Raw genomic sequence first — 72,089 nt, forward strand, 5'->3', positions numbered from 1 at the left:
TGTTCTAATTTAGGTCCGTAGTTTAAATAACGTAACAAATGTAGTGAAGCCAATAAAACCAAATAACCAATAAAGTAGTTTTACAGTATTTTTATATAGTTTTGTTTCACTTTACAACAGGACCCAGGTGACTGTCTGGAGCGAAACCAAAAGTTGTTGTGTTTTTACAATTTTTATTTTAGATTTACAACATTAACCACGTGTTGAAAACACGTTTAAACCGCGAGAGCCATGAGAAAAAAAAACTCGAAAAAAACGTACTTGAGAAAACAGCGTATAGGAAAAAAGGGGTTCCAGAAACACAGCTTAGGTTGCATCAGTGTTTCCTTCCCCGGGTTGTTGCACCTTGCTTTCATTGGCTGTCAGTGTCAATATTGGCAGAAGCCAACGAGGCCTGAAGGGCGCGTTGCTGAAGCTTATTCCCACTGGTTCATTCTCACCTGCCTGTTCCCAAATGTCTTTTGAGACTAAAACATTACCGAGTTAACTGGTTTCAAACGTTCTCGAGTGAAACACCCGAGGAGCCTTCGGCGGAGTGAGCAAGCTGAACGTTTGAACGTCTGTAGCTATTCCGTCAAATCTACGTCGTAAATGTGTCTGAAGTTGAGCAACAAACTGGCTTCTCTCTCTGGGGGTGATAACGAACAGCTGGACCACGGACAATATTAGAATATCGCTGTGCCAGACCTGCTGCTTCCCCTCTTGTGACTCAGAGGTCTGTTGCAGTCCGTTAGCATCACGTTGATGGTTTTATTGCCCATAAAGAAACAAAGCATTGTTGTTGGTAGAGATTGCAACAAGTTCATGTGATGTGGATAATAAAATTGAAGGAAGTGCAAAGTTGACAATTCACACTATGGAGTATTTCAAGTGATAAAAGCTCATTTTTCCTTCTGGCGCTGTGGTCTTGGGAACCGTGAGGGGTCCAATGAGGAGCTCACTGCACATGTACGGTGGTGAACATAGCCATGTTTGTGATACCGCCGCCATGAATCGTTGTTCTTATTCCTGAGAACACCGAGACTCTCAGGCGTCGATACTGAGCATGTGACGACATGTTTAAAAAAAATAAAACTACACTTTTATGAGAAGAAAATAGAATATTAGTAGAAAGGTCCCTAACCCTTTTGTTAGCATTAAAGCACAAAAAAACCCAACTTATTGATGTTCTGGAACCTTCTGGTTTTATGACTATTTAATAATTAGAGTTATGCTATTGGAGGACATTCGCACATAGTTCAGACATTCCAACGTGTGGTTTTCTGTCTCAGATCGAGTTCTTTCAATTACAGCCAAGATTCCATCACGTCATCATCGCCAATATGGTGTTCGTGGTCCCTCCGGTCTCTATATAAGTTCATTTTGTTGTTTTATATCTCACTCTCTCAGTGTATTGGCTGTGAATGCCAAAGTCACACCTTGGTAATGTTGGGTTGTAGTGGATTTTATATATACTTGCACATGTAGATAAGAAAGTTTATGTTTTAAATGAATACATAAAGTAAGTTATGATAATTAATTTGGGATATTATGTGGAATATTCTAGAGGAATGTATTGTGAAACATAAGAGAGCATCACTGTTTTATTATTCTGTTTGTTAATGACAAATGTAATGATTAACTGTATGATGCATGAGAATGAATGTTTTATTGTTTAGACAATAATTCAAATGGATGCCGATTGAAACCTGATATGTTGCTTTTATTCTGAAGGCAGGATAGTGGGTTTTATTCTGACGGTGTGCACTTTGACCCGGCCTGTTTACTAATTAGCTTAGCAAACAGAACGGCGGCATCCTTTGAACTGACCAATGGAACTAACCTTTAGGTGTGAATTCATTTGAACTGACCAATGGAACTAACCCTTAGGTGTGAATTCATTTGAACTGACCAATGGAACTAACCTTTAGGTGTGAATTCATTTGAACTGACCAATGGAACTAACCTTTAGGTGTGAATTCATTTGAACTGACCAATGGAACTAACCTTTAGGTGTGAATTCATTTGAACTGACCAATGGAACTAACCTTTAGGTGTGAATTCATTTGAACTGACCAATGGAACTAACCTTTAGGTGTGAATTCATTTGAACTGACCAATGGAACTAACCTTTAGGTGTGAATTCATTTGAACTGACCAATGGAACTAACCTTTAGGTGTGAATTCATTTGAACTGACCAATGGAACTAACCTTTAGGTGTGAATTCATTTGAACTGACCAATGGAACTAACCTTTAGGTGTGAATTCATTTGAACTGACCAATGGAACTAACCTTTAGGTGTGAATTCATTTGAACTGACCAATGGAACTAACCCTTAGGTGTGAATTCATTTGCATGACCAGACTAAAGACCGAGCATTTGTTCTGGGGGGACATGGTTCTACTGGTCTGGAGACATGGTTCTACTGGTCTGGAGACATGGTTCTACTGGTCTGGAGACATGGTTCTACTGGTCTGGAGACTCGAGACAGCCCCGGTCTGTTGCTCCTTGGGAGCTGCAGTCCGTCTGTGGAGAGTTCCTCCTTTCTGGCCCCACGATCGTGAACGCTACGTGAGTATTATCTCTGCCATTAAATATTGATAAACTTTAACTCATTGAATCCTGAATTTCCTGCGGGCCACGGGACCCGGAGCTTTGAACACGAATCTAACAGTAACCAGGACGTGTCGGCTTTATTTTTGCCTTGAACTCCCAAGTGCTTCAACAGTCCCACTGAAACAGGAAGGAAGGTAAATGATCACTGGAACACGTGGATTACAGAGCACATGGTAGAGTAAGTCCAGAGCCACAGGTGAAACTAAAGTACTTTTCTTCCAGTGCTCGCTTTGAATTATCATGCTTTCGGGTCGACAAAAATTGCTTCCAATAAAAACAAGCTGTTGTCACGCACGTCTTCACATGTTGGCCGGCGAAACAAAACAACGTGTTCCGTTATCCTAAAAACACGTGAATGCAGAGGGAAAACCCCCATGTGTGTAAATCAATGTGCTCCTAAGAGTTAACGCTTGCTAGTCTCAGTCCTTGAGATGTCAATCCTGGTTGATTTAGATTTTCTATTTGGCCGAAAAACAATTGTGCTGAGAGTTTTAACGGCTGCGTTCCGACATTTCATGCTATTTTCCAGAACTGTCTGCATATTTCCATTTTTTTTGTGTGTGGATACCATGGAGAAAAACTGCCATGCGTTGTACGACATGCATGATGTTTTAGTCAATTCAAAAGATAACATTACGCCTCAAGAAAGCTCAATTTTGTCGCAAAACTGTTGATATATAAGGCTGTGAAAGTACCTCGAGTTTCAAGTCAATACAGCACGATGTTAGTCAATTATGGTCCATTTAGAATCAAAAGGACGATATAGCAGGGGATGCTTTAGGGCGGGGCTACAAGGTGATTGACAGGTCTCCTCCACAGTCCCAAAACAGTCACTTCCTGTTCGCTGGTTGCAAAAAGCGGTTCTTTGAGTATTTAACTGCAGCTTTGCAGGATGAAACATCGGCATAGTTGTCGTATTTTTACAGGTCTCCGACAACAACATTAGAAAGGAACGTAAACTACAGACTAGAAGCAAGCAGCGTTTGTCCACAGCTCTTTTGGAGTTGATTACAGACCACGGGTGGAAGAAAACGCCTTCCAGTGCCGTCTGTGGTGGGGACTCCTGCTGTGGGCAGAACGTAACAACAGCTGGTAAAAGGTTCACGAAGTGCAGCAAAGGCACCGTGTTGATGTAGGAAGAAAGAAACCAGGGCTCGATGCGTGGCTCACATACTGGACGTTATACTGGCCGCTCTCACCGTCCATCTCTGGGGACCGACCTGTAATAAATGGATCACATCGACAGACCTGGCGGCCACAAGTCTTCCTTTACACACACTACAAAATAAGAGTTCACAATCAAGGTTTGCTTACCTGCAGCTACAGCAGGTTGTTGTTGTTGTTGTGTGTGTGTGTGTGTGTGTTTGTGTGTGAGTCATCTTGGCAACCTATCAACACCGACCTGTGGGTGTTGATAGGGGAACATTGGGCGCATATTTGGGGTAGTTGCCATACTCCAAAAGTCACCAAATGTGGCAAGCTTGTCAGGCTTGGTGAAAATAGCCGTCTGAATATGGACGGCTTGGGTTTTAAAAAAAATGGCCCCCTCGAAGTTGGACCGGCAACGCCCCTCACACCTGTCAATCTCCACCTGCTTTACAAAAAAAAAACTCTCAGACCCCTAATCTCCGCCTACTTAGATTTTCCGCCATTTTTTATTTAGTTTTGAGCATTCGTACTTTTACAAAATGTATCCGATTGACTTCAATTTTGTTCAAGGATGATCTGAAGACCTTAAAGATGAATAGTTATAAAAATGGTGAGTTTTCACCTAACAACTTTGGACCCCAGTAAACACCCACTTTGTGCGGTTGGTTATGTTATAGATATTATTGGTTGTGTTATAGAAAGTTGCTGTAACTCAAATGTACACGATCCAATCGTGCCAAAAATAATCATGCATGATGCTGGTAAAGCCCTGAGCACATTTACATGAAGAAACATTCGAATTTGTCAACAAAACACCTACTTGGAAAAGAAAATGACAAGTTATATACTATAAAGTATTAAAACGGGTCTAGTAAAATAGAAGATGTAGACAACTGAGGCAATAGCTCACTGTGATGGGTCCATAAGGCCCTAGCTTCACATCACTTTTTTTTACATTTAATTTACATGACGTGGTCTAGACTTTAATATTATTATTATTATTATTATTATTATTTGTCATTATTGGTTATGGACACTATGGAAGCTGTCTGAATATGATTATGAAATGTATTTGTCATGACATCCTTCAATTAGATGACTTTTTATAATAATTAAATGATCGTAAAATAAAAGATCACATAAAACCTCCCACTTTTGTGATATCAAAGCCCGAAATGTGAATTTCTGTTGTCGTTTTTCCATCAAAGATGTGGTTTAACTTCAGAATTTGAACTAAAGTCAATATTAATGTCACATTAATCTTTTCCTAAACACATTTTAAAATCACCGATACAAATGTAGGTGGTAAATAAATAGATGGTTGCATGCAGCTTGTTGTGTCTCTTTCACAGAAGGTGACGACCGCAGTGCTCATCAGTGGTCGGTCGGTCTTCATGAAGACAAACATCATGCTGCTAGTGATGTCTCTTAATGTGTTTCACGTCTTCTGGACGGAGACGCTGTGTAGACTGAGGCGTCCTCTCCCGTGAAACATTCTCACATTACAATCGTGTGTTTGTAGGAAAAGACTGAAGAGCTCAAGAGGAAATAAACTAAATATCGCTTAGTTTTCGTGCATTATTTACATCCTCGAAAGAAACCCGGTTTAATTTTTTTCCCCATTCCAATAACCGTGTTTTCCAAATTGGACATCCAGCCGCTGTCTGTTTTCACATGATGATCAGACAGAAATTTAAAAAAAAACTTTTCCCTTTATTCGAAAAGACATTTATGTGAATGGAAAAATCAATGTGTGACAAAGGAGTTAATGCTTCGAGGAAGTTAAATTAGAGGTTTGGTTTCAGGCCATTAGAGCCTCTAGTCGTCTGTGGGGCTCTCGTTATGAGAAGTGATTGCGAGAGATATTAAATGACAGTAAGTATCTATTTAGGCTCGAGTTTATGGTTCATATCTTTAATGGTGTTTAGACAAGCATTTTTCTTTTCTTTTCTTTTTTCCTTTTTACAAACGCACTGCTTATGGGTCCAAAACAGCTAATGAATACAGGAACTGGTTATTTCAAACTCTCCTCAGGGGATTCTGGTTGTTAAATAAATATATTAATGCAGCGCCGACCGGTTCAGGAATCTAAAGCATCCGTGACCAAACATACACAAACTGTAAGAGAATGAATGGAGAGGTGAAGTCCCGCCCCTTCTGGCGGAGAGGCGAAGTCCCGCCCCTTCTGGCGGAGAGGTGAAGTCCCGCCCCTTCTGGCGGAGAGGTGAAGTCCCGCCCCTTCTAGTGGATAGGTGAAGTCCCGCCCCTTCTGGTGGAGTACCATGGGCCCTTATTTCTGAAAATTAAATATCTCCGAGAGTCAACAGCTAAAGACAAATAATATTTAGACCCCGTCTGAATTGTGCCACGATTTACACATACTGTGTTTTATTCAGATAAAAGATAATTTTGCACGTGGAAGACTGTGAAAGTACGTAACTAGAAAGCTCGTTCTTCCGACCTGATAAAAGAAGAGTCGCCGGAGGAAAACGCATCAAGCGAGATGACGTCGCATTTGCGCGTGAACTAGCTAGCTAACGGCCACGGTGGCGACGGGCATTGTGGGAGACGAGCGACGTCGTTCGCTGGGGGGTTTCACGCAAAACTTAAATGACACTACCCGTTTTTTTATATGCAAAGTTAGCTTTTAAAATGACAAACATCATATGCGTAATTCATTTTTAGCGTTAACTGTTTTTCCAGAGAGAAAATGCCACAAAAGGGGCGGGACTTTGCCTCTCTTTATGCTGTATTTTGGGACCAGACAATGAGTTAGCTACCAATACAAGAAGAGTCGTTGTTTTTCCACATGTGATACATGATACATGCCTGTATCGTTTGTTGGGAACCTTGTAATGAACTTTGGAATCTTGCCATATTCTTGGGGGATGTTTTTAGTGATGATCTGTTTCCTCGACATGCGTCTCAAATTTCACAACGTTTGTTTAAATGTTTTTTAGTTTTTTTGTCGTGGCATTTCAGGTCTCACTGCGGTGATGTTTATCGTCATTTGTTGACCCAAAACAAACAAACATCGAAAAGCCTCACATGTTTTTGGCCACGCCCCAAAGCCAAAGTTATTTGCATGTTGTGGTCGTGTATGTCAGACAAAAGGTAAACATTGGATGTCTCCCATTAGTGGTGATATTACAACTTGTAGTCAATAGATAGAACGTGCGTAGCTTACAGAGTAAACATACAGGCATACAGTAAAACTACAGTAATATAAACATTGTTTTTAAACTTTACTCCCATGTTTCTGCACCTTATGAACTTTTCAAACTCTGCTACCAGTTTGGCATTGATAGCCAACAGTTTATCTTCGGGCCTGTTAAACATTTAGAAATGTAACCCGCGGTCACTCTCTTCTTTTCAACGACAATTTGTAGTCATTTGATCCCACCGGGAGGCCTCAACTGTAACGTGTGTCATCGCCTCGGAGGTCGAGTTAGCGGAAAAAACAACCGCGGAATTTATCGCAAAATGAAATGTGTTTCTATCTCAATTAGCGTAGCTTCGTGGGCAGCTAATCTTTAAATATAACAAGTCTCATACTTCAGGGAGAAAGAGTAAACAGCAAAGATAACAATGAATTTTATTGTGAAGAATTCAGAGTGATTACGTGTCACTAACACTATTTACGGAGCGTTGTTTGAGGCTATTCTAGAATAGATGAAGTGTACTAATACTGCAGTCAGGAAGAGTAAACAGTCACAATTATGTGGGACTTTTTCTGTGAAGAATGTATAGCAAATACATTTTGTTAGCCTTTATTTATAAATAAAACAAGTATATTTATGTTGCAGGGAAGAAGAGGAAGTCACAAAAATAACTTTTACTGCGAAGAATTTATAATAAATTAACTTTCTATCACTGACTATCTGAGTTTTGTCTGTAAAGTGGTTCATTTCAACATAGACGTCTATGGGGAGTGACTCGCTCTGAGAGCCTCAAGTGGCAGTTTTTGGGAACTGCGTTGGTTTAATTTCTCAGCAGGAGGTTGCTGCTGAATTACGAATTGGAAATACATTTGGATCATGGAGCATTTAACATGCAGGGAGGGTCTAACGCGAAAGATGCCCTGAGGTGCATTATGGGAAATGTAGGATCCAGGGGTTTTGAAGTGCGACCCATCATATAAGATAATGGAAGTCAAGATGTCTTCACCTCTAGCTGCTTCGATTTTGTTTATTCTTCATTTCGTGCAAAATAAATTAGATTAAAAGCTCGCTGTTCTTTTTTACCTTTTAATTATGACGCTTTCATCGTAGGATAGGAAAACGTCCCTGAAATGTCCTTCATGTGTGCAACAGTTGATGAAAGAACTGGTTAAACCACTTAAGATGCACAACTCTGAAGATGTAAACATGTTGTTTTAAGATACCAGCATGTAAATAACAAATAAAAGTGTCCATCGTGTCACAGGATGAATGGAAAAACAGACCTAATGGTTTCCCCTCAAGTGTGTCACTCACTGAAGTCCATTATATGCAATTAAAAGGAAATAACTTAAGGGAAAACTTGATGTGGTTGGGATTATAAACGGCTGTATTCCATAAAATAAATACCAATTATTGTCCACATTATTATGCAGAGAGCGGCGCTGGCGTGCGTGTTTGAGCCGATGGAAAACTAGGCCAACTCTGGGAGTGTGTGAGTGCGTGCTACTGGTCTCATGAGGGGAAACACAAAGGGTCATTATGCGATGTTGTTGTCTCAATGTTGGTGTTTAGTTTTCAATCATTTCATGTGTCGTAAAAAAGAACATTATAACTGTAGAAATGTACTTATAGAGCTGATAATAAATAAATAAAAATAAAAGATAAGAAAATGAAAGACTTATGAAAGATAAGACTTGAATACTTTATCATATTAATGATATTAAAAAAACCCTGCAGTGGATGCTGTGCGCGCGGAGCAGACAGGTCACCAACACGCCTCCTCCCTCCTCCCTCCTCCCTCCTCCCTCCTCCCTCCTCCCTCCTCCCTCCTCCCTCCATCCCTCCATCCCTCCCTCGTGAGCAATAGGCTCCGCCGCTTGGCTCCCCATATAAACATGTTGTTGACGCCACAGTCAGTCAGAGACACATATATGTACCTACCTGGTCGGCCCCGTCTCGGCCTCCCCGCCCCCCAACACACACACACACACACACACACACACACCACCACCCTGGCACGCTCCGGGTGCTACAGCAATGTTTGCGGATATTGGCGACGGCCGCTTGCTGCTCTCGTCGCGAGCCCCGCTGGACATCTTTGAAGGCGTGTGAGTGCGCCTTTAAAGGCGTGTGAGTGCGCCTCCACCATCGCGCAGTTCAACTTCTCCACAACTCCGACGCGCGCGCGCGGATCGAGTAGAGTAGAGACGCCGTAACACTCTCTCTCCCCCCCCCCCCCCTCCACCCCCTCCACCCCCGGAGAGGCTCACCTTCACGGCCAGACCCATGGAATAATCACTATGGAATACCACTGGATCCTGCTGTCTGTGTGTTTGCAGTTAACCTTCCATCCAGGTGAGGCACGAGACGGTCGGCTACTTGTTGCTGTTTTATTTGATGTGTTTTTTTTGGGGGTGTGGGGGTGTGGGGGGGGGGGGGGGGGGGGGGGGTGACAACAACGCGTGCTCGGCTATATCTCCAAATGACTGCGGGTGTTCGGCTCTCTTCATCCCGGGTAATCCACGCCAGGGGACGGGTAATTGCGTCGCCATTCGCGTTGCGTTTTTCACCACTTTTTTTTCCTTTTGTTCCGGGCGCAACGAGATCCGGGAGCCGGAGTGGCTGAAACCCGACCAGGGAAGCGGACACTTTGGCTCCGGACGTCTTTTTTTAAATAATTCATGTGTTCATTAGCCCCATTGATAACAAATATCTATTTTTTAAAAGCCTAGGGTGCTGAATAATAATAATAGCAGAGACTTTTTTCAGCCGCAGGTCCATGCGGGGTTCCTTCCCCGCACACAAACCGTCTTTATGGAAATATTATCGGCATCTCCTGATTCCGAGGAAGCATGCACAACCAGCAGCTGGCATATCCACGAGTGTTTTTTGAATGCTTATGTAATGGCTCACTTGTTAAATAATGATTAACACGTGTGGAGCTAAAGGAGCACTTCAGGGGCAAATGAAGGTTTGGCTGGGAACACGTTGCGCCCTCTTTTAATCTCCCTTTTACGCCCATTTAAACGAATCAGTCCGGTTTTTTTATTACGCAGATCTTAATCTTTTAAGACTTGTTCATTCTGTCTGTGCGCGCGCGAGTCGTTTGGAAGTTGTTTTATCCTGTAAAGTTGCCAGACGTTGGCCCCGCAGGAACATTTGAGTGTAAAAAAGCTGGCGTGCGTGCGCGGAGACCATCTGCGCCGTCTCTGTTGGAACTCTGCGCTCCTTTGCGCTCTCGGTTCATCCCGCGAGCCTCCTGCGTTCTTCCCAGGACAGAAGCCCGGAGGTTAATTATACAATGAGTTATTATCAGGACGGGCCGGGTCGGTGACGGTTGATGACTTACTGCAGCAAATTGTAGGTCTCAAAGGGCCCGAGGGGCTCTTGTTGATCAGCTTACATTCTAAACCACAAGGGGTACTGGGGACCCTATACCTTTTAAACCACAAGGGGTACTGGGGGCCCTATACCTTTTAAACCACAAGGGGTACTGGGGGCCCTCGTGGTCATCTGACGTATACCTTTTAAACCACAAGGGGTACTGGGGGCCCTCGTTGTCAGCTGACGTATACCTTTTAAACCACAAGGGGTACTGGGGGCCCTCGTGGTCATCTGACGTATACCTTTTAAACCACAAGGCGTACTGGGGGCCCTCGTTGTCAGCTGACGTATACCTTTTAAACCACAAGGGGTACTGGGGGCCCTCGTTGTCAGCTGACGTATACCTTTTAAACCACAAGGGGTACTGGGGGCCCTCGTTGTCAGCTGACGTATACCTTTTAAACCACAAGGGGTACTGGGGGCCCTCGTGGTCAGCTGACGTATACCTTTTAAACCACAAGGGGTACTGGGGGCCCTATACCTTTTAAACCACAAGGGGTACTCGGGGCCCTCGTTGTCAGCTGACGTATACCTTTTAAACCACAAGGGGTACTGGGGGCCCTCGTGGGCAGCTCACGTTTTAAATTTCAAAGGGTCCATTGGCCCTGGTCTGGAGGGCCCTTTAGCCTCGCTCCTGTTTCTAAACATCAAGTCACCAGTCTCGGGGGCTCTCGTGGTTATCTCATGCCATAAGCACTCTAGTGGCCTTATGGTCAGTTTGCTCCGTGCACACCGGGGGGCCCTGGCCCCTCTCCCCCGATGTCAAGACGTTGGGCTCCTGCCGTCACGCTGGGCCTCTTCACCTGGACCATATGACGATAGTCTCAAGTCCGTCACATGGAGGAAAGATAAAAATAAAAAAAACATTTGCTTTTCTCAAATGATCTAAATCATATTTATATCTAAGCTGTATTTTTGCTGCATGCTTCCCACTGCGTGTGTCATCTTTTTGAACTGCTCCCAGCATCCACACCGGGGCTGTGACTGTGTGTGCTTTGTTTCTAGTGCTGCATGCTATTATGGGTTGGGAACCACTGCTTCAACTAAAACAACTTTTCCGTTTACGTGTATTAAGATGTTGGCAGCTGTGTATCGTAAAAAAAACGTCACAATCGATTATGGAAATGAGAGCCAGAACAAAATCTTCTGAAGCACTGGGCGATGCTTTTGTCTGCTTTTGGATCACAGTTTGTTTGCAGATATTGAGACATTAATGTCACCCTTGTGACATTACTCAACTTTGAGAGTTTCAAATAATACATCATATAATTATATCTGTGTTCCCGAGTCAACATAACGACAGGGTTCAACTGTAATGTTGTTTTCTTTTTTTAGCAGTTATCAAATTACAACAAAGACCCAAGTTAAACTGTTTGTACTGTAAACTATCGGATCAAATGCAGATCTTTTTATTTATTTATGAAGAAATGTTCAAATTACCAGCAGCTATGATTTGTTTAATCAAATGTAGTTTATAGAAAACAAAAACGGTGTCCAGTTACTCTTTAATTGTCATGTTTGATCTTTATTAAAGTAAATAACTCTGGAGTTTAGTTAGTTTTATCCAGGTGGCAACCTTCGGTTCTGCCGAGTAAAGCCGATGTAGAAGTGTCTATAAGCTGCATTCTCTCTACTGACCACCAGGGGGCAACTCCTCTGGTTGTATAGAAGTCTATGCTTCATGTGTTAAAGCTGCATTCTCACTCCTGACCACCAGGGGGCGACTCCTCTGGTTGTATAGAAGTCTATGCTTCATGTGTTAAAGCTGCATTCTCTCACCTGACCACCAGGGGGCGACTCCTCTGGTTGTATAGAAGTCTACGCTTCATGTGTTAAAACTGCATTCTCTCTCCTGACCACCAGGGGGCGACTCCTCTGGTTGTATAGAAGTCTACGCTTCATGTGTTAAAGCTGCATTCTCTCTCCTGACCACCAGGGGGCGACTCCTCTGGTTGTGTAGAAGTCTGTGCTCCATGTGTTAAAGCTGCATTCTCTCTACTGACCACCAGGGGGCGACTCCTCTGGTTGTATAGAAGTCCAAGCTTCATGTATTAAAGCTGCATTCTCTCTCCTGACCACCAGGGGGTGACTCCTCTGGTTGTATAGAAGTCTATGCTTCATGTGTTAAAGCTGCATTCTCTCTCCCGACCACCAGGGGGCGACTCCTCTGGTTGTATAGAAGTCTATGCTTCATGTATTAAAGCTGCATTCTCTCTCCCGACCACCAGGGGGTGACTCCTCTGGTTGTATAGAAGTCTATGCTTCATGTGTTAAAGCTGCATTCTCTCTCCCGACCACCAGGGGGCGACTCCTCTGGTTGTATAGAAGTCTATGCTTCATGTGTTAAAGCTGCATTCTCTCACCTGACCACCAGGGGGCGACTCCTCTGGTTGTATAGAAGTCTACGCTTCATGTGTTAAAGCTGCATTCTCTCTCCTGACCACCAGGGGGCGACTCCTCTGGTTGTATAGAAGTCTACGCTTCATGTGTTAAAGCTGCATTCTCTCTCCTGACCACCAGGGGGCGACTCCTCTGGTTGTGTAGAAGTCTGTGCTTCATGTGTTAAAGCTGCATTCTCTCTACTGACCACCAGGGGGCGACTCCTCTGGTTGTATAGAAGTCTATATAAATGACTCTACTTCTCTTGATTTATTCCCTCAGTAAACATTGTAAACATGAGTTTTTGGTCTCAATCTCTAGTTTCAAGTCTTCTTCAATACAGCGTGATGTTCATTTAGTAAATTTAGTAAAAAGCAGGGGATGCTTTAGGGCGGGGCTACAAGGTGACTGACAGGTTGACACCAGAGACATATACGGGGTCTTTACGTCACTCCTCCGCAGTGCAAATACAGTCACTTCCTGTTCACTGACCTGAAGACGAGTTCTGTTGCTGTCTGTCAACGGCGGTTTCCTGGATTATTGAAACGCTCGCTTCAGCTCATGAACACCGACAATCGATATGGCTGAGCCCCGAAGTCACACACTTTGACTCCCCTCTCCGTCGCCTTCGCAGGCCACACCAAGCCCACCATCACCCCCGCCGGCCCCCACCTCGTCGCCACGCTCAACGCGCCCTTCGAGCTGCGTTGCCAGGGCGATAAGGAGATGCAGTGGCAGCGGGAGGACCGGCCGAAGGTGCGTGGAGAGAAGAGGGTGGCCGGGATGTCCACGCTGCTCATCCCCAGGGCCCAGCCCGTCCACATGGGCCGCTACGTCTGCCTGGAGGAGCGCACCAAGGAGCAGACCTCCATCTACGTCTACGTGAAAGGTACGCAGCTGGCAACGCTTTTCTCTTTTTTTTTGGGAGTGTTTGTTCAAGTGTTTGTTGAGATTACGTGGTGTTCGTGTGTGTGAGAGAACTGAAATCCAGAGTGCAGGGAAGCATTGTGTGAGTGGGCGTTTGCAACCCCCACCCCCCCCTGACAGGTACGGTAGATGAGTATTTACCGAGTGCACGGTGGAGCGTTACCGTATCTCCACCTCCTTGCGACTCCACATCTCCTTGGACCGCCGCCATCACCGCGGGGCCCGACATCATTCACCCTCGCAGGAACTACTGTGAAGAAGAGAGGCTCTCTCTCTCACACACGGAGCCTTGTTACGAAAGAGACGCTCATGTCGTCGGACAACTTCAAGCTCCTGCGAGCTCGGCGTCCGCGAGGTAGATATAGAAGCCGCAGCCGAGTCGGCGGATCAGAGATCCTCGCGTCTGTTGATTCTACCAATCTGAAGTAGTATTTATAGATGTAACCCTTTACCATTTTCAAATTCTGGAAAACAGACGAGCAGCTGGCGTCCGTTTGAACGAACGGTATTCAAACGAACCCACGTTGGCGGTCCCAATGGACGCAGAAACGTTCACCATACGGTGTTCGAGGCTGTTATTAAGACGTTCAAAATGCACTTTATGTATCTCTTCAAGGGGCCCCGTGGAGTTAATGTGTACATTCATGTCGATTCCCCCAAGGCAGGGGAAGTCAAGTCCAACACCAGGTCCGGTAGAGTTTGAATCCAGACCGAGTCGAGAGCAAGTCGAGTCCTGTTCTAGAGCACAATCGTCAATAGTGGAACTTTAATATAGTGAGTCTTTTAGCTTTAACACAATGACACTATGAGCTCCACGCTACCTAATTGTGTTAATAGTACAGTTTAAATTAATAAAAAAAGAAGTGCCGCGCTAACTGCTGTTGTCTGTTAGGTCCACGGTGACCTCCAGGTGTCCTTCAAAGGTCACCTGACACTGAGAAATGAACACGGGGACATGGAACTAAATGTAACTGTAACTTACCTAGTCATCCGCTCTGTTCATCAGGTAAAGGAGCGCACCGAGCTAGCTAAACACGCTGGAAAACAGCAATTAGCTCCCTGGCGATCACATGGCAGGCGGCGGTCCAGAGAGAGTGTTTGTTACTGTTGCTCAAGCTCCACGTTTACAGCTCCTCTCACGCCTCCGTTTCTTTGGCAGATCCCGACAACCCCTTCCGAAAATCAATGGTGTTCAACATCCTCACCCGAGTGGGCGACAGCGCTTCCATCCCATGCCTGGCAACGGATCCGAGTCTGGACCGCCTGCGCCTGGAAACCTGCTCCGGCGGACCTCCGGCCTCCGGCCTCCAGTTCACCGCCAGCCTGGAGCGCGGCGTCGTCATCCGGAACACGCAAAAGGCGTTCGAGGGATGCTACGTGTGCACGGGGAGGCTCGGCCGAGAGGGCGTCCGCTCGCACGACTACTACCTGACCGTGAGGCCAGGTAAAGCGCCGCCAACGCACGCACACACAAACACAAACCTCGAGGCTTTGTCGTGGTTTACGTGTGCGTAAACGAGGGTCGGGGAGGTCGGGGAGGTCGGTTTTGTTACAAAAAAACAAAAGGCCTGTTTTTGGCTCACGTGAACCAAGTTGTAGTCATTTTGATTAAAAAACGTGATGTTGTTGTTGTTGTTGTTTCCAGTCCCCGTTGCTCCTCCCGTGATCGAGATGCAGGCGACCAAAAGAGTGATTCTCACGCGGGATGAGAGTCTCTCCCTCACATGCAACACCACCAACGTCAACGCAGAGATCAAGCTCAAGTGGGTTCCCCCTCCCGGCTCGGTGAGACTTCTTCCCTTCCTTTGCCGTCGTGTGTTGGTGGAAGATTCAATTGAGCTGATCATAGTCTTCTTAGATTTAAAAGTGCTTTGATCAGATATTTGACTTAAAGCTACTCTGAGGAACTTTTGGACTGGTTCTGAACCAGTCTCAGTGCAGTCCTGGTCCTCTATAGACCTCCATCAGTAACCAGCCCACTAGAGAGAAGATGGTCTGGTTCTAAAGCTCCTCGTCGGAGCCACCGGGTCGGATTCTGGTGAAACCAGATTTCTATTCTTCTAAAGGGTGTTTAGAGACACTACCGCTTTAGTCCACAGGGGGCGCGAGAATCAACCCACTATGAAAGTTCCTTGGAGTAACTTTAGAAAGGAAAGAGTCAACCACAGAAATACCAGCTGTATAACCAGGAAACTTTTTCCCAATTAAACTGTCTTTAAATGTCCCAAACCTGAGCGACAATCATGAGAAAGTGGTCTTCTAATCCCCCCCCCCGAAAAGTTTTATGTATTATTTTAAAATGAGATTCAGTTATTTATTTTTTACGGAACTATTTTTGTTCCCTGGTATCAGTGGTTGTTTCTTCTTGTGAACGGATCAAAGTTTTCACCTGTCTTAGCTCCAGGATGTGTGTACCACGTGCACTACGTGCAGCCTCGTGTGTGTGTGCGTGTGTGTGTACCACGTGCACTACGTGCGGCCTCGTGTGTGCGCGTGTGTGTGCAAGCCGGCCGAGTCAGTGTTTGTGTGCTTGGCAAGGATAGACCAGCAGACAGGGTTAATCTCTAGAGATCTCTGGGCGTTGACAGGGTGCCGTCTGGTATCCACAGCAACCAGCAAAGGTTGACGGCGCTTCGCGCATCCTGACGGAGAACTTCAGTCACGCGCGCAGCGCCACGTTGCACATCGCGGCCGTCGGCCACCAGGACGTCGGCCGGTACCAGTGCGAAGCCCAGAACGAGAAAGGGGTCAGCTCGCAGTCGGCGTGGCTCGACGTTTACGGTGAGTGTTTATGGTGGTTTATTTTCATAACATTTTGGTCAATTTTGACGTCCTAAAAGACGTTAATGTGGAAATGTAATGGTTTTTTTTGGAGTTTCTTAAAAATCTTGTGTTTGATGTGAAGCGCCATATATATATATATATATATATATATATATATATATATATATATATTAATTTAATTAATTTAATTAATTTAATTAATTTAATTAATTTAATTAATTTAATTTTAATCTTTTTTATAAAAAATGTTTAATTTAATTTATTGTTTTATATAAATATTATATACTTTTGGAGGTCAATTAACTTCCCAGTACAAACCCTTTAATATATTTAAATATTTGGGTCCTAAAAGTAGTGGAATTAACTATAAACCAAACACTTCGTAATGAACTGAGCCTCCACCAAGCGAAGGGGAAGCAGAGCAAATGGAAGCGCTGTTCTTCTTCCCCCCCGGCTGGCGGATGTTGTAAGATCCGTCGTTTTATACACAGCTGTCAAACCTTTTTCTTTTGTTTTTGTTTTGGCTTCGGGCGCCACTGAGCAACTTTCCCTGGAATGAACCGGGCCTCCGGGGCCTCCAGCGCCTCATCCAGTTCTCTTCATACCTCCACCGTCTCATGTCTGTTGGCTGAATACGAAGCGGCTCATTAGCTTTTGCTTAGCTTAGCATAACGAATGGAAATGGATGTTTGGCTCTGTGCAAACATCCACAGAAACCGGCACCTCTGATGCTCACTAATCAGCGCGTTGCCAACAGAACGGAAAGAAAACACACTTTTATCTCTACTAAAAGGCAGAAATTTGTTCATTGTTAATTTAAAAAAGACACATTCACAAAATAAAAAAACACAATAGAAGCTGTATTAACACGGAGCGCCGGGCGCTCGATGGTGCAGACTGAATCGTGGGTAAATAACATGAACATTGGTGCAATATTTTAACGAGAGTGTTCCCGGATGCATAAGCATGACGTGTTGAAATGTTTCATGAACGTAAAACCTACAAAAACGACATATCGACATGCGTTAAGTAGCTTTAAACGTGCTGGTAGGTGGTTTTATTTGACCCCCCCCCCCCCCAGTCTTTATGCTAAGCTAAGCTAGCCAACTGCCAGATATGAGAGTGACGTTGCACTTCTCATCTTAATTCGCATATTTCCCAAGAGGCAAACCTTTTTTTTGCCTGACATGCACCTATGTGCAGGGATTCATTATTGTTGTTTGTGCACGTCTTGTAACTTTTTAATAAAAATAAAAAAATCTCCCTCTAATTTCTCAGACAAAGGATTCATCCACTTGGATCCCACGATCAACGAAACCATCCACGTGCGCTCGGGCGAGAGCCTGACCCTGACCGTGGACATGGAGGCGTACCCGAAGCCGCGCACGTTCTCCTGGAGCATCATGGGCCGCGAGCTGAGGAACACCACGGACCACGTCATCACCACGCACGGCCACGAGTACCGGTGGGACACACACACACACACACACACACACACACACACACACACATACACGTTTTTACCACCTAGATGAAAATGTTCATTAACCCCGCGAGGTGGAATTTGACAGCTCTGGTTTGGGCTGCAGGTCGGTGGAGGAGGTGCTTCACAGCTTCATGAGAAAGGGAGGGGGGGGGGGGGGGGGGGGGGGTATTTTTCTTTTCTTTTTTGTGTCAGAATATAAATGTTTTTTCACCGTGGAAGCAAAACCGTGAAATATCCGCGGTATTACCTCCGTAGAAATATGACATCATATTATCCGAGGCTGCGGGTTCGGCTTAATGCATTTTCGGCTCCCCTCAAGCAAATTAAGGGTACGCCGCGGAGCAATCAATAAGTCAATACTTTAAAAAAAAAAAAGAAAATGTCTCCGCCCTCGAATAATTGGGAACTGCAAACACCTTTCTTTTTTTTTTTGGTGCTTAAATAAATGAGCAAAAAGGCAAACAAAAAGACTCTTAATGTAAAATGAAAATGTCGGATGATTTCAAGCGTTTTTTTTACTCTTGATTCTTAAACGTTGATGAATAGAAGATAAGATAAGGTATAAAAAAATAGAATTTTATTAATCCCGAAAAGAAATTCTTGTACCAGAGTTTCATTAAAGATTATAACCAAATGATGGAATACAAATATAAACACATGTGAACAATAAAACAATAGAAACAAAAGGACTCTAAATCTAAAATGAAAATGTCGGATGATTTTAAGCGTTGACATTCTTTACTGCTGATTCTTAAAAGTTGATAAATAGAAGATAAGATAAGATGAAAAGTAGAATTCTAGAAGATTCCAAAAAAAAAAAATGCTGGTATTAAGTGTAAAAAAAAAAATTAAAAAAAAATTGAAATACAACAATAAAAGATTCAATATAAAAGGTAAAAAATACAACGTGTGTATTAACGCTTGACGCCTTAATGCTAAAAAAAACTAAAGTAATTGCTTTATGTTCAGCTACAGCAGCGAGCTCCGGCTGGTGCGGCTGAAAATGTCAGAGGGCGGAGTTTACACCTTCCAGGCCTCCAACGGCGACGCCTCCGTGAACCACACCTTCACCATCTTCGTGATCAGTAAGTCGTGTTGTTTCTAAAGGTGTTTCGTCCCCTTCAGCCACGTAATGAATCGCATCGCTGCGCATGGCATTAACGTGGGAATGGGTTTCATTGATTTTAATGAAATTTTTTTTTATTATTTTCCCCGCGTGTGAAATGAGATCTTGATCTCGACCTCGCCTCGTTATTCATCGGTCACGCGCCGGGGGGAGGAGGGGGAGGGGGGGGTGGGGGTTCAACGTCCGTGACGCCTTCTGACTTGTGTTGGTTAGGTAAACCGGAGATCGTGTCTCACGAGGGTCCGGTTGACGGACAGGTGCGCTGCGTGGCCGAGGGGTTCCCCGCCCCCCAGATCACCTGGTACTACTGCGAGCAGCCCTACGCCAGGTGAGATTCTTAAAGGTTTTTTGTTGTTGTTGTTGTTGTTGTTTTTCCCCCTCAGTCAGCTCCTCACTGTGAGCGATTGGGTGCTGCATTACAATTTTAAAAAAAGGTAGATAGACTAACATGAAGTCATGTGACCGTGGTGGAGTTCCTCTATAGACATGAAGTCATGTGACCGTGGTGGAGTTCCTCTATAGACTAACATGAAGTCATGTGACCGTGGTGGAGTTCCTCTATAGACTAACATGAAGTCATGTGACCGTGGTGGAGTTCCTCTATAGACTAACATGAAGTCATGTGACCGTGGTGGAGTTCCTCTATAGACTAACATGAAGTCATGTGACCGTGATGGAGTTCCTCTATAGACTAACATGAAGTCATGTGACCGTGGTGGAGTTCCTCTATAGACTAACATGAAGTCATGTGACCGTGATGGAGTTCCTCTATAGACTAACATGAAGTCATGTGACCATGGTGGAGTTCCTTTATAGACATGAAGTCATGTGACCGTGGTGGAGTTCCTCTATAGACATGAAGTCATGTGACCGTGGTGGAGTTCCTCTATAGACATGAAGTCATGTGACCGTGGTGGAGTTCCTCTATAGACTAACATGAAGTCATGTGACCGTGGTGGAGTTCCTCTATAGACATGAAGTCATGTGACCGTGGTGGAGTTCCTCTATAGACTAACATGAAGTCATGTGACCATGGTGGAGTTCCTCTATAGACATGAAGTCATGTGACCGTGATGGAGTTCCTCTATAGACTAACATGAAGTCATGTGACCGTGGTGGAGTTCCTCTATAGACATGAAGTCATGTGACCGTGGTGGAGTTCCTCTATAGACTAACATGAAGTCATGTGACCATGGTGGAGTTCCTCTATAGACTAACATGAAGTCATGTGACCGTGATGGAGTTCCTCTATAGACATGAAGTCATGTGACCGTGGTGGAGTTCCTCTATAGACTAACATGAAGTCATGTGACCGTGGTGGAGTTCCTCTATAGACTAACATGAAGTCATGTGACCGTGGTGGAGTTCCTCTATAGACATGAAGTCATGTGACCGTGATGGAGTTCCTCTATAGACTAACATGAAGTCATGTGACCGTGGTGGAGTTCCTCTATAGACATGAAGTCATGTGACCGTGGTAGAGTTCCTCTATAGACTAACATGAAGTCATGTGACCGTGGTGGAGTTCCTCTATAGACTAACATGAAGTCATGTGACCGTGATGGAGTTCCTCTATAGACTAACATGAAGTCATGTGACCGTGGTGGAGTTCCTCTATAGACTAACATGAAGTCATGTGACCGTGGTGGAGTTCCTCTATAGACTAACATGAAGTCATGTGACCGTGGTGGAGTTCCTCTATAGACTAACATGAAGTCATGTGACCGTGATGGAGTTCCTCTATAGACTAACATGAAGTCATGTGACCGTGGTGGAGTTCCTCTATAGACATGAAGTCATGTGACCGTGATGGAGTTCCTCTATAGACTAACATGAAGTCATGTGACCGTGGTGGAGTTCCTCTATAGACTAACATGAAGTCATGTGACCGTGGTGGAGTTCCTCTATAGACTAACATGAAGTCATGTGACCGTGGTGGAGTTCCTCTATAGACTAACATGAAGTCATGTGACCGTGGTGGAGTTCTTCTATAGACATGAAGTCATGTGACCGTGATGGAGTTCCTCTATAGACTAACATGAAGTCATGTGACCGTGGTGGAGTTCCTCTATAGACTAACATGAAGTCATGTGACCGTGGTGGAGTTCCTCTATAGACATGAAGTCATGTGACCGTGGTGGAGTTCCTCTATAGACTAACATGAAGTCATGTGACCGTGGTGGAGTTCCTCTATAGACATGAAGTCATGTGACCGTGGTGGAGTTCCTCTATAGACTAACATGAAGTCATGTGACCGTGGTGGAGTTCCTCTATAGACTAACATGAAGTCATGTGACCGTGGTGGAGTTCCTCTATAGACTAACATGAAGTCATGTGACCGTGGTGGAGTTCCTCTATAGACTAACATGAAGTCATGTGACCGTGATGGAGTTCCTCTATAGACTAACATGAAGTCATGTGACCGTGGTGGAGTTCCTCTATAGACATGAAGTCATGTGACCGTGATGGAGTTCCTCTATAGACTAACATGAAGTCATGTAACCGTGGTGGAGTTCCTCTATAGACTAACATGAAGTCATGTGACCGTGGTGGAGTTCTTCTATAGACATGAAGTCATGTGACCGTGATGGAGTTCCTCTATAGACTAACATGAAGTCATGTGACCGTGGTGGAGTTCCTCTATAGACTAACATGAAGTCATGTGACCGTGATGGAGTTCCTCTATAGACTAACATGAAGTCATGTGACCGTGATGGAGTTCCTCTATAGACATGAAGTCATGTGACCGTGATGGAGTTCCTCTATAGACTAACATGAAGTCATGTGACCGTGATGGAGTTCCTCTATAGACTAACATGAAGTCATGTGACCGTGGTGGAGTTCTTCGATAGACATGAAGTCATGTGACTGTGATGGAGTTCCTCTATAAACTAACATGAAGTCATGTGACCGTGATGGAGTTCCTCTATAGACTAACATGAAGTCATGTGACCGTGTTGGAGTTCCTCTATAGACTAACATGAAGTCATGTGACCGTGGTGGAGTTCCTCTATAGACATGAAGTCATGTGACCGTGGTGGAGTTCCTCTATAGACTAACATGAAGTCATGTGACCGTGGTGGAGTTCCTCTATAGACATGAAGTCATGTGACCGTGATGGAGTTCCTCTATAGACTAACATGAAGTCATGTGACCGTGATGGAGTTCCTCTATAGACTAACATGAAGTCATGTGACCGTGGTGGAGTTCCTCTATAGACATGAAGTCATGTGACCGTGATGGAGTTCCTCTATAGACTAACATGAAGTCATGTGACCGTGATGGAGTTCCTCTATAGACTAACATGAAGTCATGTGACCGTGTTGGAGTTCCTCTATAGACTAACATGAAGTCATGTGACCGTGGTGGAGTTCCTCTATAGACATGAAGTCATGTGACCGTGGTGGAGTTCCTCTATAGACATGAAGTCATGTGACCGTGATGGAGTTCCTCTATAGACTAACATGAAGTCATGTGACCGTGGTGGAGTTCCTCTATAGACTAACATGAAGTCATGTGACCGTGGTGGAGTTCCTCTATAGACTAACATGAAGTCATGTGACCGTGATGGAGTTCCTCTATAGACATGAAGTCATGTGACCGTGATGGAGTTCCTCTATAGACTAACATGAAGTCATGTGACCGTGGTGGAGTTCCTCTATAGACTAACATGAAGTCATGTGACCGTGGTGGAGTTCCTCTACAGACTAACATGAAGTCATGTGACCGTGATGGAGTTCCTCTATAGACTAACATGAAGTCATGTGACCGTGGTGGAGTTCCTCTATAGACATGAAGTCATGTGACCGTGGTGGAGTTCCTCTATAGACTAACATGAAGTCATGTGACCGTGGTGGAGTTCCTCTATAGACTAACATGAACATGTACAGAGGATGGGTCACCCGGTTGTCGTAGCAACGACCAATCCCAAGGAGCGCAGGCAGTGAATCATAAGTGATTATCCAAATTCCAGCCAGTAATTCTTTAATTACAATCGAATCCACTTAATGCTCATTATGTACACGCACGCCATTGTACAGAAAGTTAATGAGCCTGCGACCGGAGACACATCTCACCTATAATTCATGAGCACGGGAGGAACTTCCACCACTATTAATATTAATACTCCTGGTAGGACACGTGCAGCCTGTGGTTCTGCATGTTGTGTAAATAAACCACAAAAAAAACAACTCATAACTTGAACGTGACGTTCTTGCACAGGTATGTTTTTCCAAACACTCGCGTACGAGGGACGACTGACGATCCCTCTCTTGTCAACACCCGTGTGATCCCCCCCCCCCCCCCCCTCCCCCCCACCCCCCCCAGGTGCTCCCAACAGGTGAACGCCACCCAGGAGCAGCACAACGTCATCACCGTCACGCTGTTCAGCCCCATGTTCGGCAAGACGGAGGTGGAGAGCCGGGTGAACGTGAGCCGGGGTCGCTACAGCACTCTGGAGTGCGTGGCGACGGTGGAGGGAGAGCAGGCCTACACGCTGTTTTCTATCAGCGGTGAGTGGAACCAACACACACACACACACACACACCGTCGGATAGGGGCCACGTGGCATTCAGGGGCGCCTGTCAGTCTCGTGTTTTGTTGCTGATTGGATTGTAATCCCCTCTGCACGGCGTCACCTTCCAACAGCACCTAGAAGAGGACACGAAGGCGACAAAGATCTCCGGTTTTCAGGCCGCACATCTCGACGTTTCTTGTACTTTGTTTTGCGCCGTAAAAAAAAAAACAACAACAAAGTTATATTATCAGTTCCTGTAAACCGCACTTAATCCTCAATTCAAAATATTTACTACCGGCGTGAACCGGGGTGAGGATTAAACCCATCAGCGTGGTCCCCAGTACAGGTCGTTACGTTCTTGCGTAATCTGTTAGGTAAACATAAGCGAGGAGAGATACCTCGCTCGTGATTGGTCGCGATAAGATGTTGTCGCTCGCAGATAGGAATTAGTCCTTTGTTTACTTTATGAATCCAAATCCGCTCTCTGTTCTAACGGCTTCCCCATCTGCCGCGCAACGTCCTCAAAGTGGCCTGAGCCCCAGCAGACCGAAGGTCCAGCAGAGGCCTGGAGACCCGGGTTTATGGAGGACATGTGTGTGTGGGGGGGAGGGGGTGGGGGGTATGTGGGCGAGCATTATGAGGGAGGAGAGCGTTTGAGGTTCGTTGTCCAGGACTTCGCTGAGCGAACAGCAGACCAGGAGGAGGCGCAGAGAGCGAGGAGCGCAGTGGGAGACCTGGCGGCGCCGGGCCTCCGTTCTGGTGGGCTGTGGGAGGCGAGGAGGTGTCACACCGGGCTTTAGAAACCACTGACGGGTTTACAGGGGATTAGTTCCTGCAGACGCTGCATTCTCAGATTTGAAGTGGAGAGAAAGCTCCTTATCTCTAAAGAGCTTATTACACTGTACAGAGGAGCAAAACAATAAGGCATCACAAGCAGCCGGACACAAAGGAACAGCACAACGATTACGGGCTAATTACTCGCCGGCACAGCTGTAAAACCAGCAGAAATATATATATATATATACGGTAGAATGCCGTTATAAGATGGGGGACGGATTTTATTCAAGTAAAATGCAGAATTGTTGTGCAAATGCAGACAAAAAGAAAAAGAAGAAGAAAAAAAAGAAAAGAAAAGCAGTGTGTTTACACGTGTAACTGGATTAGTTGGCTGTGATTTGAGGGAGCTTCAGTGTGACTTAGCCCTCCCGGGCTTACCTTAAAGCTCCTCTGCAATGTCATTGAGAGTGTAAACACGGCGAGCCATCGAAAGAGCCCCTGATCGACTCTATTTACATGCAGGCGGGGGGCAATATTATCCACTTAGATTCTGGATAGCGTGACATGGCTCCGGTTTAGACATAACAGACGTGGTCAATGCGCCGGCTGGTCATCCAGCTTGTTGACGTTACTCACTGTTTAATGGTTCGTGGAGGTTCAGTCGATGAGTTCGGCCGACCGAAGCGTCATGAACAAACATTTCCCCCAAAACAAACGGGCCTTGTACGAAAAAAGAAGAAAAAAAATTCTTAAAAAAACGAAGATAATATAAATATATATTGTATAAATATGTATTTAATAAATTACACATTATTTACATATTTATTTTGTCCATGTTTATTACATAAATCTATATTTTCTAATTACTTGCATTGTGTATTCAACCACTACAGATGACTATAACAAATTATACCTATTTTAGTTCATTAGCTTCAGGCCCATCAGAGATATTCTGGTAATTAATGGTGAAAATGATGTGAAGTATCCCGGTTCTCCCTGTCGTGTAAATCCGACGTCATCGTTTCCGTCTCTGCAGAGAGAACCGTACCCCACGATCTGTTCACCCCTCTGCTCATCGGCTCCGTGTCAGCAGCAGCCATCCTCTGCCTCGTCCTCGTCACGCTGTTCTACAAGTACATGCAGGTGAGGCGGCGCCCACTCCCCGACGACAATTAGAGTCAAGCAAAAATACCTGCAACGTAGTAATTTGTCACGGTAATTAACGTGTGTGTGTGTGTGTGTTTTTGTCTGCATCGGTGCCAGAAACCCAAATACCAGATCCAGTGGAAAGTTATCGAGGGCATCCATGGAAACAACTACGTGTACATCGACCCCACCCAGCTGCCGTACGATCACCAGTGGGAGTTTCCGCGAAACAACTTGCGTTTTGGTGAGCGCCCCTTCATCCAAATGATCCGCCTCGGTCTGTCATTGCTGATACTGTAAGTTTATTTAATGCGTCCTGCAACGGGATGTGGAGATAAATGGGTGTTTAACAACCTCGGTAATAAACCCTGACAGGGGGTGACATCACCGCCCGCACGCCTCCGGGCGACTTCACGCCGCTTGACAAAACACACTGTTTTCTGTGTGTGTGGACACGGCGCTTTAGCCATGCGTGTGGTCAATAACCAGTTTCACAGCTCATTCACCATGAAAAAAACAAAACCCCACTCCCTCACTGCAAACATGATATTGTTGACATATTCTGGGTGTTGTTTTTTAAGAAACCCTTCTCAAACAGGATCCGGCGTGTCCTGGTGCACTACGCACACAGCCCGGGGGCTCAAACCGGTGTTGTCCTGGGAACACTGGCGTGGGGCCAGCATGTTGGAGAAGAAACAGGACGGAGGAATAACAGTTGTTTGTCTTCTTTCTTTCTTTTCTCCGTCGTGGTTCAGGGAAGACGCTGGGATCCGGGGCTTTCGGGAAGGTGGTGGAGGCCACCGCGTACGGACTCTCCGAGGCGGATTCGGTCACGACGGTGGCGGTGAAAATGCTCAAATGTAAGAGACCGTTATGTGTCGAGGGTCGCAGTAACAACAAATAAGACAACAACACAGGGCATAAACAAAAAGACACGCATGATACAAGACTGAACGGTGAACTCACGACTTAAGAGTTACAAGATTATCCTTTATTGGTCCCACATTAGGGACATTTGCAGTGTTACAGCAGCAAAGGGGACCGTGCCACAACAAGAGGCGCCAGGAAAACAAGTAGAATAAGTAATCATAGAGTAAAGATAGAATAAATCAGCAATCCATAAAAAGTAAAATATAGATTTAATCGAGTTCACATGTACTGCACATGTGAAATATGAAATGTTGCATGGTGGTACACGTTGATATTGTACATTGGGAGAAAGAACGAAAGAAAGGAGGGAGAAACGAGCCGAGTTGCAGAGTTTATAACTGTTAGTTTTGGCAAATGGTTGAACCTGAAAGAAAAGGGAACTTAAATTCAAAGGCAGGGGAAAGGGTCATATATATCATAAAGCATAGTTCATATTCATGCCAAAACAAGTGCTGCTGACTTTTGTCCCCCCTTGTTCATGAAATGTATACCATCACATGAATGAAAAGGAGAAAAATGACTCCAATAAAAATATCAGGGGTCGGACAAAAAAAACACATCTGTTTTCCTACAAGTGCCCAAAGTACCTTTACTTCTTATTGCATAGATCTCAGAACTTCTTATCGCATACTCCTCAGTACCTTTACTTCTTATTGCATAGATCTCAGTACTTCTTATCGCATACTCCTCAGTACCTTTACTTCTTATTGCATAGATCTCAGTACTTCTTATTGCATACTCCTCAGTACCTTTACTTCTTATTGCATAGATCTCAGTACTTCTTATCGCATACTCCTCAGTACCTTTACTTCTTATTGCATAGATCTCAGTACTTCTTATTGCATACTCCTCAGTACCTTTACTTCTTATTGCATAGATCTCAGTACTTCTTATTGCATACTCCTCAGTACCTTTACTTCTTATTGCATAGATCTCAGTACTTCTTATTGCATACTCCTCAGTACCTTTGCTTCTTATTGCATACTCCTGAGTACCTTTGCTTCTTATTGCATAGATCTCAGTACCTATACTTCTTATTGCATACTCCTGAGTACCTTTACTTTTTATTGCATACACCTCAGTACCTTTGCTTCTTATTGCATAGATCTCAGTACTTCTTATTGCATACTCCTCAGTACCTTTGCTTCTTATTGCATACTCCTGAGTACCTTTGCTTCTTATTGCATAGATCTCAGTACCTATACTTCTTATTGCATACTCCTGAGTACCTTTACGTCTTATTGCATACACCTCAGTACCTTTGCTTCTTATTGCATAGATCTCAGTACTTCTTATTGCATACTCCTCAGTACCTTTACTTCTTATTGCATACTCCTGAGTACCTTTACGTCTTATTGCATACTCCTCAGTACCTTTGCTTCTTATTGCATAGATCTCAGTACCTATACTTCTTATTGCATAGATTTCAGTACTTCTTATTGCATACTCCTCAGTACCTTTACGTCTTATTGCATACTCCTCAGTACCTTTGCTTCTTATTGCATAGATTTCAGTACTTATTGCATACTCCTCAGTACCTTTACTTCTTATTGCCTAGATCTCAGTACTTCTTATTGCATACTCCTCAGTACCTTTATGTCTTATTGCATACTCTTCAGTACCTTTACTTCTTATTGCATAGACCTCAGTACCCTTACTTCTTATTGCATTCACCTCAGTACCCTTACTTCTTATTGCATACTCCTCAGTACCTTTACTTCTTATTGCATACTCCTCAGTACCTTTACTTCTTATTGCATACTCCTCAGTACCTTTACTTCTTATTGCATAGATCTCAGTACTTCTTATTGCACACTCCTCAGTACCGTTGCTTCTTATTGCATACTCCTGAGTACCTTTGCTTCTTATTGCATAGATCTCAGTACCTATACTTCTTATTGCATACTCCTCAGTACCTTTGCTTCTTATTGCATAGATCTCAGTACTTCTTATTGCATACTCCTCAGTACCTTTACTTCTTATTGCATACTCCTGAGTACCTTTACGTCTTATTGCATACTCCTCAGTACCTTTGCTTCTTATTGCATAGATCTCAGTACCTATACTTCTTATTGCATAGATTTCAGTACTTCTTATTGCATACTCCTCAGTACCTTTACGTCTTATTGCATACTCCTCAGTACCTTTGCTTCTTATTGCATAGATCTCAGTACCTATACTTCTTATTGCATAGATTTCAGTACTTCTTATTGCATACTCCTCAGTACCTTTACGTCTTATTGCATACTCCTCAGTACCTTTGCTTCTTATTGCATAGATCTCAGTACCTATACTTCTTATTGCATAGATTTCAGTACTTCTTATTGCATACTCCTCAGTACCTTTGCTTCTTATTGCATAGATCTCAGTACCTTTGCTTCTTATTGCATAGATCTCAGTACTTCTTATTGCATACTCCTCAGTACCTTTATGTCTTATTGCATACTCTTCAGTACCTTTACTTCTTATTGCATTCACCTCAGTACCCTTACTTCTTATTGCATTCACCTCAGTACCCTTACTTCTTATTGCATACTCCTCAGTACCTTTACGTCTTATTGCATACTCCTCAGTACCCTTACTTCTTATTGCATACACCTCCCATTGAGTCTAGTAGTGCACCCTTAGAGACCTTTGTGCAAACACATCGCTAGCTTAGAGGCTAACTAAAACCCAGGGTTTTTTGCTGCAGTGCCTCCACCCTGTGAATTTAAAAGAAGAAAAACAGAAAACCTGAAGAAAAGTACCAACAGTTCAGGACTGGGCTAAAAACAAGCCCGGTCCCGTATTGTTAATTGTCTATGACCAGCGGAGCTTAACAATCACAAGACTTTTCTTTTTCCTGTGGACTTGTCAGCACATTAAAACATCTGGTGAATCAGTGTTAAAGACTATGCCGGGACAAGACTGTGTGGATGAAGCAATATGTTCATTTAGCTGGTGGCTTTTTAGCTAGCTAGCTTTCATTCTGCAGTTACAGAACATTAGAAAGAAACACATGCACTGCTGGACTGTTTTTAAATTAGCGTTTGTGGTGGCATGATGATAATTGTAATAATTATGGCTAGGTAAGAAAGCTATTTAAGGGTCTGTTTTTTTGGGGGGCAAAATGCAGTATGAACTACTGTAAACATTTGTGAATTTCAGTTTCCGTGCGAGGCTGGGATATGTGTACGCCCTCATTAGCATAAACACTTCACCGGTGATACAAAAAGAGTAAAAGACCGCTACTCTTTACTAATACTCCTATTATTAACCAAATAAACATTTAAGTACAAATTGTGCGAATGTATGTAGTATGTTGGGCTAATGTGAGTCAGAAAATTATTGGGATATATTACCAAGATGTTCATATAAATATCGATTTATCCAAGATGTGTCCGATGACTTTGAACTGTGTCTTTTTTGGTCCAATTCAGGCACTGATAATATACCTGATGCATCAATCATGGTGCCCCAAATACTACGACTCAACAATCACAACACATGCAAAGCTATTTTGGCTGCGAGACAAACGCTCGCTGTTGAAAAGTATGAATGAATAAAACTTTGATGCAGGTGTTCAGAGACAGGCAGCAATCAAGTCAATAACTTTGATTGATGGCTTGCACTCTGCTATTAAATAACCGTATTTCACAGGTACGGGTATTTTAATTAGCCTCCAGCAACAAGCAGCAATAACACATCGCGATGCGTAATCATTCTACAACTTGAGTTGACGACCAATCCTTTCCTCCCCAACAGCTAGCGCTCACGCCACGGAGAAAGAGGCACTGATGTCGGAGCTGAAAGTCCTCAGTTACTTGGGAAACCACATGAACATCGTCAACCTGCTGGGAGCCTGCACTGTTGGAGGTGCGGCAGCCATGTTGTCCCTGTGTTATCATTTCATCTGAGATTTGGGGAGTCTGCATTTCGTTGTGACACTGCGGTTCCTCTCGTGTCTGCAGGCCCCACCCTGGTGATCACGGAGTACTGCTGCTTCGGTGACCTCCTCAACTTTCTGCGCAGGAAGAGGGAATCCTTCATCTGCTACAAGCTGGAGGAAGACTGCTACTACCGCAACGTCATGCCGCAGAGCGACGCAGCTGGGTCAGGTTCTTTCTTGTGTCTTAAAGAGTGGTGTACTGCGAGTGTAAGAGAACAAGAAAGTGCTAGTATTTACTATCCAGAACGTGCGTAGGAGGAAGGTATTTGGACACTAGCGTGCCGATGTGTGGCCGTGCTCGGCTGAGACCAGACTGCTCCTTTTCCTCTTCACAGTAACAGCTTGAACGGCTACATGACCATGAGGCCTTCTGCTGCTGGCAAGCTGTCGTTCGGCTCATCCTCCGAGAAGAGACGCTCACTACGCAAAGGCAAGCGTGCCAGCCATTCATCAAACACCTTCAAATACACAGAAAAGAACAAAAACAGTGGACTCACCGTCGTCCCTTTTGTCCCCTTAGGTGGCTCCGATGGAGAAGATGCGGAGAGCGAGATGTTCGACGAGGATGGTCTGTCTCTTGACACCGAAGACCTCCTCAGCTTCTCACACCAAGTGGCCAAAGGCATGGAGTTCTTGGCCGCCAAAAATGTAAGTAACAACCAGATGTTTGTTGTATTTACGCTTCAATATATTTTGGTCTTATTGTTTACGTTCTTATTTCAAGCCCAACTATAATATCTTTCCGAAACCCAACAGAGATTTTAAAGCTAACGTTTAGTTGCACACTTAACGTTCATTTAGTTGCATACTTAACGTTTATTTAGTTGTATACTTAAGGTTTGTTTTATTGCACACTTAACGTTCATTTAGTTGTATACTTAAGGTTTGTTTTATTGCACACTTAAGGTTCATTTAGTTGTATACTTAAGGTTTGTTTTATTGCACACTTAAGGTTCATTTAGTTGCATACTTAAGGTTTGTTTTATTCCACACAAGTTTTTTTTGTGTTGCACACTTAACATTCGTTCAGTTGCATATATAACGTTCATTTTGCCTCAACCTAACATTTCAACATTTCCATGTTGGTGGCACATAATCTTGCACTTTAAGTTCTTCCACCCTGTAATAAGCTGTTAAGACGATGTGGTCATTTCACGTATTTATTTCTGTGAGATCACGTTGATTTGAGCAAATAAAGGCATCGACGTGGATGCGCTGTAGTCTGAAGACGGAAAACTTAATTACTCCTTTCAACCTTGAAATAGGCCGTTCTTACCTTTCACAATAAAAGCCCAACTGTTAAGGGAACTCAAATTCACCCTGAGCATTTCCCTAAAAGGAAACTCAATAAGATATCTTCCAGTAGTTTAGGCTGCACAAGTTTACCTCAAACAGACTCCCAGACGCTGCTCTGGATCAACAGGATCTTGGTAGTTGGGCCTCTGCCTGTAGGAATAGTTTTGATGCTAAATATTTGCAGCACATTGTTGAGTATTTGTGTGTGTCATCGATCCGTATCTCACACCGGGGCCTTCAAACTTGATTTAATTTCTGGATGAAACTGAATGGGAATTCTCTCCGAATGAGATGTGACAGAGCGTGGATCATCTTTCCACAGCTAGTAAACGGATCTAAAACGCATGTTGGAGCACGCTGTTGAAAGATTTATTAGCCGGGGAGTCAAGATCCCGTGGCCAGTAAGCTCCCGTATCTGATTCAGTGGTTGTGAGTCGAGTGTGGAAACACAGCACCAAACTGCATTAGAAGAGGCACCTCATCCATGCCTAATGTGATTATATTATTGATTGGTCACGTATCATTGGGTATTAAAGGTAGTGGTGAATTTTTTCTTTTCTTCCAGTGTATCCACAGAGATCTGGCTGCCAGAAATATCCTCCTGACTCAAGGACGAGTAGCAAAGATCTGTGATTTCGGCCTAGCCCGAGATATCAACACGGACTCCAACTATGTCGTCAAAGGCAACGTAAGTCGGCACTAAAGACGCCATACTTGAGAACTTGAGATGAGCGGGACGACATGCAAGACAACCTTCAAGATGCCTTTTATTGCATTCAGCCAAACCCCAGAATGATGTGGTTAATTGGTTTGACCCCACTTAGTTGATTGTGTCTTTACTTGTCAGAGCCACTGTGTAAGCAAACGTCTTCCTTAAAAGCTTTTCCAGATAACTGTGAAGCTATCTTGAGCTCAACGGTTGTTAAGGCGAGGGACTACAAGGCAAAACAGAATTATTCATGAACTGATCAGTTTTGAGATTGGGGGCTTCTTTCAGACTAGTGGAAGGAAAACGCCTGAAAATACACATTTAAGTGTTTATTTTACTACTTTAGGGATTTATTTTACTACATTGTCTGTAGATTTTTTCTAAATTCACCAAAGGTTACCATTAGATGCCTCATTTGCATATTTAAACATAACATTTCAGAAAACTCTTAATTCAATAAACACTCCTCTTAATGTCAGTAATGAAGTGGTGACGTTTAATGGTGATATCTATGATACCTCTTCACATGTAGAGTCTTCAACATGTGTGGAATTCATAAATATATTATGAAGCTTTCTGCAGAGGGGTTAGTTCACACAGCATTCAGAGCCTCATTTATACACATTTATTAATAAAAACTATATATTATGAAGCTTTCTGCAGAGGGGTTAGTTCACACAGCATTCAGAGCCTCATTTATACACATTTATTAATAAAAACTATATATTATGAAGCTTTATGCAGAGGGGTTAGTTCACACAGCATTCAGAGCCTCATTTATACACATTTATTAATATAAAATATATATTATGAAGCTTTCTGCAGAGGGGTTAGTTCACACAGCATTCAGAGACTCATTTATACACATTTATTAATATAAAATATATATTATGAAGCTTTATGCAGAGAGGTTAGTTCACCCAGCATTCAGAGACTCATTTATACACATTTATTAATAAAAACTATATATTATGAAGCTTTATGCAGAGGGGTTAGTTCACCCAGCATTCAGAGACTCTTTTATATACATTTATTAATAAAAACTATATATTATGAAGCTTTCTGCAGAGGGGTTAGTTCACACAGCATTCAGAGACTCTTTTATACACATTTATTAATAAAAACTATATATTATGAAGCTTTATGCAGAGGGGTTAGTTCACACAGCATTCAGAGACTCATTTATACACATTTATTAATATAAAATATATATTATGAAGCTTTATGCAGAGAGGTTAGTTCACCCAGCATTCAGAGACTCATTTATACACATTTATTAATAAAAACTATATATTATGAAGCTTTATGCAGAGGGGTTAGTTCACACAGCATTCAGAGACTCATTTATACACATTTATTAATAAAAACTATATATTCTGAAGCTTTATGCCGAGGGGTTTGTTCACAAAGCATTCAGAGCCTCATTTATACATTTATTAATAAAAACTATTTATAAAAACAAAATGTTCCCAACGTAAACAATCAACTAGGGAAGTTTCATTGTGATATCTATTAGTCACAAAGATTTAAAGTTCGTAAAAGAACAAAGGGAGACCGATGGTTCAAATGCAGTTTGAATCATAGGAATCCGTCCAGCCGCTTCGCCGTTATCATCGTATCACGAAAAACATCCCATCGTTCCAGCGGCCAATTATTCTAAAAACCCAAACATATATATCATTGGAATCAAATTCCCAAAACAAACCACTGTATACAGAGTCCATTTCCTCCCAAAAAATACAAAGTCCTGGTTCAACGAAAGGAAACACGCGCTGATGGACGTTTGGGTGTGTTGAGACAATCGGAAACAAAGGGCGCACCCCGAGATATCGATTTCCAGAGAAGACGAAGCTCGAGGCCTTGGGTTTCAGCGAGTCTTGATCCAACAATAATATTTCATCAAAATCATTATCCCCAAGACGGGGCAATAAATCCTGCCTTCATTGCGGCTCCTGGCAAAGCAGGTAGTATTTTTAGCGTGTAATAACACGTTATTTTTTGCAATCAAGTTTTAAATTACAAGGTAGAACAAAATGTAAATCGCTAGTTGGTGTTTAATTTTTTTTTGTACCTCTTTAATTCACCAAACTTGTGTTTTTACTTCCCTTTTTTTTCTTTATTTTATAAAATGTACCAAAACACTGGCAACGAGGAAGATCTCGAGTATATGTAATAATGAGAAAAAATATGAAACGAAGTTTAAATCACACCCTCACGAGAGACCCTTACAAAAGAAAAGAAAGCAAACAAGGCTTTGATTGACAGCCGAGGCTTTGATTGACAGCCGAGGCTTTGATTGACAGCCGAGGCTTTGATTGACAGCCGAGGCTTTGATTGACAGCCGAGGCTGTGATCACTCAGATCATTCTTCTTCTTCTTTTGCAGGCTCGTCTGCCGGTGAAGTGGATGTCTCCAGAAAGCATCTTTGAGTGCGTGTACACGTTTGAGAGTGACGTGTGGTCCTACGGCATCTTGCTTTGGGAAATCTTCTCTCTCGGTAAGTCCATCCATCTGTTTTTTCTTCTTCTGTGTGTTGTTGTTGTTGTTGTTGTTGTTTTGTTCAGCGCTGCACAATGTAACTCAAATCTCTGTCAAAACGCAGGAAACAGTCCTTATCCCGGCATGGCTGTGGACGCCAAGTTCTACAAGCTGATAAAAGAAGGATCCAGAATGGACGCTCCGGAGTTTGCGCCTAGCGAAATGTGAGTGAAGTGTAAAAAGATCACAGGAGAGATGGTGAGAGATGGTGAGAGATGGTGTGAGATGGTGAGAGATGGTGTTAGATGGTGAGAGATGGTGTGAGATGGTGAGAGATGGTGAGAGATGGTGAGAGATGGTGTGAGATGGTGAGAGATGGTGAGAGATGGTGAGAGATGGTGTGAGATGGTGAGAGATGGTGTGAGATGGTGTGAGATGGTGAGAGATGGTGAGAGATGGTGAGAGATGGTGTGAGATGGTGAGAGATGGTGAGAGATGGTGAGAGATGGTGAGAGATGGTGAGAGATGGTGAGAGATGGTGAGAGATGGTGTTAGATGGTGAGAGATGGTGTGAGATGGTGAGAGATGGTGTGAGATGGTGAGAGATGGTGAGAGATGGTGTGAGGTGGTGTTAGATGGTGAGAGATGGTGAGAGATGGTGTGAGATGGTGTGAGATGGTGAGAGATGGTGTGAGATGGTGTGAGGTGGTGTGAGGTGGTGTGAGGTGGTGTGAGATGGTGTGAGATGGTGTGAGGTGGTGTGAGGTGGTGTGAGATGGTGTGAGATGGTGAGAGATGGTGTGAGGTGGTGTGAGGTGGTGTGAGATGGTGTTAGATGGTGAGAGATGGTGTGAGGTGGTGTGAGGTGGTGTGAGATCGTGTTAGATGGTGAGAGATGGTGTGAGGTGGTGTGAGATGGTGTTAGATGTTGTGAGATGGTGTTAGATGGTGTGAGGTGGTGTGAGGTGGTGTGAGATGGTGTTAGATGGTGTGAGGTGGTGTGAGGTGGTGTGAGGTGGTGTTAGATGGTGTGAGGTGGTGTGAGATGGTGTTAGATGGTGTGAGGTGGTGTGAGATGGTGTTAGATGGTGTGAGGTGGTGTGAGGTGGTGTGAGATGGTGTTAGATGGTGTGAGGTGGTGTGAGGTGGTGTGAGATGGTGTTAGATGGTGTGAGGTGGTGTGAGGTGGTGTGAGATGGTGTTAGATGGTGTGAGGTGGTGTGAGGTGGTGTGAGATGGTGTTAGATGGTGTGAGGTGGTGTGAGGTGGTGTGAGGTGGTGTTAGATGGTGTGAGATGGTGTTAGATGGTGAGAGATGGTGTGAGATGGTGTGAGGTGGTGTGAGGTGGTGTGAGGTGGTGTGAGATGGTGTTAGATGGTGTGAGATGGTGTTAGATGGTGTGAGATGGTGTGAGGTGGTGTGAGATGGTGTTAGATGGTGTGAGGTGGTGTGAGGTGGTGTGAGGTGGTGTTAGATGGTGAGAGATGGTGTGAGATGGTGTGAGGTGGTGTGAGGTGGTGTGAGGTGGTGTGAGATGGTGTGAGATGGTGTGAGGTGGTGTGAGGTGGTGTGAGGTGGTGTGAGGTGGTGTGAGGTGGTGTGAGATGGTGTGAGGTGGTGTGAGGTGGTGTGAGGTGGTGTGAGATGGTGTGAGGTGGTGTGAGATGGTGTGAGATGGTGTGAGGTGGTGTGAGGTGGTGAGAGATGGTGTGAGATGGTGAGAGATGGTGTGAGGTGGTGTGAGATGGTGAGAGATGGTGAGAGATGGTGTTAGATGGTGAGAGATGGTGTGAGATGGTGAGAGATGGTGTGAGATGGTGAGAGATGGTGTTAGATGGTGAGAGATGGTGTGAGATGGTGTGAGATGGTGTGAGGTGGTGTGAGATGGTGAGAGATGGTGTGAGGTGGTGTGAGATGGTGTGAGATGTTGAGCAGCGGTCTGTCTGTTTCACACACACACACAAAGAAAGGGGATATTATCAACACAGAGTGCAGCGAGAGGGCAAACCAATAAAAGTGTCTCTGCGTGTCTCTGCTGCTGTGCAGGTATCAGATCATGAGGTCCTGCTGGGACGCCGACCCCTCCAACAGACCGCCCTTCAGGAAGGTCGTGGAAAGGATCGAGCAGCAGCTGACGGACGCCACGAAGCACGTAGGTCCAGCTTTTCATCTCGTTGGTTTTAACTTCATGAAGTAGATCCTGAAGGTTCATGTGATACCTTTGACACCATGAGTGATGGGAAATACAGGCTTTGTTCTCTATGCAGGAAGCACTCACGTACACCAGTGTGTGTATATATATATATATATATATATATATATATATATATATGTGTCTACAGTATATATATCAAACATATATCATAAAAAACATGAAATACTCCGACATGCAGACTGTGTCCTTATTCGTTTATTTTGATGGTCATTTTAAAATAATATTTTTTCCTCGTCGTAAACAGGCTCTCTAATGTCGGACTGTTTCCTGTCTTCTTCTGGACCAACACTTGCCTCTGTGTGGGTCGGTGACATTTTATTGAGTTAGTAAGACGCATCACTTCTCGTGGTTGCGTTCACGCGTAATTCGGCTTAAGATCGGGGGGGGGGGGGGGGGGGGGGGGCAGCAGGTGTGTTCGTCTGATTTAATCACGCTTACATTACTGTCCTCTTGACAGCTGACGGTCCTCCGTGTCTACGTTTGTTATTATTCATTTAATCTCTAGAAAACACCTGCGTTCATACGGAGAAACCTTTCGCCATCGAAAGCGAGCTGGTTTTCCGTTTTGTAGTCGGAGGCGGACTTTACTTTACCGGCCAGGTTTGGAGCGGGTTTTGGTTGAATTCAGGTAAACAGTCCACAGTGTGGAGAGCAGGCGAGGCGGAATGCATTGGCTGAAATGCATTCTGGGAAACGATTTTATCTTAGCTTAGGATTGAAGCCCCTTTAAAGCTTGATCGTGAACATGTTGCATCTTGTTTGTTTTACCCGGAAAAAGATCAAAGCTACAGATCTACTGTATGACACATTATGGTTTTCTCATAGTTTATGTGAACAACAACAGCCTCCTGGCTCCAGTCTGTATGCTAAGCTAACTGGCTCCAGTATGTATGGTGAACTAAGCTAACTGCTTCCTGGCTCCAGACTGTATGCTAAGCTAACTGGCTCCAGTATGTATGGTGAACTAAGCCAACTGCTTCCTGGCTCCAGACTTTATGCTAAGCTAACTTACTCCAGTCTTTAAGCTGAACTAAGGTGACTGCCTCCTGGCTCCAGTCTTCATGCTAAGCTAACTGCCTCCAGTCTTTAAGCTGAGCTAAGCTAACCACCTCCAGTCTATAAAAGATACAGATCTATGACGCATTGTGGTTTTCTAATAGTTTATGTGAACAACAACACCACAACAACAGCCTCCTGGCTCCAGTCTGTATGCTAAGCTAACTGGCTCCAGTCTTTAAGCTGAACTAAGCTAATTGCCTCCTGGCTCTAGTTTGTATGCTAAGCTAACTGCCTCCTCTCTCCAGTCTTTATGCTAAGCTAACTGACTCCAGTCTTTAAGCTGAACTAAGCTAACTGCCCCCTTGCTCCTCCCTTTATGCTAAGCTAACCGTTTTCGAGGTCCAGTTTTTTATCTAAATTAAGCTAATTTTCTCCCGGCTCCAGTCTGAATGCAATGCTAAGCTAAACTAACTGAAGGGAACTGAAGGAATAAAAAATTATGTTCACCCTCTCTCTCTCTCTCTTCCCTCTCTCTCTCTTCAGATCTATCTGAACTTCAGCCCCAGGCTTCCTGCGACGCCCAGGACCGGGGAGGAGCCGAGTTCGCTTCACCGCCTCGACTCGGCCGGTAACACCGGCGCTCCTCCGACTGCGAGCCAGCCCTTACTGGTCCAGCACGAGGTCTTCCTGGAGGGGACGACCCTCAGAGCCCACCGGGTGTGAGGACCCCGCCCCCCCGACCAGTCCGGCTGCCTCATAAAGTGCCTGTGACGTTCCGCCACGAAAACCAACCATCGCGTCCCGCCCACCAGAACCCGGCGACAGCTGCGTATTTGTTGTCACGCGTTGCAGACGAAGGGTAATGTCCATCTATTACCCCTGAAACAACAAAAAGGACGAATGGCTGCCGTTGTCATCACTACTATTGCGTGCTGATTACGGGGGAGGACAGTTGGACTAATGCTCCCCTGCTCGTAGCAAAGAACTGTTCAGGCACCCGGGGGTGAAACGGTGGAGGGACATCGACCCGTCTAAAACTGTCGCATCTGTGGTTGTTGTTGTTGTTGTTGTTTTTTTTGTCTGGTTACATTTTTTCCTACACATTTCATAAAGGTCGTTCGGTTTCTTTCAATTCATTGGAAACAATACATTTTTTTTGTTTTGTAATTCTTTGTTGTTTTTCCTGATATTTATTTAGCGTTTGCTTTTTTTGGGGGTTCTTTTTCTTGTTCTTTGGCTGTTGCAATTGTTGGAGGAAAAGCAGTCGAACTTCATATCTTCACACACACACACACACACACACACACACACACAATGCAGCTTTTTTTTTTTTTTTTTTACTCTTTTATTGTCAGTATTAATTCCAACTTTTTAGATCTATGTTGATATGAAGGAGATACTTTTTCTTTCGGGGGCCAATTTGAGTATAGGTATGGAGACATTAGTGTATAAGCTATTAGACGGCATGGTCATGCTCAGAGCCCATAAGTGCTTCAACTCGATTAGGAAAAATGCATTTCTGCTCTTTTTTTTTTTTTTTTTTTGATGTCTGATGACCTAGAAAGTAACTACTGCATCTGTTCACACACACACACACACACACACACACACACACACACAAATGTCTTCAGAGATATGGAACGGGACTCGGTACGCAAGCTCTTCTTTCAATGTGCTTGTCGCCTGTACATGTGCACATATCTGTAGGTGATGATGAAGTTAACACAAAGAAGCCCGTGACTGGGTCTCGGCTCTGTTACCGAACGCGTTGCAGCTGCAGGTGTGTGTGCTTCCATTTAGACTGCCGGAGAGTTCTCTTGTAAAAGTGTAAATAACTGTTCATCCAAGTGTATGGTCTTTGTTTACAAGCATGAGATAGGTACTGCCACTGAGTTTCTTCTTTTTTTTCACCTTCACCTCCTTCATTCTGCTTTTGGCTGACGGGCTTTGGTTGTTGTAGCTCTCTGTTGTACAGTGCAGATGAAGTCCAAAGGGCCGATGCTTATGAAGTGGACTGCAATATTATTTTGAGTCGACGAGACAGCGGGTCCTCCGACGTTATGCATGTAACAAGTGGAGACCGTAGACTGTGGACGGAGTCGCCTGTTGCCGGTTTGAAGCCTTGAGTTTGTCATTCTTGTCTACGTCTCTGGTGTCAACCTGTCAATCACCTTGTAGCCCCGCCCTAAAGCATCCTCTGCTTTATGGTCTGTTTGACTTTAAATGACCATAATTTACTAAATGAACATCACGCTGTATTGAAGAAGACTTGAAACTAGATATTGAGACCAAAAACTAATGTTTACAATGTTTACTGAGGGAATACATCAAGAGAAGTAGAGTCATTTATATAGACTTCTATACAACCAGAGGAGTCGCCCTCTGGTGGTCAGGAGAGAGAATGCAGCTTTAACACATGAAGCATAGACTTCTATACAACCAGAGGAGTCACCCCCTGGTGGTCAGTAGAGAGAATGCAGCTTTAACACACGAAGTATAGACTTCTATACAACCAGAGGAAAAAAATGCAGGTTTAAGAAGCTTTGGCTTAACTTTTTTAGAAAGGGAGGTTACCGCCTGGTGGAAACTGACACGCAGTCCAAAGCTGTGAACGTAGAACGTCGTCGTTTTAAAACTAGGGTTCACTGAACAAGCGTCTGTATTTTGACGAGTTTGGGGGGAGAACGAGTCGTCTTCAAGGCTCCAAGTTCTGACGTCGACGCTCCGCTCCGGCATGTTGGTCATCTCATTGTTCTCCAACCAGTAGCTGGTTTCCCAGCGGCCCTTCCAGCTGTTTCCTCCGCCAGATGTGGGACTTTTCAGCTCCTCTCAGCCAGTATAATCTGCACCAGTCCCAGACCATTATGACCACCCCTTTCCCCTCCTCCCACTCGTGGACGAGGTTGTGAAGAGCACCAGGAAAGTGTCCTGTTTGAGTGTATGAATGTGTGTGTGTGTGGTTGTGTGTGTGTGTGTGTGTGTGTGTGTGTGCGTGTGTGTGTGACTGCAGAATTAAAAGAAATACTGTCAAGAGGTGCCACTACTAAAGATTCATCAAATTGTTTAGGCTACTAAAAGAAAACGAAAAAAACAACCCACAGTCTTACTGCTCCGTCTTTTTGTAAATATAAATGTGCGTTTTATTGTAAAGAAGTGATGTCTACGCTTTTGAAGATGTTTATCTCAATGAAGATGTGGTACATTGATGCAGAGTTTTATTATGCCGTATTTTCTTAACGTGTGCACAGATTTCCAACTGTTGGTTCAACTTGGGGGAGAAAAAAAAAAAGCTGCTTATGTCTCCGTCACCATGGTAACTTAAATGGAAGAGATTTACTTTGGATAGATTTTGGCTGATTCATCATTTTTAAACAGTTCACTTGGGCTGACCGCCTCATCCATAATAAATAATCTTTTATTTTTTGTACTGATATTGCCGTGAATATAGATCACATGTGATCAATTTATTATGGATTGATCATATGTGATCAATATTCATGGCAATATCAGTACAAAAAAAAGAAGAAGATTATTTTCAATTTCAATCCTCCCCTAAGAGTTTTTCCTGCATTTTGCTCCATATTTATTAAACCTGAGGCTTTAGTGTTACTGTGTAATTTTGATGTTGTTGTCGTTGTAAATAAAATTGTGTATATTGAATTCCCAATGAAACCTTTTTTATTATTTATTTTGTACACCCCTTGCACAGATGGTCGTGCATGTGATTCTTATCTTATCGTAACCCACGCGTCCTGGAAAAACCTGGAAAAACCTGGAAAACAAAAGTCATGGGGAAAAAAACATGGGGAAAATGAGAGAAAGGGTCAAATGTCCTGGAAAATGATTTCGACATTCTGTTTTCCTTTAGCTGAGAATTAATTATGTGTCTCTCTCGTTCATATGTTCAGTGCAATATTAACAATTTTCAGAAGGATTTTATATGCTGTGGAAACGCTAGGGACACGCCTACAAGTCCAGTCACATGGTCGCACATGCAGGTTACTTAAGTGGCTGAAACTGAATAAAGTAAATTACATTATCATAATAACAATTAATTTGTCATAAGTTCTAAACATGTAAGGGATGATGTCATAGAAGCTGGTCTGTTTGACTCTAAATTTCCATAATTTACTAAATGAACATCACGCTGTATTGAAGAAGACTTGAAACTAGAGATTGAGACCATAAACTAATGTTTACAATGTTTACTGAGGGAATAAATCAAGAGAAGTAGAGTCATTTTATATCGACATGCAAGCTGAAGACACTTCGGCATCGGCTTCACTCAGAACCGGAGTCCCAACCAAGAAGTATGCCAACTTAACTGCATTTAATCATTTTTTTAGTAACCAAATTTAGAGAGAACATACAGTATATTCTTATATATATATATATATATATATATATATATATATATATATATATATATATATATATATATTATACTTCCCCAGCAGCTGTGGCGCTGACAGTCGCATACTCAACATGTCAAGCGTGGCGTACTCAACATAAGGCACCTTAATACATGCAACTTCAATGCTTCATATTTGTATCAGTATCACTTTAAGGGTACTGTTATTGTCTTAAACAGTACCCATCCCCATTTCCAGTGCAGTGGCAGCCATGTGTGTGTGTGTGTGTGTGTGTGTGTGTGTGTGTGTGCCTGTAGCAGTTCGTCCCCTCAGGCTGTATTTCAGATAATCTGCTAATGTAAAGTACAGTAATGGATGACACACTATCTGATTAATTCATGTTTTTTTTCCTGCTCCCCTCTAAATCCGTTTGGCTCGCGCCCAGCGAGGGACATCTGGACATGAGGGGGAAGCCACGAGTTGGACAGCGGGACAACCTTTTCTTTTTTTTTTTGGCGTGGGCAGAGTCCATTGTTTCGGGATCTCACTGATAAGAGACGAGCAGGAAATCCCACCATTGAAGTAAATGTTTGTTTGTCAGAATTAAGGAAGTGTTCGAGAGCCGAGGTGTACCGTCGTAGTAATTAGAGTACAAGTACAGTCAAATGTTTCACACTTAATTACACATGTGTGTATTAGTTAAGTCTGTTCACCATCTTTGGCCTTCAGGATTTGTCCAGTATCATGACTGAAACAGCTGTTTTCACAAACAAGTCAGTTCCAGTTACTCGGTTGCTCGTGCAACAGTTGAATGAATTGAACAAATATGATTCTGATGTTTCCTTGAAGGTTAATAGGTGCGCTGTAGTGGAGACTACCAGAGCATTGCCATGTTGCCTTGAAGGAAGCACACCAGAGCATTATCATGTTCCCTTGAGAAGGAAGCATACCAGAGCATTATCATGTTCCCTTGAGAAGGAAGGATACCAGAGCATTATCATGTTCCCTTGAGAAGGAAGGATACCAGAGCATTACCATGTTGCCTTGAAGGAAGCACACCAGAGCATGATCATGTTCCCTTGAGAAGGAAGGATACCAGAGCATTCTCATGTTCCCTTGAGAAGGAAGGATACCAGAGCATTCTCATGTTCCCTTGAGAAGGAAGGATACCAGAGCATTCTCATGTTCCCTTGAGAAGGAAGGATACCAGAGCATTATCATGTTCCCTTGAGAAGGAAGGATACCAGAGCATTATCATGTTCCCTTGAGAAGGAAGGATACCAGAGCATTATCATGTTCCCTTGAGAAGGAAGGATACCAGAGCATTATCATGTTCCCTTGAGAAGGAAGGATACCAGAGCATTATCATGTTCCCTTGAGAAGGAAGGATACCAGAGCATTATCATGTTGCCTTAAAGGAAGCACACCAGAGCATTATCATGTTCCCTTGAGAAGGAAGGATACCAGAGCATTATCATGTTCCCTTGAGAAGGAAGCATACCAGAGCATTATCATGTTGCCTTGAGAAGGAAGGATACCAGAGCATTCTAATGTTCCCTTGAGAAGGAAGGATACCAGAGCATTCTCATGTTGCCTTAAAGGAAGCAAACCAGAGCATTCTCATGTTCCCTTGAGAAGGAAGGATACCAGAGCATTATCATGTTCCCTTGAGAAGGAAGGATACCAGAGCATTCTCATGTTGCCTTAAAGGAAGCAAACCAGAGCATTATCATGTTCCCTTGAGAAGGAAGCACACCAGAGCATTATCATGTTCCCTTGAGAAGGAAGGATACCAGAGCATTATCATGTTGCCTTAAAGGAAGCACACCAGAGCATTATCATGTTCCCTTGAGAAGGAAGGATACCAGAGCATTATCATGTTCCCTTGAGAAGGAAGGATACCAGAGCATTCTCATGTTGCCTTAAAGGAAGCACACCAGAGCATTATCATGTTCCCTTGAGAAGGAAGGATACCAGAGCATTATCATGTTCCCTTGAGAAGGAAGCATACCAGAGCATTATCATGTTCCCTTGAGAAGGAAGGATACCAGAGCATTATCATGTTCCCTTGAGAAGGAAGGATACCAGAGCATTCTCATGTTGCCTTAAAGGAAGCAAACCAGAGCATTATCATGTTCCCTTGAGAAGGAAGGATACCAGAGCATTCTCATGTTGCCTTAAAGGAAGCACACCAGAGCATTATCATGTTCCCTTGAGAAGGAAGGATACCAGAGCATTATCATGTTCCCTTGAGAAGGAAACATACCAGAGCATTATCATGTTCCCTTGAGAAGGAAGGATACCAGAGCATTATCATGTTCCCTTGAAAAGGAAGCATACCAGAGCATTATCATGTTCCCTTGAGAAGGAAGGATACCAGAGCATTCTAATGTTCCCTTGAGAAGGAAGGATACCAGAGCATTCTCATGTTGCCTTAAAGGAAGCAAACCAGAGCATTATCATGTTCCCTTGAGAAGGAAGCACACCAGAGCATTATCATGTTCCCTTGAGAAGGAAGCATACCAGAGCATTATCATGTTCCCTTGAGAAGGAAGCATACCAGAGCATTATCATGTTCCCTTGAGAAGGAAGCACACCAGAGCATTATCATGTTCCCTTGAGAAGGAAGCATACCAGAGCATTATCATGTTCCATTGAGAAGGAAGGATACCAGAGCATTCTCATGTTGCCTTAAAGGAAGCAAACCAGAGCATTATCATGTTCCCTTGAGAAGGAAGGATACCAGAGCATTATCATGTTCCCTTGAGAAGGAAACATACCAGAGCATTATCATGTTCCCTTGAGAAGGAAGGATACCAGAGCATTATCATGTTCCCTTGAAAAGGAAGCATACCAGAGCATTATCATGTTCCCTTGAGAAGGAAGGATACCAGAGCATTCTAATGTTCCCTTGAGAAGGAAGGATACCAGAGCATTCTCATGTTGCCTTAAAGGAAGCAAACCAGAGCATTATCATGTTCCCTTGAGAAGGAAGCACACCAGAGCATTATCATGTTCCCTTGAGAAGGAAGCATACCAGAGCATTATCATGTTCCCTTGAGAAGGAAGCATACCAGAGCATTATCATGTTCCCTTGAGAAGGAAGCACACCAGAGCATTATCATGTTCCCTTGAGAAGGAAGCATACCAGAGCATTATCATGTTCCCTTGAGAAGGAAGGATACCAGAGCATTCTCATGTTGCCTTAAAGGAAGCAAACCAGAGCATTATCATGTTCCCTTGAGAAGGAAGGATACCAGAGCATTCTCATGTTGCCTTAAAGGAAGCACACCAGAGCATTATCATGTTCCCTTGAGAAGGAAGGATACCAGAGCATTATCATGTTCCCTTGAGAAGGAAGCATACCAGAGCATTATCATGTTCCCTTGAGAAGGAAGGATACCAGAGCATTCTCATGTTCCCTTGAGAAGGAAGGATACCAGAGCATTATCATGTTCCCTTGAGAAGGAAGGATACCAGAGCATTATCATGTTGCCTTGAGAAGGAAGCATACCAGAGCATTACCATGTTCCCTTGAGAAGGAAGAATACCAGAGCATTATCATGTTGCCTTGAGAAGGAAGCATACCAGAGCATTATCATGTTCCCTTGAAAAGGAAGCATACCAGAGCATTATCATGTTCCCTTGAGAAGGAAGGATACCAGAGCATTCTAATGTTCCCTTGAGAAGGAAGGATACCAGAGCATTCTCATGTTGCCTTAAAGGAAGCAAACCAGAGCATTATCATGTTCCCTTGAGAAGGAAGCACACCAGAGCATTATCATGTTCCCTTGAGAAGGAAGCATACCAGAGCATTATCATGTTCCCTTGAGAAGGAAGCATACCAGAGCATTATCATGTTCCCTTGAGAAGGAAGCACACCAGAGCATTATCATGTTCCCTTGAGAAGGAAGCATACCAGAGCATTATCATGTTCCCTTGAGAAGGAAGGATACCAGAGCATTCTCATGTTGCCTTAAAGGAAGCAAACCAGAGCATTATCATGTTCCCTTGAGAAGGAAGGATACCAGAGCATTCTCATGTTGCCTTAAAGGAAGCACACCAGAGCATTATCATGTTCCCTTGAGAAGGAAGGATACCAGAGCATTATCATGTTCCCTTGAGAAGGAAGCATACCAGAGCATTATCATGTTCCCTTGAGAAGGAAGGATACCAGAGCATTCTCATGTTCCCTTGAGAAGGAAGGATACCAGAGCATTATCATGTTCCCTTGAGAAGGAAGGATACCAGAGCATTATCATGTTGCCTTGAGAAGGAAGCATACCAGAGCATTATCATGTTGCCTTGAGAAGGAAGCACACCAGAGCATTCTCATGTTGCCTTGAGAAGGAAGCATACCAGAGCATTATAATAATCACGCTGCGTTTCGAGCCATCTTCTCTCGACCCCTTTAGAAAGATTCAGCTTTGGGACGTGATTTTGGACAGTTGACGGTTTTTATGAAGAAAAATGTAGAACATAATGTGGACGTGACCCCCGTATTTTGTGCAACAGCTCCCCTGGGATTGCTCAACCCGCTGCGGTTCCTCGCTGCGGTTCTCAATTTGATAAGCATGTCACCCTCCTTCCGACACTGTTTGTGGTAAATCTGGCAGTTTCACATGAAACACGTCCTGTTCGTTTTTAAGCTCAAGGAGAAGAAAAAGGAAACCGAGAGACCGGGTGCAAAAGAAACGTTTTTCTGCAGACCGGTGTGGGGAAACTTTTTTTTAATGGTTTAAGATTGTGAGCGATTCTTTTCTAGATTTCATGAAACCTCAAACCAAAAATACACAGAAAACTAAAAATGTTTTTTGGATGAAAGAAAAGAGAGATTTAACAGAAGAAACCTCCGGGGCCTCCATTAAATGACCATCACATCGTCTTTCCTCAGGGTCAGGTGAGGCGTTACGACGCCATGTGACGCCGGAGAGGGCGATGCAACAAAGGCAGTATGGAGTTTAAACTGTGCGCATGAAGCCAAATTACATCAAGCCTCTAAAAATCTTTTTTTATTGTGCACTTTATTATTTTCTTTTTCTCAGTTAACCGACACGCTGGAGGTCAGGGGGAAAAAAGAAAGAAAGAGGGAAGGCGAGGATGGGGCGCCGCATGTGGGGGTAACCTTTCGGGGTCACCACCACTTCCCATTTATTACTCAAGTTGCTCAGGAAACACGTTGAAGCGGGGAGGCCGGCCAGAAGATACACGCACCGCAGAGGGAACAGGCGGCGATGGTTGGGTGAGGATGAGTAGCGTGTGTGTGTGTCTGTGTGTGTGTGTGTGTGTCTGTGTGTGTCTGTGTGTGTGTGTGTGAGAGCAGAAAGTGGGTAAGGGTGTGTGTTGAGGGGCAACACTTTATCTAAGGTACACTGCACTTCCTCATGACTCAAGAGGAAACCTTCTGTTCCTGGCACAGGGCTCCAGCAGATGGCTGCCGGGTCTCTTGCTATAATAAAAATAAAAGCACTGAGCAAACTTGATGGACAAACAAACTAATTTTACAACTTTGTATGATTGGTATTATTTTATAGGGAGTTCCTCGTAAAGAGAAGATAAGACGTGGTCTTGTTTGGTTAGATTTGTTGAATGTAGAAAAGGAATAGTTGTCTGTGTCCCCTGTCCTTTTGATATAAAGGTGGTGTTAATTAAGCTTAGTATAAAGACTTGAAGGAAACCCTCAACCAAAGGAAGGGGCGACTCCTCTGGTTGTATAGAAGTCTATGCTTCATGTGTTAAAGCTGCATTCTCTCTCCTGACCACCAGGGGGCGACTCCTCTGGTTGTATAGAAGTCTATGCTTCATGTGTTAAAGCTGCATTCTCTCTCCTGACCACCAGGGGGCGACTCCTCTGGTTGTATAGAAGTCTATGCTTCATGTGTTAAAGCTGCATTCTCTCTACTGACCACCAGGGGGCGACTCCTCTTGTTGTATATAAGTCTATGCTTCATGTGTTAAAGCTGCATTCTCTCTACTTACCACCAGGGGTGACTCCTCTGGTTGTATAGAAGTATATGCTTCATGTTTTACAGATGCATTCTCTCTACTGTCGAGCACTGTTGAGGGTACACCAATGATCTCCTTGGTGGTCAGTCCACAGGCACGGCTTCACTCTTCTATCACAGACAGGACCTTCTTTGTCACCGTTACCTACTCCTCCTCTACCCCGTGTATCCCTCATGTGGCATCCCTCAAGGCTCAAACTTTGGTCCCCTGTTATTTCCCATCTTTACGCTTCCGAGATGAAACAGCCACCTATCCTCTATAATAAAGAATGGGCGGCTGATCACTTCCATTTCATAACGAAAGAAAAACCAAACAGAGGTCCTACAGTTCGGCATCACACACTCCTCCAGCACCGCTGCCCAGTCACATCAATCACACCCTCGACAAAAAAAACAACCCTCGGAATAATATTTAACCATACTTAATACAGAGTTGTCAAATCCAGCTTCTTCCAGCTCGTAATCATATCCAGGATCAGTCCCTTTTTTGTCGTCAAATATGAAACATGGCCTATTTTCACAGCTTGCAACTGTTGCAGAATGCTGCAGACGGGCTCATATTCAAGCGGAAAAGAAGGGATAACATTCCCCCTGTACCAGCGTCTTTGACCGGCCCCCTGTTCAGTATCGAATTCCTCACAAGATTCCTCTGTTTGTGTGTAAAGCCCCGCATGGTCTCGCTATGCTTCTCAAAAAGCCTCGTACGGTTCAGCTGGGCCCCTCAGGGTCCACGGATCAACTTTTAGGTGAAAGGGCGTTCCAGCTTCACCGAGAGTCTGGGAGATCCTCCCTGGAAAAGATAAGAACATCAGAGTCTGTTTAACTCCGTTAATACACAATGACCTCGTGCAGTCATTCTTCACATGATTTGCATTCAGCATGTTTTTCATAAATGTAATAAAATACATTACTGGTTTGTTTTTAGAGCATTCTCTCAAACTTTTTTTGAGAGCTGTTTATTTGCCAGTCGCAGTGACTTCCTGGAGCCCCCTTTTCCAATATTTATGCTAAGCTAAAATGAGTGCCAACTTAATATTTTAAAGGTACAGTTAGACTTTTTTAGGGTAATAAGATCATTGGATTATTTCCAATAGAGTTGGATGAGAATATAGGTTAGACCCTCATGTCTGTCCCTGAAGCTACAGTCAGCAGCCAGTTAGCTTAGCTTAGCACAAAGACTGGAAACGGCTAGCTTCGGCTCTTATCGCAAGGTCACAAAAACTTTCTGCCAGAATCTCTGAAGCTCACTAAATAATATCTGCTTTGTTCATTCTGCACAAAAAACAACAACAACAAAAGACAAAATACAACCAGTGATTTAAAGAAGTTGTTGGTCTCCGGCCAGGAAATTAACTTTTTAAACATGCAGTATTTATCGCACAGAAATTAAAGTGGTCTTCTCCCCTAATTCTCAACAAGAATAATGTGTATTTCCCCCCTGAAATCTGGATTTATTCCTAAAAGAGTAAAATATTTTTCCAATACCAGCGTATACATTCACAAACATCCGAAAAGGAAGCGTGGAGAATCGAGGCAACTCCACTACCCAGCATGCTCCTGGCTGTCTGATGCCCGGGAGCAGAACAACTAGATGGAGGTCGGGGGACCAGTTGAGACCTGGATCCATCGGGGTCATCGTTGTCAGGTGGGTAAAACTTCAATAAACTAGTAAAAAGTTTTAAAATGCAAGCGGTTTAGTTGTCTGTGTTAAATAATGAGCTAAAGTGTTAAAGTGAGTTGAGAGTCAATTCAGTACTCCATAAAGTCATTATAGAAAGCTAGTAATTTATTGCATTCATGATGACTATAATTAGGTTTTTGGTTGCATATAAACCAGGTAGCAACTTTCAGAAATGAACCCACCATCATATAGAAATATATATAAATAAAATGCACCTAATTAGATTTTCCGCCATTTTGAATTTTGTAAAGAAAATGTTCTTTCCATTTTCTCCTAAACACTTGGTCCGATCTTTACGGAAATTGATGTGGTTCATTATTGGTTCAATGTCATCAAAGCTTATTAAAAGATTGTTGATATGTCATTGCGTTCAGAAGATATGGACCAATGAACTTTAAGGGGTGTGGCCTCATATTTAAAGACACATAACTTCCAAATGACTTGGCCTATCCATACCAAATTGCTAGCATATGTCCACATTGAGTCCCGTAACGTTCATTATGTGTGTGTGTGTGCGTGTGTGCTTGAAAGAATGTGTGTGAGCTCAGTGTGTCGACCTCTTTCAAGTTGAGGGTAATCATTAATTTGACCCGTTACCTCGAGGGGCCGGCCGTGAGCCAATCACGAGGGAGACGGGTTAAAGAATAACGTTATGATTCAGATTATTATCCAGTTCTTACTTCGACGGCATGTCCCTGAACGAGGCCGTCACCGTTTCATAATTCTATTATCTTTCAAGTATATTTAGCAATATTATTCCTCTCGGCTCCTCTTCGGGTCATCGTTCTGACACCAAATAAGCTCTTCGTAATCTCCTTTTAAAAACTCTGTCCGGTTCCTCCCTTTTTTTCCTTTCTTTCTTCTGTGTGCCGGAACTTTCCGTCGGGCGAGAAGGTATCTATCACCTGTCGGCTCATCAATTATTGAGCTCATGAGGCCGAGCGGCCGCCAACAGCACGAGTCGTTTTAATAAACCGGTGTTGCCTCGGCCAAACGTGTCAGTCATTCCCTTTCATTCCTTTTCAACTGTTATGTCTTATCTTTTATTATCACGCTGCAGTTAAACCCATGGGGGGGGGGGGGGGGGGGGGGGGCAGTACACTGTGCTTTATCACCGGCGATACGTTAGGTACACTTTGGAAAGTTGGATCACCTTTTATTGTTGCAAGCACTTCATGTTGTTTATATCTATAACTCACATTTTCCAAACCCACCTCACATTCCGCATTTCCATTTCCACAATAATGCTAAACCATCCCATAATGACTTCGGATAGCTCTTACCTACCACACCTGCAGGGATTGGATGCGTACGGTGCAGTTGGACAATGCAATAACCAATAACTTTCTTTTTTGACAGTCAAATCTTTGTGTTTGGAAAGTGGGTTGTTTGACTTTACATTTGTCATCTTTTACTCTTCATGCCGGGGTCTCGAAGGTATTGAGGGGCATTCTGTAAAAACATATTTGTGTGGAATGTGCATATATCGCCATATGTTCCATCAGTGATGAGTGCGTTGTGTTCAGGCGAGCTGTTACTCATCGTCCCTCAACCCCCTCACATATGGTGCAAAGGAGAGGGGTGAGCTGGGTGTTAAGCCCCCCCCCCCCCCTCGAAACGTGGTGAACATATGACCGCAGTTTATGAAGTTATGGTTGTTTCTAGTGAAAATCATGTTGTCCTTTGTCTATGAAGCAAGAACTCTCATTGAAAGTTTTAAAAGTTTAAATATTCTCAATGTCACACTTTGCCCCTCCCCCACCCCCCGGGCAGCCAATCAAATGGAGCAAGACTTCCTGCTTTGAAGCCGGTAGATGTGGGAGGAGGCGGACAAAAGGGTGACCTTTTTAATTACAATGCACTGCTTAAAGTTCCCCTCTTCATCTTTCAACAGCAAGAGCTTGATGTTGCATCAAAAACACATATGGGACAGCTGTATTTATAGTGATAATAATCCATTAACCTTTTGTCAAAGTCAGGGAGTGTCTCTTTTGTGGTGTGAAGCATTAAAGAAAGAAATAATAATAATAATAATAATAATAATAATAATAATAATAATAATAATAAAAATGTGTGTTCATGCAAACAAACAGAGGGAATAGGGAACAAGCCCCTCGGGCTATATATATACTGTATATACATATATTTTTTCTTTTCTTACAATCAAAGCTTCTATTGAGGCTTTTGAATGAAGCGTTGACAGTCTGTCCTTGTTGGTGCAATCCTGCAAACAGTTTGTTGTTTTAAAATGCCAACAAATTAGGATCGAAAGCAGGATATCTTTGTTTAGAATTTTCTTTTATTCAATACATTTGGACTTTTTGGGCTGAAACGGCGGTCACAGCCTTTGAATAAACGCGCGATGGCGCTCCGTGACGGGGATCGTCATTCATCTTTCAGGGACTCAGGTATTGGTAAACCGGCGCGTTGGACACATTTCGACCCGGTGGTGCCCCCCCCCCCCCCCCGTTCGCCCTGGAAGGGACAACAACGTCTGTTACGAATTTCACGGCGAATCCTGAATGAGTTGTCGAGACATTTCGATCAAAACCACAAAATGTGAACCTCATGGTGGCGCTAGGATCAGAAGATCACCAGATCCTCTTGGGGGGTGGGAGGGTGCCGTGGACATCTGCACCAAATCATCATCGCAAATGGTTAAGAACATTTCATGATGAGTAAAACGGTGTCAACAGCTGGTTTGTGTCGCGATGCTGAAGAAGTGGCACATTGAGACCTACCTGTCCGGCCGGGGGGGGCGTGACGCACCGGGTGCATGTGGACACGTCTCACAGGGGGTTTCATTGCATAACATTACATTCAGCTGACTTACAATCATACACAGCTACGGGAAGCAGTTCAGGGTTAAGTATCTTGCTGAAGGATTGAACCGGCGATCCTCTGATTGAAAGACAGTTGAAAGATTGAAAGACACAGTCGCCCTATTCTGCTCCTGATTCTGCTTGTTTTGGGTCGAGAGTGTTTTTCCTCTCTTGGGCCTGAGGCGGGTTGACTGGTGTGTCTTGTCCTGTTGTTTCGTAAGTGGCTGTTGACAGACAATGATACTTTTTTGTTGACTTAAGTTCTATATTTAACAACTGTGGTCTTAACCATAAACTATGCATAAAGGAAACCTCACCTGCATTAAAAACAAATCCCAAATCCATCATTGTTGTTTTGAATAGATTCATTGTGAGGTGACTTGAACTGAAATACAGAACCGAACGTTCGTTAAAACGGAATTAGTCTCCATAAGTACAGACACGTCCGGGGAGAAAAGTGGAGTCATCGTGCGTTGACTCCAAGAAGATGAAGAAGATGTGAAGCGTTGTTTTATCCTCCATCCAGGAGTCAGTGTGAGCATCCAGGAGTCAAAGAGAGCATGCAGGAGTCAAAGAGTCAAAGAGAGCATGCAGGAGTCAAAGAGAGCATGCAGGAGTCAAAGAGAGCATGCAGGAGTCAAAGAGAGCATGCAGGAGTCAAAGAGAGCATGCAGGAGTCAAAGAGTCAAAGAGAGCATGCAGGAGTCAAAGAGAGCATGCAGGAGTCAAAGAGTCAAAGAGAGCATGCAGGAGTCAAAGAGAGCATGCAGGAGTCAAAGAGTCAAAGAGAGCATGCAGGAGTCAAAGAGAGCATGCAGGAGTCAAAGAGTCAAAGAGAGCATGCAGGAGTCAAAGAGTCAAAGAGAGCATCCAGGAGTCAAAGAGAGCATGCAGGAGTCAAAGAGAGCATGCAGGAGTCAAAGAGAGCATGCAGGAGTCAAAGAGTCAAAGAGAGCATGCAGGAGTCAAAGAGAGCATGCAGGAGTCAAAGAGTCAAAGAGAGCATGCAGGAGTCAAAGAGAGCATGCAGGAGTCAAAGAGAGCATGGTCAAAGAGAGCATGCAGGAGTCAAAGAGAGCATGCAGGAGTCAAAGAGAGCATGCAGGAGTCAAAGAGTCAAAGAGAGCATGGAGGAGTCAAAGAGAGCATGCAGGAGTCAAAGAGTCAAAGAGAGCATGCAGGAGTCAAAGAGAGCATGCAGGAGTCAAAGAGTCAAAGAGAGCATGCAGGAGTCAAAGAGAGCATGCAGGAGTCAAAGAGTCAAAGAGAGCATGCAGGAGTCAAAGAGAGCATGCAGGAGTCAAAGAGTCAAAGAGAGCATGCAGGAGTCAAAGAGAGCATGCAGGAGTCAAAGAGTCAAAGAGAGCATGCAGGAGTCAAAGAGTCAAAGAGAGCATCCAGGAGTCAAAGAGAGCATGCAGGAGTCAAAGAGAGCATGCAGGAGTCAAAGAGAGCATGCAGGAGTCAAAGAGTCAAAGAGAGCATGCAGGAGTCAAAGAGAGCATGCAGGAGTCAAAGAGTCAAAGAGAGCATGCAGGAGTCAAAGAGTCAAAGAGAGCATCCAGGAGTCAAAGAGAGCATGCAGGAGTCAAAGAGAGCATGCAGGAGTCAAAGAGAGCATGCAGGAGTCAAAGAGTCAAAGAGAGCATGCAGGAGTCAAAGAGAGCATGCAGGAGTCAAAGAGTCAAAGAGAGCATGCAGGAGTCAAAGAGAGCATGCAGGAGTCAAAGAGAGCATCCAGGAGTCAAAGAGAGCATGCAGGAGTCAAAGAGTCAAAGAGAGAATGCAGGAGTCAAAGAGAGCATGCAGGAGTCAAAGAGTCAAAGAGAGAATGCAGGAGTCAAAGAGAGAATGCAGGAGTCAAAGAGTCAAAGAGAGCATGCAGGAGTCAAAGAGTCAAAGAGAGAATGCAGGAGTCAAAGAGTCAAAGAGAGCATGCAGGAGTCAAAGAGAGAATGCAGGAGTCAAAGAGTCAAAGAGAGCATGCAGGAGTCAAAGAGTCAAAGAGAGAATGCAGGAGTCAAAGAGTCAAAGAGAGCATGCAGGAGTCAAAGAGAGAATGCAGGAGTCAAAGAGTCAAAGAGAGCATGCAGGAGTCAAAGAGAGAATGCAGGAGTCAAAGAGTCAAAGAGAGCATGCAGGAGTCAAAGAGTCAAAGAGAGAATGCAGGAGTCAAAGAGAGCATGCAGGAGTCAAAGAGTCAAAGAGAGCATGCAGGAGTCAAAGAGTCAAAGAGAGCATGCAGGAGTCAAAGAGAGCATGCAGGAGTCAAAGAGAGCATGCAGGAGTCAAAGAGTCAAAGAGAGCATCCAGGAGTCAAAGAGAGCATGCAGGAGTCAAAGAGAGCATGCAGGAGTCAAAGAGAGCATGCAGGAGTCAAAGAGAGCATGCAGGAGTCAAAGAGTCAAAGAGAGCATGCAGGAGTCAAAGAGAGCATCCAGGAGTCAAAGAGAGCATGCAGGAGTCAAAGAGAGCATGCAGGAGTCAAAGAGAGCATCCAGGAGTCAAAGAGAGCATGCAGGAGTCAAAGAGTCAAAGAGAGAATGCAGGAGTCAAAGAGAGCATGCAGGAGTCAAAGAGTCAAAGAGAGAATGCAGGAGTCAAAGAGAGCATGCAGGAGTCAAAGAGTCAAAGAGAGAATGCAGGAGTCAAAGAGTCAAAGAGAGCATGCAGGAGTCAAAGAGTCAAAGAGAGAATGCAGGAGTCAAAGAGTCAAAGAGAGCATGCAGGAGTCAAAGAGAGAATGCAGGAGTCAAAGAGTCAAAGAGAGCATGCAGGAGTCAAAGAGTCAAAGAGAGAATGCAGGAGTCAAAGAGTCAAAGAGAGCATGCAGGAGTCAAAGAGAGAATGCAGGAGTCAAAGAGTCAAAGAGAGAATGCAGGAGTCAAAGAGTCAAAGAGAGCATGCAGGAGTCAAAGAGTCGAAGAGAGCATCTAGGAGTCAAAGTGTTAAAGAGAGCATCCAGGAGCCAAAGAGAGCATGCAAGAGTCAAAGAGAGCATGCAGGAGTCAAAGAGAGCATGCAAGAGTCAAAGAGAGCATGCAGGAGTCAAAGAGAGCATGCAAGAGTCAAAGAGAGCATCCAGGAGTCAAAGAGTCGAATTGAGCATCCAGGAGTCAAAGACTCAAACGCACAAATGTAACGTTTTGTTCCCTTTTCATCAGCCGGGAGGAGAAATGCCGCGCGAGACCCGGTTTGTTGGCGTGAGACCAAACGCCACCAGGGAGACGAAGCTCGAGACTCTCGGGTGTCGAGTCTTTGTCGTTACGTAATTTCGCGGTCTCGTAAGTCCGTTTACGACCTTTTGATTCTTTGACTAGCATTATGTGTGTAAATCGTGGCACATTTCAATCAAGTTTAAATAATCATTTGCAGTGTCCTCGAGATTTATACGAAGAACGCAGAGTCCTCGCTTCATAGAGAGAAACAACAACGATTCGTTTATTTATTTTGCACATTTCTGCCGCGAGGCAATTTCAAAGCGCTTTACGTAACAACATCAAAAGACATAAAATGCGAGAAAAGAAAACACGTTATGAAAGGACATTCAAAATACAATTATCAGTAATTTAAAAATAAAAAAGAATAAAGGTCTCAGTGTGAGAAAAGGCCCGAGGAAGAGTGGTTTTTCACTGAACTGAAGTTCTTCACACATACACAGAGATTCTTTTATTTCTTTAAATAATGTCAGAGGAAGTTTAAAAAAAGAACGTATTTAATGTGTAACACTACTGTTTTTTTAAATTTTTATAACTATAAAAGTGCGCGTGAGTAAACTCTTTACAACCTGATTTCAAGATTAGATTACAATCAAAATCCTACTCAAGTATCGTACATATATAGATATAGATTAATATATATATATATATATATTCGACACGCATTTACACCTCGGGACATTAAAGCTCCAATGTTTTTTTTAAGGACCGGCATTCCAACCCTTAAAATGGCATTTGATGCCTGCGGGTTGTAAACCGACTGTCTCAGACGGAGGAAATGACAGACAGCTGTGGGGGAAGGCCGCTGTTTTATTCCTTTTATCTGCTGGTTTATGTTTATGTTTGCACGATTCGGTATAATGCTTTTTTCCACTGAGGATTCTGTCACCTGCACACGATTTTGAGGATTTCTGTTCATATGTGGAGTTATTCGAATGCCCCCCCCGAGGACAGTAATTATTATTTTAGGGATTCGAGGTTAAAGCTGTCTGAAATTCAGCCGGATGTTTGGAGGTCAAGCTGCTTAAAGTCTCATAAGTTAAATTGCTTACTTGACTTTTCCTTGACATCGTTTTTTAATTTAGTGACGTTCGATTTCGGAGGGAAAAAAAAAGAAATACATATATATTTAAAATAACAAATTCTGTTTATATTTTTAAATTCCAGATTTAATTCATTTTCTTTAAATACCACCTTTGCATTCAATCAGCGATTTTGTGATTATTGTCAAAAGAGAAACAATAAAGTTTTTTTTTGTCGTTATTTTCTTTAATGGATTCCTCAATGAAACATTTTGAGGCTGAAGTTGTGCCTGAAGTTGTTTTTCGATCCCCACACTGCACTCAAGGCTGTAATGTCTTCGCCTTGAATAGTACGCACCAAACATCCTGTTTCTGCGCCCATTATTTTGAGAGTGAGGATAAAAGTCTTCCTTCCTTTTCAATCTGAGCTGTTTACAGCTAAATAAACATCCAGACGCACTCTCTCTCTCTCTCTCTCTCTCTCTCTCTCTCTCTCTCTCTCTCTCTCTCTCTCTCTCTCTCAGATGAGTCAGATAGCAATCCACCAGATCCCCTCGGCCTGTCAGGAAGCCTTCGCCTTTGCACATATTGACGTTGAACAATTTAATGTTCTTCCTTAAAACGTCAGTGTTTCTACACTCTGCTACTTTTACTTCAGTCTAACTGCAGCGATGCTTGAGGTTGTTTGTCATGAAGACTTCCTGTATGTGCAGGAACGGTCTTCACCCATTGGTTTGTGGACTGATGTTATCTTGGGTTACGGCCGTCGCCATCTTGGCTTTTTTTTGCAACCAGTGGACAGGAAGTGACCATATTTGGACGGCGGGATAGTGACATAGAGATGCCGTATATGTCTTCTTAAGGAGTACGCTACGCTGTCATTCAAAGAATGCAAAAATAAAGCAAAGTATTTGTTCAATACATGAAAGAAATGTACACTTTTATTGATCCCCGTGGGTAAATTATTCTCTGTATTTGACCCATCCTTAGTTATTAAGGAGCAGTGGGCTGCAGTGAAGCAGCTGGGGGTTCAGTGTCTTGCTCAAGGACACTTCAACATGCGGGGATCGGACCGGGTACCTCGTGGTTACGGGACAACCACTGATGCCCATGAGCTACAGCCGACCCATGAACATACCAACGAGCAACCAAGAACAAACACATGTGGTTGCTTCTATCTCCATTTGATGCAGTCCAACTACATCGATGATCTGTTGTAAGTTAAGAGCTCACTGATCCATTCTGTGTTATTGCAGAGAATTAACTCTGTGGCAATTATTTTATAGATACTTGCATGTTTTATTGCGCAAGATAAACTTCACAAATAAAGAACCGCTTTTAGGATTGTTTGAAGCTTAAATGCAGTTGGCAGAAGTTAAAAAAGCTGCACAAGCATTTACACAAACATCTGTGTGTTGCTTTTCAACGGTAAATGTTGCTGAAGACTGCAATAGTTGGCGTGAGAACTGGTATTTTTCTGTTGCTGGGTGTTTAATGCTGTCCTTTGTGCCTTAACGACGCCCCTCTGCTGTTGAAATCACTGTCAATCACAATCTAGGGTGGCTCACTACTTAAATTGACCAATTAGATGTGCAATCCTAAAGGCATGATGCGCTCCACAAATAGTTGTCCTTGAATTTAAATGCTCCCGAACGACAAGCACGAGCACGAAGACATCAACTTTATATGCGTTGAAGAGCTTTACGGATAAACGTATTAACGGGGATCGGCACGCCACAATTTACAGCCGTAGTGTCGTTAATTTTAATTTTAATCGCTTTTCCCCCTCCAGTGTTTTTATGTCCCCCTCCTGGTTTGTGTGCCATGTTTTTTTTTTAAATCCGAGGCCGGAGACAACAACACATCTGCAGTGTAGCTGGAGAGAGCGCTGATAACCTGAGCGGGTCTCCTTCCTGTACAGCTGTGCTTGACCGGCACAACAACACTTGGATGAATGAATTATTCACCTAAGACACGTGCGCGCACACACACACACAAAGAAGTACCGGTGACATAGATACCTCTCTTCTCCTTGATAAGTAGCGTTGTCCCTGTGGTGGGACAGTGCGTCTTTTCGAAGGAAGGAACCAGCGGTGTTATCATAACGGTGAGAGGAAAAACATCCTGGAGGTTAATAGTTTCTTGCCCTTCGGCATTACCTCGGCCACCCCGCTGGCTTTTAATATCCAACAGCTAAGTGACCTCATGAGAAATTTTGTGAATGGACGGACCGGCCGCTTTTCTTATCAGGCCCTGCAGATTTCAGCCCCTTGTTGGACTACGAGACACAATAACAGTGAGGCAGCACATCCTGCTTCACTCAATGGATGATTGCGCAATCAATTGTTGAGAATATACAGTGCAGTTGCGTAGGAATCGTTCAGTTCATGCCCCGATAGCAGCTGCAGATAGCTGCACTAACAACTTGTTTGTTTGGAGCTGGCGCCATTTTATTCACGTCCTCTCACACACTTACGCAAACTGATGTGGATAAGTACCATGTGAGGCCCTGCTTTATTAAATAAACTGACATTAGAATAACCTCCTGACAGTGTCTGCTTTCACTGTGACGCAACGAGCATTTTAACCATGACCATTGATTAAAATGTTAATAGAATATAATAAAACAATTTCATCACATTCTTGTTTTTAATTTCCATCCATCCATTATCACCTCTTATCCGGGGTCGGGTCGCGGTGGCAGCAGGTTCAGCAGGCCGACCCAGGCCTTCCTCTCACCCGCAACACTTTCCAGCTCATTCTGGGGGATCCCGAGGCGTTCCAAGGCCAGCCGGGAGATATAATCCCTCCAGCGTGTCCTCGGTCTTCCCCGGGGCCTCCTACCAGTTGGACGTGCCCGGAAAACCTCTAATGGGAGGCGTCCAGGAGGCATCCTAACTAGATGCCCGAACCACCTCAGCTGACTCCTTTGGACACGAAGGAGCAGCGACTCGACTCCAAGCTCCCCCCTGATGTCCGAGCTCCTTACCCTATCTCTAAGGCTGAGCCCGGCCACCCTACGGAGGAAGCTCATTTCGGACGCTTGTATCCGAGATCTCGTTCTTTCGGTCACGACCCAGAGTTCGTGACCATAGGTGAGGGTTGGAACGTAGACCGACCAGTAAATGGAGAGCTTTGCCTTCCGGCTCAGCTCCCTCTTCACTAAGACGGACCGGTACAGCGCCTGTTGTTGAAATACAGATTGGTCAATTAAAAACACTGCTGCAGCTGCGGCTGCAGCAGTGTTTTTAATTTCCCCAAAAGAAAACACACTAGATGTTACTGTTCTATTAATGACAGATGTTTTCCCATATACCTCTGAAAGGCTCTGTAAAGTACTGGATTACACATTAAGTCTGTGCTGTTCATCGGATACAATACAAATTCCAGCATGTTAATATTTAGGATTTTACCTCTGACAAGAATCCTGTTTATTATCGTCTCAAATGATTACGGTAACCTTAGAACCACTTTCCTGTTTTCGTTTTTAAAGAAATAATGGAGAGCATCTTGTTATATTCCACCACCTATTGTGTGTTTCACAATATCAAAATAAAACTGAACTGCAGGGCGGCTTAAAAAAGGGACACAGCAAAGTAATATCAGCTTTTGTTCCGAGGTTTAAATGTGCGAAATCTGTGTTTACAGCAGGCCACTGTTTACCATAAAGCAATTATTTCAAATTGTTTACAATTCTAATAGTTGGATCTGTCAGTTGTGGGCTTGATTATGACTTTGAGTCACACCTGTCTTGCCAGATGTTTGGAAACTATCAGTTGTGTGTCTGCTTTACACAACTGCCCTTAAATCTGTCATCAGACCTTTTCTAAAGAGAAATATTGGAAGGAAAACCCATTGCTCAATGTTTAGTTATGATGATGTGATGCATTTATGTTCAAGTGTGAAATTGCCCTGGGGGTGAATCTGAGATGTTTTTTTAAGGTGAACGTGCAACGATATGGTTCCACCAATTGATTTCAGGTTTGGCTTGTTTTGAAGAATTGACCAACAACAACACCTCAAAGAAACGTATTCCCTCCAATGTCCCAATCACTGCTCCTAGTTTGCGTGCCATGTTTTCCGTAGTAGTTAAACTAATGGATAACAGTTATAATAGTTAACTAAAGTAATGGATAACAGTTATAATAGTTAACTAAAGTAATGGATAACAGTTATAATAGTTAGTTAAACTAATGGATAACAGTTATAATAGTTAGCTAAAGTAATGGATAACAGTTATAATAGTTAACTAAAGTAATGGATAACAGTTATAATAGTTAACTAAAGTAATGGATAACAGTTATAATAGTTAACTAAAGTAATGGATAACAGTTATAATAGTTAGCTAAAGTAATGGATAACAGTTATAATAGTTAACTAAAGTAATGGATAACAGTTATAATAGTTAGTTAGAGTAATGGATAACAGTTATAATAGTTAACTAAAGTAATGGATAACAGTTATAATAGTTAACTAAAGTAATGGATAACAGTTATAATAGTTAGTTAAACTAATGGATAACAGTTATAATAGTTAACTAAAGTAATGGAAAACAGTTATAATAGTTAACTAAAGTAATGGATAACAGTTATAATAGTTAGCTAAAGTAATGGATAACAGTTATAATAGTTAGTTAGAGTAATGGATAACAGTTATAATAGTTAGCTAAAGTAATGGATAACAGTTATAACAGTTATAATAGTTAACTAAAGTAATGGATAACAGTTATAATAGTTAGCTAAAGTAATGGATAACAGTAATAATAGTTAGTTAGAGTAATGGATAACAGTTATAATAGTTAACTAAAGTAATGGATAACAGTTATAATAGTTAGTTAGAGTAATGGAAAACAGTTATAATAGTTAACTAAAGTAATGGATAACAGTTATAATAGTTAGCTAAAGTAATGGATAACAGTTATAACAGTTATAATAGTTAACTAAAGTAATGGATAACAGTTATAATAGTTAGTTAGAGTAATGGATAACAGTTATAATAGTTAGTTAAAGTAATGGATAACAGTTATAATAGTTAGTTAAACTAATGGATAACAGTTATAATAGTTAACTAAAGTAATGGATAACAGTTATAATAGTTAACTAAAGTAATGGATAACAGTTATAACAGTTATAATAGTTAACTAAAGTAATGGATAACAGTTATAATAGTTAGTTAGAGTAATGGATAACAGTTATAATAGTTAGTTAAAGTAATGGATAACAGTTATAATAGTTAGTTAAACTAATGGATAACAGTTATAATAGTTAACTAAAGTAATGGATAACAGTTATAATAGTTAACTAAAGTAATGGATAACAGTTATAATAGTTAGCTAAAGTAATGGATAAAAGTTATAATAGTTAACTAAAGTAATGGATAACAGTTATAATAGTTAGCTAAAGTAATGGATAACAGTTATAATAGTTAGTTAAACTAATGGATAACAGTTATAATAGTTAGCTAAAGTAATGGATAACAGTTATAATAGTTAACTAAAGTAATGGATAACAGTTATAATAGTTAGTTAGAGTAATGGATAACAGTTATAATAGTTAGCTAAAGTAATGGATAACAGTTATAACAGTTATAATATTTAACTAAAGTAATGGATAACAGTTATAATAGTTAGCTAAAGTAATGGATAACAGTAATAATAGTTAGTTAGAGTAATGGATAACAGTTATAATAGTTAACTAAAGTAATGGATAACAGTTATAATAGTTAGTTAGAGTAATGGAAAACAGTTATAATAGTTAACTAAAGTAATGGATAACAGTTATAATAGTTAGCTAAAGTAATGGATAACAGTTATAATAGTTAACTAAAGTAATGGATAACAGTTATAACAGTTATAATAGTTAACTAAAGTAATGGATAACAGTTATAATAGTTAGTTAGAGTAATGGATAACAGTTATAATAGTTAGTTAAAGTAATGGATAACAGTTATAATAGTTAGTTAAACTAATGGATAACAGTTATAATAGTTAACTAAAGTAATGGATAACAGTTATAATAGTTAACTAAAGTAATGGATAACAGTTATAATAGTTAGCTAAAGTAATGGATACAAGTTATAATAGTTAACTAAAGTAATGGATAACAGTTATAATAGTTAGCTAAAGTAATGGATAACAGTTATAATAGTTAGTTAAACTAATGGATAACAGTTATAATAGTTAGCTAAAGTAATGGATAACAGTTATAATAGTTAACTAAAGTAATGGATAACAGTTATAATAGTTAGTTAGAGTAATGGATAACAGTTATAATAGTTAGCTAAAGTAATGGATAACAGTTATAACAGTTATAATATTTAACTAAAGTAATGGATAACAGTTATAATAGTTAGCTAAAGTAATGGATAACAGTTATAATAGTTAGTTAGAGTAATGGATAACAGTTATAATAGTTAGTTAGAGTAATGGAAAACAGTTATAATAGTTAGCTAAAGTAATGGATACCAGTTATAATAGTTAGTTAGAGTAATGGAAAACAGTTATAATAGTTAACTAAAGTAATGGATAACAGTTATAATAGTTAGCTAAAGTAATGGATAACAGTTATAATAGTTAACTAAAGTAATGGATAACAGTTATAACAGTTATAATAGTTAACTAAAGTAATGGATAACAGTTATAATAGTTAACTAAAGTAATGGATAACAGTTATAATAGTTAGTTAAAGTAATGGATAACAGTTATAATAGTTAGCTAAAGTAATGGATAACAGTTATAATAGTTAGTTAAACTAATGGATAACAGTTATAATAGTTAGCTAAAGTAATGGATAACAGTTATAATAGTTAACTAAAGTAATGGATAACAGTTATAATAGTTAGTTAGAGTAATGAATAACAGTTATAATAGTTAGTTAAACTAATGGATAACAGTTATAATAGTTAGTTAAACTAATGGATAACAGTTATAATAGTTTACTAAAGTAAGTTATAATAGTTAACTAAAGTTATCAGTTATAATAGTCAACTAAACTAATGGATTGGATGGAACAGTTATAATAGTTAGTTAAACTAATGGATAACAGTTATAATAGTTAGTTAAAGTAATGGATAACAGTTATAATAGTTAGTTAAAGTAATGGATAACAGTTATAATAGTTAGTTAAACTAATGGATAACAGTTATAATAGTTAACTAAAGTAAGTTATAATAGTTAACTAAAGTTATCAGTTATAATAGTCAACTAAACTAATGGATTGGATGGAACAGTTATAATAGTTAGTTAAACTAATGGATAACAGTTATAATAGTTAGTTAAAGTAATGGATAACAGTTATAATAGTTAGTTAAAGTAATGGATAACAGTTATAATAGTTAGTTAAACTAATGGATAACAGTTATAATAGTTAGTTAAAGTAATGGATAACAGTTATAATAGTTAGTTAAACTAATGGATAACAGTTATAATAGTTAACTAAAGTAATGGATAACAGTTATAATAGTTAGCTAAAGTAATGGATAACAGTTATAATAGTTAACTAAAGTAATGGATAACAGTTATAATAGTTAACTAAAGTAATGGATAACAGTTATAATAGTTAGCTAAAGTAATGGATAACAGTTATAATAGTTAGTTAAAGTAATGGATAACAGTTATAATAGTTAGCTAAAGTAATGGATAACAGTTATAATAGTTAGTTAAACTAATGGATAACAGTTATAATAGTTAACTAAAGTAAGTTATAATAGTTAACTAAAGTAAGTTATAATAGTTAACTAAAGTTATCAGTTATAATAGTCAACTAAACTAATGGATTGGATGGAACAGTTATAATAGTTAGTTAAACTAATGGATAACAGTTATAATAGTTAGTTAAACTAATAGATAACAGTTATAATAGTTAACTAAAGTAATGGATAACAGTTATAATAGTTAGCTAAAGTAATGGATAACAGTTATAATAGTTAACTAAAGTAATGGATAAAAGTTATAATAGTTAGCTAAAGTAATGGATAACGGTTATAATAGTTAGCTAAAGTAATGGATAACAGTTATAATAGTTAGTTAAACTAATAGATAACAGTTATAATAGTTAACTAAAGTAATGGATAACAGTTATAATAGTTAGTTAAAGTAATGGATAACAGTTATAATAGTTAGCTAAAGTAATGGATAACAGTTATAATAGTTAGCTAAAGTAATGGATAACATTTATAATAGTTAACTAAAGTAATGGATAACAGTTATAATAGTTAGTTAAACTAATAGATAACAGTTATAATAGTTAACTAAAGTAATGGATAACAGTTCTAATAGTTAGTTAAAGTAATGGATAACAGTTATAATAGTTAGCTAAAGTAATGGATAACAGTTATAATAGTTAGCTAAAGTAATGGATAACATTTATAATAGTTAACTAAAGTAATGGATAACAGTTATAATAGTTAGTTAGAGTAATGGATAACAGTTATAATAGTTAACTAAAGTAATGGATAACAGTTATAATAGTTAGTTAAACCAATGGATAACAGTTATAATAGTTAGCTAAAGTAATGGATAACAGTTATAATAGTTAGCTAAAGTAATGGATGACATTTATAATAGTTAACTAAAGTAATGGATAACAGTTATAATAGTTAACTAAAGTAATGGATAACAGTTATAATAGTTAACTAAAGTAATGGATAACAGTTATATTAGTTGGTTAGAGTAATGGATAACAGTTATAATAGTTAGCTAAAGTAATGGATAACAGTTATAACAGTTATAATAGTTAACTAAAGTAATGGATAACAGTTATAATAGTTATAATAGTTAACTAAAGTAATGGATAACAGTTATAATAGTTATAGTAATGGATAACAGTTATAATAGTTATAATAGTTAACTAAAGTAATGGATAACAGTTATAATAGTTATAATAGTTAACTAAAGTAATGGATAACAGTTATTACAGTTATAATGGTTAACTAAAGTAATGGATAACAGTTATAATAGTTAGTTAGAGTAATGGATAACAGTTATAATAGTTAGCTAAAGTAATGGATAACAGTTATAACAGTTATAATAGTTAACTAAAGTAATGGATAACGTTATAATAGTTAGTTAGAGTAATGGATAACAGTTATAATAGTTAACTAAAGTAATGGATAACAGTTATAATAGTTAGTTAAACTAATGGATAACAGTTATAATAGTTAGTTAAACTAATGGATACCAGTTATAATAGTTAACTAAAGTAATGGATAACAGTTATAATAGTTAGTTAAAGTAATGGATAATAGTTATAATAGTTAGTTAAAGTAATGGATAACAGTTATAATAGTTAGTTAAACTAATGTATAACAGTTATAATAGTTAGCTAAAGTAATGGATAACAGTTATAATAGTTAGTTAAACTAATGGATAACAGTTATAATAGTTAACTAAAGTAATGGATAACAGTTATAATAGTTAACTAAAGTAATGGATAACAGTTATAATAGTTAGCTAAAGTAATGGATAACAGTTATAATAGTCAACTAAACTAATGGATTGGATGGAACAGTTATAATAGTTAGCTAAAGTAATGGATAACAGTTATAATAGTTAACTAAAGTAATGGATAACAGTTATAATAGTTAGTTAAACTAATGGATAACAGTTATAATAGTTAGCTAAAGTAATGGATAACAGTTATAATAGTTAGCTAAAGTAATGGATAACAGTTATAATAGTTAACTAAAGTAATGGATAACAGTTATAATAGTTAGCTAAAGTAATGGATAACAGTTATAATAGTTAGTTAAACTAATGTATAACAGTTATAATAGTTAACTAAAGTAATGGATAACAGTTATAATAGTTAACTAAAGTAATGGATAACAGTTATAATAGTTAGCTAAAGTAATGGATAACAGTTATAATAGTTAGTTAAACTAATGGATAACAGTTATAATAGTTAACTAAAGTAATGGATAACAGTTATAATAGTTAACTAAAGTAATGGATAACAGTTATAATAGTTAGTTAAAGTAATGGATAACAGTTATAATAGTTAGTTAAACTAATGGATAACAGTTATAATAGTTAACTAAAGTAAGTTATAATAGTTAACTAAAGTTATCAGTTATAATAGTCAACTAAACTAATGGATTGGATGGAACAGTTATAATAGTTAGTTAAACTAATGGATAACAGTTATAATAGTTAGTTAAAGTAATGGATAACAGTTATAATAGTTAACTAAAGTAATGGATAACAGTTATAATAGTTAGTTAAACTAATGGATAACAGTTATAATAGTTAACTAAAGTAAGTTATAATAGTTAACTAAAGTTATCAGTTATAATAGTCAACTAAACTAATGGATTGGATGGAACAGTTATAATAGTTAGTTAAACTAATGGATAAGAGTTATAATAGTTAGTTAAAGTAATGGATAACAGTTATAATAGTTAGTTAAAGTAATGGATAACAGTTATAATAGTTAGTTAAACTAATGGATAACAGTTATAATAGTTAGTTAAAGTAATGGATAACAGTTATAATAGTTAGTTAAACTAATGGATAACAGTTATAATAGTTAACTAAAGTAATGGATAACAGTTATAATAGTTAGCTAAAGTAATGGATAACAGTTATAATAGTTAACTAAAGTAATGGATAACAGTTATAATAGTTAACTAAAGTAATGGATAACAGTTATAATAGTTAGCTAAAGTAATGGATAACAGTTATAATAGTTAGTTAGAGTAATGGATAACAGTTATAATAGTTAACTAAAGTAATGGATAACAGTTATAATAGTTAGTTAAACCAATGGATAACAGTTATAATAGTTAGCTAAAGTAATGGATAACAGTTATAATAGTTAGCTAAAGTAATGGATGACATTTATAATAGTTAACTAAAGTAATGGATAACAGTTATAATAGTTAACTAAAGTAATGGATAACAGTTATAATAGTTAACTAAAGTAATGGATAACAGTTATATTAGTTGGTTAGAGTAATGGATAACAGTTATAATAGTTAGCTAAAGTAATGGATAACAGTTATAACAGTTATAATAGTTAACTAAAGTAATGGATAACAGTTATAATAGTTATAATAGTTAACTAAAGTAATGGATAACAGTTATAATAGTTATAGTAATGGATAACAGTTATAATAGTTATAATAGTTAACTAAAGTAATGGATAACAGTTATAATAGTTATAATAGTTAACTAAAGTAATGGATAACAGTTATTACAGTTATAATGGTTAACTAAAGTAATGGATAACAGTTATAATAGTTAGTTAGAGTAATGGATAACAGTTATAATAGTTAGCTAAAGTAATGGATAACAGTTATAACAGTTATAATAGTTAACTAAAGTAATGGATAACGTTATAATAGTTAGTTAGAGTAATGGATAACAGTTATAATAGTTAACTAAAGTAATGGATAACAGTTATAATAGTTAGTTAAACTAATGGATAACAGTTATAATAGTTAGTTAAACTAATGGATACCAGTTATAATAGTTAACTAAAGTAATGGATAACAGTTATAATAGTTAGTTAAAGTAATGGATAATAGTTATAATAGTTAGTTAAAGTAATGGATAACAGTTATAATAGTTAGTTAAACTAATGTATAACAGTTATAATAGTTAGCTAAAGTAATGGATAACAGTTATAATAGTTAGTTAAACTAATGGATAACAGTTATAATAGTTAACTAAAGTAATGGATAACAGTTATAATAGTTAACTAAAGTAATGGATAACAGTTATAATAGTTAGCTAAAGTAATGGATAACAGTTATAATAGTCAACTAAACTAATGGATTGGATGGAACAGTTATAATAGTTAGCTAAAGTAATGGATAACAGTTATAATAGTTAACTAAAGTAATGGATAACAGTTATAATAGTTAGTTAAACTAATGGATAACAGTTATAATAGTTAGTTAAAGTAATGGATAACAGTTATAATAGTTAGCTAAAGTAATGGATAACAGTTATAATAGTTAACTAAAGTAATGGATAACAGTTATAATAGTTAGCTAAAGTAATGGATAACAGTTATAATAGTTAGTTAAACTAATGGATAACAGTTATAATAGTTAACTAAAGTAATGGATAACAGTTATAATAGTTAACTAAAGTAATGGATAACAGTTATAATAGTTAGCTAAAGTAATGGATAACAGTTATAATAGTTAGTTAAACTAATGGATAACAGTTATAATAGTTAACTAAAGTAATGGATAACAGTTATAATAGTTAACTAAAGTAATGGATAACAGTTATAATAGTTAGTTAAAGTAATGGATAACAGTTATAATAGTTAGTTAAACTAATGGATAACAGTTATAATAGTTAACTAAAGTAAGTTATAATAGTTAACTAAAGTTATCAGTTATAATAGTCAACTAAACTAATGGATTGGATGGAACAGTTATAATAGTTAGTTAAACTAATGGATAACAGTTATAATAGTTAGTTAAAGTAATGGATAACAGTTATAATAGTTAGTTAAAGTAATGGATAACAGTTATAATAGTTAGTTAAACTAATGGATAACAGTTATAATAGTTAACTAAAGTAAGTTATAATAGTTAACTAAAGTTATCAGTTATAATAGTCAACTAAACTAATGGATTGGATGGAACAGTTATAATAGTTAGTTAAACTAATGGATAAGAGTTATAATAGTTAGTTAAAGTAATGGATAACAGTTATAATAGTTAGTTAAAGTAATGGATAACAGTTATAATCGTTAGTTAAACTAATGGATAACAGTTATAATAGTTAGTTAAAGTAATGGATAACAGTTATAATAGTTAGTTAAACTAATGGATAACAGTTATAATAGTTAACTAAAGTAATGGATAACAGTTATAATAGTTAGCTAAAGTAATGGATAACAGTTATAATAGTTAACTAAAGTAATGGATAACAGTTATAATAGTTAACTAAAGTAATGGATAACAGTTATAATAGTTAGCTAAAGTAATGGATAACAGTTATAATAGTTAGTTAGAGTAATGGATAACAGTTATAATAGTTAACTAAAGTAATGGATAACAGTTATAATAGTTAGTTAAACCAATGGATAACAGTTATAATAGTTAGCTAAAGTAATGGATAACAGTTATAATAGTTAGCTAAAGTAATGGATGACATTTATAATAGTTAACTAAAGTAATGGATAACAGTTATAATAGTTAACTAAAGTAATGGATAACAGTTATAATAGTTAACTAAAGTAATGGATAACAGTTATATTAGTTGGTTAGAGTAATGGATAACAGTTATAATAGTTAGCTAAAGTAATGGATAACAGTTATAACAGTTATAATAGTTAACTAAAGTAATGGATAACAGTTATAATAGTTATAATAGTTAACTAAAGTAATGGATAACAGTTATAATAGTTATAATAGTTAACTAAAGTAATGGATAACAGTTATTACAGTTATAATGGTTAACTAAAGTAATGGATAACAGTTATAATAGTTAGTTAGAGTAATGGATAACAGTTATAATAGTTAGCTAAAGTAATGGATAACAGTTATAACAGTTATAATAGTTAACTAAAGTAATGGATAACGTTATAATAGTTAGTTAGAGTAATGGATAACAGTTATAATAGTTAACTAAAGTAATGGATAACAGTTATAATAGTTAGTTAAACTAATGGATAACAGTTATAATAGTTAGTTAAACTAATGGATACCAGTTATAATAGTTAACTAAAGTAATGGATAACAGTTATAATAGTTAGTTAAAGTAATGGATAATAGTTATAATAGTTAGTTAAAGTAATGGATAACAGTTATAATAGTTAGTTAAACTAATGTATAACAGTTATAATAGTTAGCTAAAGTAATGGATAACAGTTATAATAGTTAGTTAAACTAATGGATAACAGTTATAATAGTTAACTAAAGTAATGGATAACAGTTATAATAGTTAACTAAAGTAATGGATAACAGTTATAATAGTTAGCTAAAGTAATGGATAACAGTTATAATAGTCAACTAAACTAATGGATTGGATGGAACAGTTATAATAGTTAGCTAAAGTAATGGATAACAGTTATAATAGTTAACTAAAGTAATGGATAACAGTTATAATAGTTAGTTAAACTAATGGATAACAGTTATAATAGTTAGTTAAAGTAATGGATAACAGTTATAATAGTTAGCTAAAGTAATGGATAACAGTTATAATAGTTAACTAAAGTAATGGATAACAGTTATAATAGTTAGCTAAAGTAATGGATAACAGTTATAATAGTTAGTTAAACTAATGTATAACAGTTATAATAGTTAACTAAAGTAATGGATAACAGTTATAATAGTTAACTAAAGTAATGGATAACAGTTATAATAGTTAGCTAAAGTAATGGATAACAGTTATAATAGTTAGTTAAACTAATGGATAACAGTTATAATAGTTAACTAAAGTAATGGATAACAGTTATAATAGTTAACTAAAGTAATGGATAACAGTTATAATAGTTAGTTAAAGTAATGGATAACAGTTATAATAGTTAGTTAAACTAATGGATAACAGTTATAATAGTTAACTAAAGTAAGTTATAATAGTTAACTAAAGTTATCAGTTATAATAGTCAACTAAACTAATGGATTGGATGGAACAGTTATAATAGTTAGTTAAACTAATGGATAACAGTTATAATAGTTAGTTAAAGTAATGGATAACAGTTATAATAGTTAGTTAAAGTAATGGATAACAGTTATAATAGTTAGTTTAACTAATGGATAACAGTTATAATAGTTAACTAAAGTAAGTTATAATAGTTAACTAAAGTTATCAGTTATAATAGTCAACTAAACTAATGGATTGGATGGAACAGTTATAATAGTTAGTTAAACTAATGGATAAGAGTTATAATAGTTAGTTAAAGTAATGGATAACAGTTATAATAGTTAGTTAAAGTAATGGATAACAGTTATAATCGTTAGTTAAACTAATGGATAACAGTTATAATAGTTAGTTAAAGTAATGGATAACAGTTATAATAGTTAGTTAAACTAATGGATA

The 72,089-nt window shown here is 40.6% G+C and overlaps 1 protein-coding gene across 2 annotated transcripts; it reads left to right on the plus strand.

The window, feature by feature from the left end:
- Window positions 1–9,153: 9,153 nt before the first annotated feature.
- kita (KIT proto-oncogene, receptor tyrosine kinase a) lies at window positions 9,154–41,660 on the plus strand. Of its 2 annotated transcripts, none has more exons than XM_034531164.1 (21): window positions 9,154–9,262; window positions 13,305–13,559; window positions 14,757–15,041; window positions 15,243–15,382; window positions 16,186–16,378; window positions 17,660–17,846; window positions 18,837–18,952; window positions 19,207–19,321; window positions 23,320–23,504; window positions 25,323–25,429; window positions 25,550–25,676; window positions 26,188–26,292; window positions 30,107–30,217; window positions 30,313–30,454; window positions 30,626–30,720; window positions 30,811–30,938; window positions 32,152–32,274; window positions 34,681–34,792; window positions 34,898–34,997; window positions 36,821–36,926; window positions 38,532–41,660. In XM_034531164.1, exons 1-21 carry the CDS (start codon window positions 9,208–9,210, stop codon window positions 38,709–38,711), a joined length of 2,967 nt encoding a protein of 988 aa, XP_034387055.1. In that variant the 5' UTR covers window positions 9,154–9,207; the 3' UTR covers window positions 38,712–41,660. The 2 variants fall into 2 exon arrangements, with proteins under 2 accessions (XP_034387055.1, XP_034387056.1); XM_034531165.1 differs by having other exon boundaries at window positions 16,207–16,378.
- The last annotated feature ends 30,429 nt before the right edge of the window (window positions 41,661–72,089 follow it).

The sequence above is a fragment of the Cyclopterus lumpus genome, chromosome 4 (genome assembly GCF_009769545.1).
Source record: "Cyclopterus lumpus isolate fCycLum1 chromosome 4, fCycLum1.pri, whole genome shotgun sequence".
Classification (NCBI taxonomy): domain Eukaryota; kingdom Metazoa; phylum Chordata; class Actinopteri; order Perciformes; family Cyclopteridae; genus Cyclopterus; species Cyclopterus lumpus.

Bases quoted from the DNA above. Each gene is read 5' to 3' on its own strand.
- kita (XM_034531164.1), top strand. From the start codon at position 9,208: ATGGAATACCACTGGATCCTGCTGTCTGTGTGTTTGCAGTTAACCTTC. The intron at 9,263-13,304 runs GTGAGGCACGAG...TCGCCTTCGCAG, and splicing joins GCAGTTAACCTTCCATCCAG to GCCACACCAAGCCCACCATC. The intron at 15,042-15,242 runs GTAAAGCGCCGC...TGTTGTTTCCAG, and splicing joins CTACCTGACCGTGAGGCCAG to TCCCCGTTGCTCCTCCCGTG.